Source organism: Clarias gariepinus, chromosome 15, assembly GCF_024256425.1.
Source record: "Clarias gariepinus isolate MV-2021 ecotype Netherlands chromosome 15, CGAR_prim_01v2, whole genome shotgun sequence".
NCBI lineage: Eukaryota > Metazoa > Chordata > Actinopteri > Siluriformes > Clariidae > Clarias > Clarias gariepinus.
The window spans coordinates 28,718,097-28,790,185 of NC_071114.1; the positions used below are offsets into that span (position 1 = coordinate 28,718,097).

At 38.6% G+C, this 72,089-nt stretch overlaps 1 protein-coding gene across 1 annotated transcript; it reads left to right on the forward strand.

The window, feature by feature from the left end:
* Window positions 1-916: 916 nt before the first annotated feature.
* On the forward strand, window positions 917-55,987 carry cpne7 (copine VII). The gene is made up of 15 exons (XM_053513028.1): window positions 917-1,192; window positions 12,590-12,772; window positions 12,865-12,939; window positions 19,931-20,005; window positions 25,420-25,503; window positions 25,604-25,693; window positions 25,800-25,898; window positions 26,865-26,951; window positions 30,580-30,639; window positions 31,871-32,004; window positions 46,753-46,807; window positions 48,506-48,557; window positions 49,000-49,133; window positions 52,827-53,063; window positions 55,371-55,987. The coding sequence occupies exons 1-15, from the start codon at window positions 1,019-1,021 to the stop codon at window positions 55,509-55,511; spliced, it is 1,680 nt and encodes a 559-aa protein (XP_053369003.1). The 5' UTR covers window positions 917-1,018; the 3' UTR covers window positions 55,512-55,987.
* The last annotated feature ends 16,102 nt before the right edge of the window (window positions 55,988-72,089 follow it).

The window sequence follows — 72,089 nt, forward strand, 5'->3', positions numbered from 1 at the left end:
CCACCTGTTATCAGACAATAAACATTAGGTGTTGAATCAAATTAGAAACTTACAGATCAAATCAAGAGTCTACATGTGTGTGTGTGTGTGTGTTTGTGTGTGTGAGAAAAAGAGAGAGAGGCAGACAGAAACAAAAAGATAAAGTTCATATTGTGTGTGAACTTTGGAGAAAGTGACAGAGACTATGTGTGTGTGAGAGAGAAAAACAGACCTTGTAATAGACATGGTATGTGTAAGTATGTGAGAGAGACAGAGTATGTGTGACAGAGTTAGACAAAAGATGAAAGTGTGTGTGTGTGTGTGTGTGTGGCTGAGGCAAATTGGTCTCACTCCGTCAGTGTGTAAAGTACCTTTAGGCTTCATGCTGGTCTTCACTTTGGTCTCTCGCACACAAACTTCACAAACAATCTTTTTCAGTTTTCATGATTTCCTTGTTTCTGTCATTATGTCAGAATAAACTGTGTAGATGAAGTGTGTTACACATTTGCATTCTCACGTCCCAGAATCATCGCTTTGCATCACTGATGAGTTGTGCATGAAGCATTGGCCATGACAGGCTGCTGTTTTTTTTTTTTTTTTTTTAGGTGAGCGTTGCATTTGCATGATTGAGGGTCGAAGGTTCCACAAGAAACCTTTGGGTTCACATTGAAATCACGGTTCTGATGAGCCATTAAAGAACGACTGTAGTACTAAAATCCTGATTCTTATTTATATCCATGCAACATTAAACATTAAAATTGAGATGTTTTGAAGGATGATCAAACATTTTTTCTTTCTGTTTAGGGTTCCACTGTGGACTAGACACCAATCTCATCCTCATGCACCTCCAGAACAGCTCATGTGACAGCTCCGTGTAACCCATCTCAACCACAGAGACAACCTGCGACAGAGATGACCGCTTGTCCTGCTTTCTTAACCAGTGGATGCCGTTAAATAATCTTAATTGCTGTTCGTTTGCAAATTTCGAATTTCCTTTTATTTTTACTTTTACTTTTGCGCACTTCAACACTGAGTCAGAATGAGTGAATCGCAGGAAGCGAGTTCCCCTGTGGCCGGGATCGGCGGCCCAGCAGCCTGCGTCACTAAAGTGGAGCTGCGCGTGTCCTGCAAATCCCTGCTGGACCGCGACACGCTGAAAAAGTCTGACCCCAGCGTCATCCTGTTGGTGCAGAGTCAAGGCCAGTGGACTGAGGTGAGTGTGAGCTGAGAGCGCATTCGAACGTCCCCAGGATGTTATTTAACAACATTCTGAGAGGGCACGAAAATATTTCTCAAAATCTTATACCAGGCTTGTTGAAATGTTCCCAGAAAGTTATCCAAAATCCAAAAAAGCACAATATCTTAAGAATGCTTGATGCTAACCTAAAACTGTTAGCTGGGTCGTATCTTAGTTATGCTGTGCAATATATTTAAACTCAATCAGTACTATTAGAACTCTTAATTAAGTACTATTTTACATAAGTATTATACATACTTATGTATAATGAGTATTTATAATACTTATTAAAAACTTTATTAATATTATTTTTTTTCCAATTTTTTTTTAAGTAGAACATAAAACTACTTAACACATTAATGTCACATATGTTCTGGGAATGTCTTTGTTTAGCTTTATCCTTAACTTCAACTCATAAAGCCCCTATGTCAGGGGTGGCTCAGTGGTTAAGGCATTGGACTACGGTTCGAAAGGTCCCAGGTTTAAATTCCACGATCACCAGGTTGTCCCTGTTGAGCCCTTGAGCAAGACCTTTAACCCGCAACTGCTCAAATCTAAATGTATGTGACATGTGACACTGTGGAGCAGTCATGTGACAATCTGTGAATTTGTGTACCCGTGACATCATTTCCAAAATCATGTTGTACCTGGGTAGCGCATGTGAGACGACTAGCTTGTTTTAAAAAGCTTATTTTATGTATAATCTAAATCATATTTAATCATTTAACGATTTACTAACATCTCATATTTTACATTTAACCTGTTCTGACTGCATTTCTCAAACAAATTGATATAAAACCAATGGAGAAAATATTGCTGTGACATTCGTCACATACAGCTTTTAACCACGAAAGTGTCAGGGAAGATGCCATGTGACGTCTTTCAAAATATGTTCCACGTGGTCTGTTTGGTCTGTGTTACATCCCCTATAATGTCCCTTAAAGACGAACTGGACCTGGGCTCTTATGGGTTAAGTTCCTCAATTGTCAATGTAGAAAAAGACTCAGCAACCGCACCAGTTCGTCATCCGCTGTGACAGACTCCCGCTGTAGTTAGTGCTGCAGCTGTCTCTTTGTGTTAAAATTCAGATAATGTAAAACATGAAATGTCTTGTACATCTCGCTATAAGGAATGCTCTGTCGAAATGTTCAACAAAAATCCCAAAGAACATATTTCTAAAGTTCTGTAGGATATAACGTATTATATAGAAATACAGTTCTCTATAGTAACGATTCGCTGATGGGTTAGGGTCAAAGTTTTAAGCCTTTATAGGTTAACTAAATTTCCTTTTTTTTTTAGGTAAACGTACAATTGAAAGGTAAAAATGTTATTAATTACAACACAGCTTTTACAGAAAATACACACGTTTCCATGTTTCACAAAGAATTCGCAAAATGATCTAATTATTACTTCTTCTTCTTTTGAGTTTGATGCAATACCACCACCTACTGGACTGGAGTGTACTGTAGACTAGAAGAAAAAAAAAAGATTCTCACTATATGACATTTAAATAATCAACCACACAACTTACACAGCATTTTAGTGTTTTTTAGATACTGTTAGAAGTGTTTAACTCTTAAAATCCTGTAAGAAAAACAGCTGCTCGAGACGAATCAGAGAGTAAACTTAATTTGCAGACACAACAAGGTCAAGAAAAGAAATAGAAATTAGAGACATTCTTTATATAATAAAAGATGCATTCATGTCTTCTTAAAAATTCCATAAAGTTCTATAGGACGTCAATGTCATAGCATTAGTTCTATTGCGGGTCTATAGAGTTCTATAGAATCATATCGCAAATGCAAAATTTTTACAAAGTTCTATAGTTTTTATTATATATTTTTTTGTCATGTTAATGCCAGTTTCGCTAATTGTGACCTAATTGTGTCTGTAAAAACCCAGCTAAAGTAATTTTTTTTTTTTGTGATTCACTCGACATAAAATTATATGTAGAATGATTTTAATTTGTTACCTTTTACAGGTAGATATTCAGGTCGGATTAGCAGACATTTGAGTAGCTAAATTATCCGACTGAATCACTGAGTGAATAAGAAAGATATATACATCGACTAACATGTTTTAAATATGTATGCAAGATTTACTATAAAATAACTGATTAAAAAATATGTAGGTCATAGAATGAATGAGTGACAACAAGACCTGAGTGGGTTCCTCAGTGGGTTTTCCACCTTTATTTATTGGTAAATTGGTGGTATAAAAGGAATAAAACATATTTTTTCCCCATTGTGTCAAATGTGTGCTTAGTATAGGGAAAAAACTAAAAATACAAAAATAAAAATATTTGTACAGGGTGATAGAAGTAACACCGCTTCACGTCACCACCTCGTCACTGATTATTTCTCTATAACAGCGCACCATCACACTGTTTTATTTCCTATTCAACGCATTAATCCAGCTCACTGTAATTATTACCGGTTGAATGGCCGCTTGATTTGAATTTAATTTAAATAAATGAGTTCAATCCAAACTCAGTCTATGAATAGCGTCGGCTCGAATGTGTTTTTTTGATGGAAAAATTCATGAGAAAAAAGTTTTCTTGCGCAAAAAAATAGCCAAAGTATCAATTCCCACATTTAAATAATGAGACAAACTTTTGAATAATTTGAATAGTTGGATTATTTTCAAAGTGCCAGTGAAATTTATTCTGCAGTTAAAGAGCTTCTTGGCTGCAAACATTTGTGTAAAGTGTACAGTCCCTTGATGAATCGCTGCACAGGAGCAGAAGCCTGAGTGAGAAATACAAGAAGCAGCTCACAGCCAGTTTTCCATTTGAAAGAAGTCATGTTAAGTAAAACATTATCTGAATCCGCAGCCACGGTTTTGAAGACAGCCGGTGATTTCAGTCTGCGGGAATATTTCGGGCGGAGGGATGAAATCTTAATCCTGGCACTTTATTATTTCGACTGCAGTGTAAAAAGAACAAAGTGAAACCCAGTGAGGGATGGCACTCGTCTTCTTCTCTTCTCTTTTAGCCTGATCAAATGACGACTCGTAGAACAGAAGAGATGGAGCAACTAATTGCCCACATCTCAGTTTATGTGTACCTCAATCTGGAAATTTTTAACCCTGCTGCTTTTTTTGAATCCTCGGTATGTCAGGATGAAATACAGAGCATCTCCGATCTCAGCATGCTGAAGGAAGCGAGATGATGACTGACGAATAGCTGGAATGATATTTCAAAAAATGTAGGCTTCAAATAAGCAGGAAGAAATGACAATACTGTCTGTTTTGCCTCTCTCAACACGCTGTCATTTCCTTACGTCTCAATTCCGTGCTTATAAGGATATATGGAAATTAGACGAAAACAAGTATGAATGTAGAAAGCTGCTCCTTCTCATTAATCATAAGACAAACCTGGAGTGGAATTCATTAGTCTCTCGAACGGCAGGAAGGTCATTAATTCTGACAGTGCCAACACAGAGTTGGTCAAAATCTATGATAATGTATGCAAATGACCTTGCAGAAGTGTTTTCAGTAGAATTCTGTATGCATGCTGTCAGGACTTATTTCACTAGACATCGGTGACCCAGAGCTTTTATTTACTTTCAAACCATTCTTCATTGCATCAGTTGAACTCCATACAAATTATTCTCCAGCTAAAATCAGAACACAACACAAAGCTGATAAATCCAAGCTAGCCAACTATTTCGGTCCTGATCAGGTATGAGATCGTCCTTGTGCAGGTTTTAAGAGCTGAGTTTTTATGGAGCTGTCTTGCACGAAGCCAATTTTAAGGCATTAGGCTTCTCTGTCGCCTCGGGTCTTGTGTGCATGAAGTTTGCGTGTTCTCCCCGTGCTAGGTGGGAACAATGCGTGCCTTCAAAATGTTGCAAAAACTGTGAGCTCTGAATGGAAGTTACTAATGCATGATGTCCATGACAAATTACAGCAGGTGAGGAACATCATGTTTTAGAATACGTTTTACTTCTTTGACTTTATAAGTGTAACAGTTGAGGCTCCACATCAGTGGGGTGTGAGGATCCATTTGCTGAAGGTTTATTTAAAAAATCTTCACAATACATACAGCCTTCAATCCATCCATTATTTATGCCGCATATGCTGTGTAGGGTCACAAGGGGCCTGGAGACTATGCAAGGGCGCTCAAGGTACACCATGAAGGGCATGCCAACCAGAGGTGGGAATAGTACACAAATAGTCTATCTAGTCCTCCATTTACAATTATACTTAAGGAAAAGTACCTTTCCTTACAGTACTTACAGTAGCCTTAAAGTCATACTGTAGTAACACTCTCTTTCTCTCTCTCTTTCTCTGTGTTATCCTCCTGCTTGATAGGTGTCCTCCAGATACTTCGATTTTGCTAATTATGCAGATTATGCCAATTGGAGTTCCCAGATTGCCCATAGTATGTGTAAGTGAGCGTGTCAGTATGTGTATGAGTGTGTGCCCTGCGATGGGTACCCCACCTCATGCCCTAGGTCTCCTGGGCCCCTGCGCCCCTGTATACAGGATAAAGAGGTACAGGCAACAACGATGAGACACCCAGGAGCGCTCCTCAGGTGGTCAACTGTCCTTAGTTTTTCATACTGTAATTATTTGTAGCCCAAAACAATCCTGCACACTTTACATTAAATCATAGCCTAGTAAAATAACCAGAAAAATTACTTATTTATTTATTAGTTTAGGAATTACTTTCTCAACACATTAATAATGGTTAATTGCTGTTTTACACGAGTTTCCCAGTAGGCTTAGGGCACGAGGCGGGGTAAACCCTGGACAGGGTGCCAATCTACCGCAGGGCACACACACACACACATACACACACTCACACTCTCATTCACACACTACAGGCAATTTGGGAACGCCACTCAATCTAACCTACATGTCTTTGGACTGTGGGAGAAAACCGGAGTACCCGAAGGAAACCCAGCAAACACAGGAAGAACATGCAAACTCCGTGCACGCAGACGTCTGGACCCTGGAGGTGCAAGGCGAAAGTGCTAACCACTACACCACCCTGCCGAAGATTACAGAATAAACAGTTATAAAGAGATAAAATGATAAAATGTTAAAATTCTATAGCTGTGGAGTGTACACAGACACCTATTGATATTCATTCATGTTCATACATTTTCATACCAGAGGAAATGTGTAGCGTCTGAGAAACTAGACATAACATCAGATACTGCGGTGGCTGGATTTTAGCAAAAAATCTGCACTGAGCCAAACGGGAATGATATGGAAATATTTTTCATTTCTATTCTATTTTTAATCTTGCCAAGACTACGTTACTGCACATATCACATTGACATAATAACCTTATAACCTCCAACTTCTGATTGGAGTTCACATGGAGATCGCTCAGGGCGGCTGCTGATGGCTCCATATGGTCTGCTTATGGATACATGGGACTGCTGATGACAGTTCGGCTTATGATAGTGAAACAGTTTCACTATGATGGCTTAGAGTTACTCTCATAGTGATTGAAATCATCATGAACAGTTTCGTCTTCATCAGTGAACAGCTGGTTACCTCAAAAGAAGTCAAATTCCTATTAGCGAAAATGGGTTTCCAGTTAAACAACTGCACTTTTGACCTACAGTTATGCCAGTCATGGTAGAGCAGATTAACTGCTGGGGAATAAAAAAAGTAAGAAAGAAAACAAATAAGCAAAAGTTGTGAGTTGGTGAGATTCTACCCCAAGTTGGTAACATACTGCTGCAAATCTGTCAGTCACAAACTCAGCCATCTCCCATCCACTTATTCCTAACTTAGAGATACTTGGAGACACACAGCAAAAATGATTCAGATGAGTGAAGAGCATTTGACTGGATGACTTTAGAACTTGATTAGAAAAAAAACTTTAAAACACCAATTTCAGGGTCACCTCAAGACTCTCTTTTTGATCATAAGGTGCAATGAGACCCTAAAATCCTAAATATAGCACTGTCGCCTTGCCCCTCCAGGATCTGGGTTTAATCCCCACCCCCTTTGCATGTTCTCTCTGTGCTCGGTGGGTTTCCTCCGGGTACTCCGCTTTCTTTCTACAGTCCAAGGACATGCAGATTAGGCTAATTGGCGTTCCTAAATTACTCGTAGTGTGTAAATGAGCATGTGAGTGTGTGTATGTGTGTACCCTGCGATGGATTGGGACCACCGATAGGCTCAAGGTCCCCACGTCCCTGTATACAAGATAAAGCGGTATAGACGATGAGCGAGTGAGCGAGAAAGGTTGGGAAAATGTTCATTTTTAACTAAAGGCCATGATGTAAAAATTTAAAAAGTTATTAAGCAGGTGTGGATGATGTACAGTGGTGTGAAAAACTATTTGCCCCCTTCCTGATTTCTTATTCTTTTGCATGTTTGTCACACTTAAATGTTTCTGCTCATCAAAAAACGTTAACTATTAGTCAAAGATAACATAATTTAACACAAAATGCAGTTTTTAAATGAAGGTTTACGTTATTAAGGGAGAAAAAAACTCCAAATCTACATGGCCCTGTGTGAAAAAGTGATTGCCCCCCTTGTTAAAAAATAACTTAACTGTGGTTTATCACACCTGAGTTCAATTTCTGTAGTCACCCCCAGGCCTGATTACTACCACACCTGTTTCAATCAAGAAATCACTTAAATAGGAGCTACCTGACACAGAGAAGTAGACCAAAAGCACCTCAAAAGCTAGACATCATGCCAAGATCCAAAGAAATTCAGGAACAAATGAGAACAAAAGTAATTGAGATCTATCAGTCTGGTAAAGGTTATAAAGCCATTTCTAAAGATTTGGGACTCCAGCGAACCACAATGAGAGCCATTATCCACAAATGGCAAAAACATGGAACAGTGGTGAACCTTCCCAGGAGTGGCCGGCCGACCAAAATTACCCCAAGAGCGCAGAGACAACTCATCCGAGAGGCCACAATAGACCCCAGGACAACATCTAAAGAACTGCAGGCCTCACTTGCCTCAATTAAGGTCGGTGTTCACGACTCCACCATAAGAAAGAGACTGGGCAAAAACGGCCTGCATGGCAGATTTCCAAGGCGCAAACCACTTTTAAGCAAAAAGAACATTAAGGCTCGTCTCAATTTTGCTACAAAAACATCTCAATGATTGCCAAGACTTTTGGGAAAATACCTTGTGAAGTTTTTGAAAGGTGCGTGTCCCGTTACATCTGGCGTAAAATTAACACAGCATTTCAGAAAAAGAACATCATACCAACAGTAAAATATGGTGGTGGTAGTGTGATGGTCTGGGGTTGTTTTGCTGCTTTAGGACCTGGAAGGCTTGCTGTGATAAATGGAACCATGAATTCTACTGTCTACCAAAAAATCCTGAAGGAGAATGTCCGGCCATCTGTTCGTCAACTCAAGCTGAAGCGATCTTGGGTGCTGCAGCAGGACAATGACCCAAAACACACCAGCAAATCCACCTCTGAATGGCTGAAGAAAAACAAAATGAAGACTTTGGAGTGGCCTAGTCAAAGTCCTGACCTGAATCCTATTGAGATGTTGTGGCATGACCTTAAAAAGGCGGTTCATGCTAGAAAACCCTCAAATAAAGCTGAATTACAACAATTCTGCAAAGATGAGTGGGCCAAAATTCCTCCAGAGCGCTGTAAAAGACTCGTTGCAAGTTATCGCAAACGCTTGATTGCAGTTATTGCTAAGGGTGGCTCAACCAGTTATTAGGTTCAGGGGGCAATACTTTTTCACACAGGGCCATGTAGGTTTGGATTTTTTTTTCTCCCTAAATAATAAAAACCATCATTTAAAAACTGCATTTTGTGTTTACTTGTGTTATCTTTGACTAATAGTTAAATGTGTTTGATGATCAGAAACATTTTGTGTGACAAACATGCAAAAGAATAAGAAATCAGGAAGGGGGCAAATAGTTTTTCACACCACTGTACGTGATATATTGGAACATTTGTCCAAGTCAGTCCTGATTTAACGTAAACACGTTTCTTGCACGCAAACACAGGCTGCTGTATATACATCGAACTTTAAAGAAGCTTAAATTCCAGTGTACATCCATGTAGGCGTCTTAAGTGTCACATCACTACCTCGCTCAATGTGACGGGTCGTTCCTTGTGTAAATCCAAGGCCATAATTATGCCGTCAGTTGTTGCGCCTGCTAAGCTCCTGGTCTATGTGTTAAACTATGAGCCAACGTGTTTTCTTTCGAACGCATGATTCACTGCAGTGTGAGTCAGTCTCAGTACACACTGCTGTGACATTGACAGTGTCAGATAACAATACATTAAATCAGACCTCCTCGCTGTGGTAAAGTCAGACTGAATGAAGCAATTATTAAGAGATTGTATAGAGTTTTTATTACACGGTGGCTGATGAATAGCTCAGGATGTTAAAAATGGATAAAATAGTCGGACTAGAAATAAATTAAAGGACGTGCTTTTGTCTCAGATTTCATTCTAATGCATAAGGAACTCCATTCATTTAGGAGCCAGGCTTTTAATTATTATGTGAACACATGATTCCATCAAGACACATGAACTGGGCAGCATACTTGAATTCCTCCGCATACAGTACATACAGCTCACGGATGCCTCGTTTGTCTTGAGACTCTGTGGTTGACAAGAGATATACTTGCACTCTTATCTTATGTACGAGGGGCGTTCAAGTCAAACCTGGATTTAAGTGTGCAGAATAACAGTAATGACAGTAAAAACTCCTAGTATTTCCCTATATAATCCCCTGCTACACGTATCCCAGTGTTTCACTAGTGCTTGGATACCATCAAGGTAGAAAGTTTCTCCTCAATATGCTGGAACCATGATCAGACTATGCCAACACTGGCCTCCCAGGAACTCCTTTGATGGCTTAAACATGTGGAAATGACTTGGAGCGGGTCGGGATTGTACGGGGAATGTGGCGATAACTCCCAACCCAATGTGCAGGTAGTGTTTGTGAATGATTAAATGTACAGTTCCCGCGGACGGATGCATCTCTCCCGCAAATTGCTGACAAGTTATCCACTGGTTTTCAAGGATTAGCTTGGCTGGGCTCATCATTCACACAGAGTTCTTTTGCAAGGTTTAAATTTTTAGAAAAGAGTATTATCACCACACTGTGCATGAAGTCTTCTGTAAAAGCTAATCAGTTTTACACCTTTTACAAGACCCAGGTTGACTTAGGGTCAGGGTCGCAGTCTTCATCTCTAAGGTGTTTAGGTGTCGGTTGAAGCTTGCAATCTGTGCAGACCACTCAGGTTCTTCCGCTCCAGCTTTAGCAAACCATGTACATTTTTGCATACTCATGCAGGAACAGCTTTGAGCTCCTTAATTCCTTTGAAGAGAAATGATTAAATTACAGCATAGAAAGACATTTTATACATTGTGTACTCATGACTTTTGTGGAAGAACAGATGGTTCAGCTGTCCACAAACTTTTGGTCGAATACTGTATAATAAGCAGGTTTTGGATCCGAGTCGAGCGAGTCAGGTGATCTTTATTCATTTAATCTGGCCTCGAGTGCTGGCAGCGATGCTGAGAGTGCAGCTCAGTGCTCTTGCCTGTGGGTGAGTTCAGGCGCTGGGATTTAGGATGTACACAGAGAGGATATAAGCCATTAGTCTTTCTACTCCGAGCTTTTCCAGTCCCTCTCAACAGGGAAGTGCCATTGTCATGCAAATCGATAGTGGCTGCTTAAACCGAGTGGGAGCGAAACCCACTCACATCTCATTTTCTGTGACCAACTCACAACTCCCTCTCTATATATTCCCTCCTTATGTTCTCTAACGCTCTTTTATCACTGTCTTTTTGTTCTCTCAGCTACGACATGCTTTTGTCCCACCACAGCCATTTAACTGGACACCTGCAGCGTCCTGCATGGTTTACATATACTGTGCCCTATTTCATAGCAATTACTGTTTTAAATTCAGTTATTTTACATAACTCTCTGGAAGACCCTGGATTATTGCATTTGACAGATCAAATAATTCCTGATAGTAAATATTCAGCAAAATCAGCAAGTCATATGCAGGAACGTGGCTTTAAGCGTTTAAGAGCAGTAAGATCAAGTTATTTGATCAGCATAGAGTCATGTGACAAGCAATATTCGGATTGAGATTTTATCAGTTTTCTGCAAATAATTGGTGCAAATGCTCCCCAACTAATACTATGGTGTGTGTGGTTCAACATTACTTTGGTTCCCTTCTCACAGCTTTAGTTCGTACCTACAGTACAATTATTTACTCTGAAAGTAATTAAAAAAATCCCAAAGTGCCAGTTATTAGTTTATGATAAATAGAAAGCTTATCTAAAAAATTACATGAATTTTAATGGAAATTTGTGTTGGCATGGATGACAAATGAAAATGGAATTTGAAATTTGCACAGAATAAAATACTACATGCAATTGACTGACATAATTGATAATTGACATAATTTTTTATGTTTTTTAAAACTTTTTAAATGCTAATTGTTTTAAGTAAAAAAACTATAACTATAGTGGTAGTCGAAAAAGCATTTCACTGCATATCGTACTGTGTATGACTGTGTACGTGACAAATAAAATTTGAATTTGAATTTAAATTTATACACTTGTTTGCTTAATACTTATAATCTGTTATAGTAAAAAATATATATACTGTTACTCTACAGTTGGTTAACACAACAGTGTTTATGAAATGTACTGTACATGATAGACTCATTACATGCAAAGCAAGATAGTTCAAGCCATGATTTGTCCTAATTAAAATTATTTAGGTGTTTAAAGTTAAAATTATTTAGGTCTTTAAAGTTTCCATCTTTTTATAGATCCTTACAATGGGTTACTAGGTTACTAGCTAAGTACCATCAGTCAAACGTAAGCAAGGTGCTGATGGCATGGTGGCTTAGTGTGAGCACTGTGGCCTTGCACCTCAATGGTGTAGGTTCGATTCCCACCTTGGGTCTGTTTACTTGGAGTATGCTTGTTCTCCCTGCAGTAGATGGGTTTCCTCAGGGAAATTCCTCCCATAGTTTAAAGGCATGCAGATTAGGCTATTTGCCATTCCCCAGTTGCCCGTAATGTATGTGTGTCCTGTGATGGATTGGCACCCTATCCAGGGTCTCCTGGGATAGGCTCCAGTGATTCATACTACATTGATCCTTGAGGGTACAGTTTAAGGATGTACTTCTTGGAATAAAATATTAATTATTGTACATATACAGTATTATTTTAAATGGTTTAAAGCAAGGTTTTTTATTTTGAGATCAAATGACAGATTTTTAAGACACCATGTATAGTTTTACCTACAGTGCAACATGCGTCATCTACTTTTATTTTACAATAACCAGGAATACATTTACATATCAGCACAAAAGTTTTATTTTAACTAATTGAATTATTCATTGGTAAATTGTGACCTTATTCCTGTTATGTTGTTTGTTTAGCTGGATCGCACTGAGGTGATCAAGAGCAACCTGAACCCAGTGTTTGCTAAGGTCCTAATGTTAGACTACTACTTTGAGGAGGTACAGAAGCTGCGCTTCGAGGTCTATGACATTCATGGGACCCACAGCATCGGGACCCGCGACGACGACTTCCTGGGTGGGATGGAGTGTACGCTTGGTCAGGTGAGACACCTGTGCTTGTGTGTAATTTTTGCTGTTTGTACTTTTTCTCAGTAGAAATGCAATAAGCAAATATCTTTCAATCGCTTCAACAGATAGTGGCTCAGAAAAAGATGGTGAAGCCTTTGCTACTGAAATACGGAAAGTATGCTGGAAAGTCTAACATTACGGTGAGTTCTGTTTTAGCTCTTAGCATTTGCTTCTTTAATTCTAACATTGTTGAATGGTAAAATCTGTTCTCTTTTATTTTTATGCTAAGTTACAAAAAAAAATAAAAAGTTTGTTTTAGAAAAATAATCAACATCCGCTTCGTTAGGTATGCAAGGCAACCTAACGAAGCAGAGGTACTACAGGCGAAACTTGAAAAATTATAATATCATGCAAAAGTTCATTTATTTCAGTAATGCAACGTAAAAGGTGAAACTATTATATAAGATAGACTCATTACATGCAAAGCAAGATAGTTCCGTGATTTGTTATAATTGAGATGATTATGGCTTACAACTTATGAAAACCCCAAATCAACAATCTCAGAAAATTAGAATATTGTAAAAAGGTTGAATATTCTGGGCTCAGTTTCCCCCTTAATCAGCTAATTAAGTCATAACACCTGCAAAGGGTTTGAGCCTTTAAATGGTCTCTCAGTCTGATTCAGTCGGAAGCACAATCATGGGAAGACTGCTGACCTGACAGTTGTGCAGAAAACCATCATTGACATCCTCCATAAGGAGGGAAAGCCTCAAAAGGTAATTGCAAAAGAAGTTGGATGTTCCCAAAGTGCTGTATCGAAGCACATTAATAGAACGTTATGTGGAAATGAAAGTGTGAAAGAAAAAGGTGCACGAGCAGCAGGGATGATCGCAGCCTGGAGAGGATTGTCAGGAAAAGGCGATTCAAAAGTCTAGGGGACTTTCACAAGGAGCGGACTGAGGCTGGAGTCAGTGTATCAAGAGCCACCACACACACAGATCCTGGACATGGGCTTCAAATGTCGTATTCCTCTTGTCAAGTCGCTCCTGAACAACAAAGAACATCAGAAGCGTCTTACCTGGGCTAAAGAAAAAAAAGCTGGTCTCTTGCCCAGTGGTTCAAAGTCCTCTTTTCTGATGAAAGCAACTTTTGCAACAAAGGACCCAGAGTCTGGAGGAAGAATGGAGAGGCACACACTGCAAGATGCGTGAAGTCCAGTGTGAAGTTTCCACAGTCTGTGTTGATTTGGGGAGCCATGTCATCTGTTGGTGTTGGTCCACTGTGCTTCATTAAGTTCAGGGTCAATGCTGTCGTCTACCAGGAGATTTTGGAGCACTTCATGCTTTCTTCCGCAGACGAGCTTTATGGGGATGCTGACTTTACTGTCCAGCAGGACTTGGCACCTGCCCACATTGCCAAAAGCACCAAAACCTGGTTCAATGACCGTGACTGTTGATTGTCCAGCAAACTCGCCTGACCTGAACCTAAGCTCTTCTATAAATGTTTTTTCTCTGTTCGGCCCTTAACCCTATGACGATACAAAATCAATCTGCCATTGTGGGTCCAAAACTATAAGAGAAAAAGGAGGGTTAGGCACGAGAGGAGCAAACAAGCAACCAAAAATACTCTGTACTTCTTATTAATTTACAGTATAATTAAATTTTATATTGTGAAATAACAATGAAACAAGTTCATTCCAATTCACACTTAACTTATAGCATTAAAACTCATCTTTTCTCAAATTTTTATGGTGATAATACAAAAGACAATGTGAATGAGTTAAAACAAGCACATTAATATAAACCTATAACACTACTGCTGAAACTACTATTAAAGAAAATCAATCAGCCCTTTTGACCAATCAGAATCAAGGATATGATAGTACTGTGGTATAAAGCTGAACTGAAAATAAAATCTCTGAACACATAGTTTTTTCCATATTAAGGCTCTGTTTCCTTTGTTGTTGCACAGTTAGCAAAACAATTGTCATGATATCACAATATATATTTTTTCTGCCATCACCTGCATCCAGAACGTGCTATTTTTAAAACCAAGCATTGACCTATGTTTTGTCACTGTCACTTTTTCTGTTGTACCGGACACTTTTCCGCGCCTTGTGCAGCTATAACGTGCTCATTTTGATGCCCTATTCACACAAATCAAACCAAAATAGAAACCAAGTGATCAGTATGTGTTCAGCGAGTTAGAGCGAGAAAGATGAAGTTGTATCGAAGGTTAGGAGCTTGGAAGAGAGCAAACACCATCTTTCGGACAAAAACACCAGCTAAAATAAAACATTAAAGGCAGAGGTGCTTTTTTCCCCGAGGTGCTCCATTAAGGTGTTAATAGATTTGAATGGATGCTGCTGAGTGTTCACCCAGAGCAGGTAAATTACTCCAATTATCACTCTGTGTTCAGTTTGAAAGCTTTTTGTCAGTGGTAGAACAGAATGTGCACAGTTTCATGAAGGTAGACTTTTTGCTCCAGCATGAGGAACATAATGGTGTTGTTAGGACAAAATGAAGAACAAGAAGAACAAACAGAACAAGAAGCACCATTTTGTGACACTTTTATAGGAACATACACAACATCAGACATGTAATTAGTGATTATCGGTTTTAACTAATTACGGTTGCCACTGTTGGGCCCTTGGGCAAGGCCCTTAATCCCAAGCCCATATATAATACCTACCCATGGAGATGCAGTCTCAAGCCAGAAGGCATTCAGCTTAAAACCTGTGACAATAACTTGTGGATCAAATAATCTGTTAAAGCAACCCAGACAAAGGGAAATAACTCAAGAAAAAGTAATAATAATAATAATAATAATAATAATAATAATCAAGATTATCCGTGACTCTGAATACAGGATAAAGTGGTATAGCCATTGAGTGAGTGTGGATTATTATTATTATTATTATTATTATTATTATTATAAGAAGTAGTAATAGTATTAATATTATAATAATAATTATAATAATAGATAATTGTTTATTACTTGCCTTATACCACCACGTCCTGAATTGTTTTATTCCAGTTATATCAATTTAATAGGTTTTCTTGACTGAAGCAACACTTTGTACATATTATTCATTTTAAATTACATGAAATGTTGTAAAATCACCTGTTATCACATACATTATAGCAAATATAAACGCTTATTTCCTCACCAGCCTATTTATCTCTCCAAGGCAGAAAAATGAGGTTGTCAACTTCTATTGAAAACTTCAAATTTTTTTCAATCACCAGTTGCTATAGATACAATAATGCATTAGAATAAATGCATTCATATAAATTCATAATCCCTGCTATTGAATGAAATAACATTGTCCAGCCAGAATGGTGAGTTTAACATGATTGTGATGTAAAGAAATGTATACAGCGGTTAGCTCCAACCCAGTAATTGAGAAGCCTTCTGTGAGGGTGATGTAGAGAATAACAGCACTGCGACATTTAACTATATGTATCACACTAAATCTCAGGTATTCTTACAGTCGTTAATTACACTAACTGTCGGTTGCCAGCATGGGTGAAAATAGCTCGGTACAGTTCACACTACTCACTAATTTCTTATCACATAGACTCATTGAGAACCTGACAAGAACGTGCCTAGGAAGCAGTATAAACTTGAGAATGCACATTTTAACATTTTGACCCCATTCACGCCTGCGTTCTTTTATATTTTTAAGATTCGGTGTGAACTTCATGGTCTTGGTCAGACTGACGCGGCTCTTACATTGACAGTTGGATTTTGGTCTCCTGTCTTGTGATTGCTACAGTATGCTCCATGAATGTTCTCACCTGGATTTTTACTTTGTCATTTTAAACATTTCTGAGAACGCTTTCTTTTAATGCTTACCTGTGTTATGGGCCCACTACAGAGTTGATTTATTGATTCCTCTAATAAATAAAGTTATTGTTCTAAAAAAAATTAGCTTATAGAAGCAAATCACTAGACGGGGTATTTGATTTCGTCTCTATTATGATGTTTATTATGGCTGAAGCTGCAGTTCACGCTTTGACGTTAAACAGGCTGATTGGAACTGATTTGATGTTAATGCAGATTTTCATTTAGTTTAAAACTGATTATTATTCTGGCCTAAATACTTACCTAATAAGACTTGTCAGATTTGTCAATTTTACAAAATAAATAAATAAATAAATCACCTATTATTATCAGTAACTGTTTCTGGCATATCATTTCTGTTTGTAGGATGGCACATGCTGCCCCACACGCTTACCACTTTATGTATCAGCTATGTTTTACACTAATGACCTTTTCTTTTGAAGAATTTTCAATACCCAATGGCACCTCCAGGGACCAGGTTTAATTCCCATCTCTGTGTGCATGGAGTGTGCATGTTCTCCCCGTGTTTGGGGGTTTCCTCCAGGTACTCCGGTTTCCTCCCCATCAAATGACAGGCACATTATGTTAATTAATATTCCCCCCCAAAATTCCCATAGCGTATGTGTAAGTGTGTGTGTGTGTGTGCCCTGCGAAGGATTGGCACCGTGTCCAGGGAGTACCCCACCTTGTGCCCGGGGTCACCTGGGATAGGCTCCAGGCTCCTGTGACCCTGTAAACAGGATAAAGGTGTATAAATAGTGAGTGAATGAGTGAAATTTGAGACCTTCTTCTAAAATTTCACTAATTTATTCGATTAATTCATTGACATCGGAGGTGTAGTGGGTTTTGTTTAAGTACAGAAGTGGACCTACTATGAGTGGTTAAGGATTGGGCTCGTTTGGAGAACTGCAAAATGTATCTATGTCTTACTATGAGTTTACAATAAACCAAATATGAGACAATAAGCTTATTTAAAGAAACATATTATTACTTTTAAGCTTTTAATATTATTATTCTGGTGGAAGACAATATTGCTTCTTTATGGAAATTAATGCTTTATATATAAACAATAGAATTCTTGGAAGAGTAAAATACAGCCCACCATTACATTAGTTTCTTTTCAGATTGATTCAGATTGTGGTTTAAGATTAATTTCAAATAAGGTGAACCTTATTTCCCCTCTCGTCTGTTCCAACCACTCAGCATTCAGCATCAGCAGTATACTAATCACCGGCGTGATCATCCGTCATCATCTGCACCTGCTTCACACTGGGTCATGTCTTAAATTTGGTTTTATGCTTAAATGATTCATAGGCCACTGCATGGCTTTCAAAAAATGTAAAAGTGTGCAGGTATAGGGACTGGACTGAAAATAAGGGGGGCGAAAAATGTCCTTCACAAAGCATGACGAACTATTCCTCTAGACGACATTAAAAATCCAATAAAGTTTGGCTCCTTGGAAACAAAATATGAAGAAATGAAAGGAAGACTTTTGCACAGTACCGTATGTCATTGTGTTTATATGAACTGCTCAGGCACAGAGATGTGTATGATGGTTGCTCCACAAAAGGAGGGGGTGTTTATGTAACATTTATGAAAGGAGTCTCCAGTGTCAGCACTTTATATCAGAATGGAGGAGTTTAAGCTTTCCGCTTTTTTTGTTATCTGATGCATTTTTGGTCTTACTAACTTTAACATAAAAAAAGAGAGTCTATGGATGGCCTAGTGTTTATAGTTATTACAGTGAAAAGGAACTGAGAATATATATACTCAGCAAAAAAAGAAACGGGCCTTTTTTTCAGGACTGTGTATTTCAACAATAATGTTGTAAAAATCCAAATAACTTTACAGATCTTCATTGTAAAGGGTTTAAACAATGTTTTCCATGCATGTTCAATTACCTTAATCAATTAATTAACATGCACCTGTGGAATGGTCGTTAAGACCTTAACAGCTTACAGAAAGTAGGCATTTAAGGTCACAGTTCTAAAAACGCAGGACACTAGAGAGACTTGTCTACCGACTGTGAAAAACACCCAAAGAAAGATGCCCAGGGTCCCTGCTCATCTGCGTGAACGTGCATTAGGCATGCTGCAGGGAGGCATGAGGACTACTGATGTGGCTAGGGCGATAAATCGCCATGTCCACACCGTGAGACGCCTAAGATGGCGCTACTGGGAGACAGGAAGGACGGCTGATCATCCTCGCGGTGGAAGACCACGTGTAACGACACCTGCACAGGATCGGTACATCCGAATATCACACCTGCGTGACAGGTACAGGATGGCCACAACAACTGCCCGAGTCACACCAGGAACAAACAATCCCTCCATCAGTGCTCAGACTGTCCGCAATAGGCAGTCCATGAGGAGGAGATGCACTGCAGTACTTCAAGCAGCTGGTGGCCACACCAGATACTGACTGGTACTTTTGATTTATATATATATATATACACTACCGTTCAAAAGTTTGGGGTCATTTTCTAACTCTATGATGGTTCCTGATTTTTATGCTGAAGGCGTCCAAAAAAATGCATTCATCTCCTTTGAACAGTTAATGGTGAGATGTTTCTGCTACTTCTGCTCTGTAAAGACTTCATAACGCCTCTAATCTGAGGTGCTGTTAATAGGTCATTTTTCAAGCTGATGACTCTAAATGAACTTCTCGTCTGCAGCAGAGGTAGGTTTTGGTCTCGCCCTCCTGGGACGTCCTTCATAAGAGCCGGTTTCATTATGGTGCTTGAGGGATTTTGCAAATGCACTTGACAATACTGTTCTTGCGAGAACTATTACAGAAAGGCCGACCTCTGTGTCTTATAATAACAACTAACTTGTTTTTGTTGTTGTTATGTGATTACCTAATTCCATATGTGTTATTTTATAGTTTTGAAATCCCCAATATTGTTGTAGAATGTAGAAAATAAATCACTAAACAAAAACAGAGAAATTTGCAAGTGTTCTAAAACTTTTGAACGGTAGTGTGTGTATATATATATATATTTTTTTCTTTTTTTTCTTCTTTTTTTTTTGCTAGACCCTCATGAATAAATCCTATTTACCAGGCAGCCCAAAAATCACACTCTTTGTAGCATATTAACATTTTTATTTACGGACAAAACTGCTTGCCAGAAAGATACTCCATTTATCCTTTCACATTGTGCATCTGTTCATCTGGGAACACAAATAAACAAATTAATATTTGTGTAGTTATTTAAGCTATATTTGTGCTCTCAAAGGGAAGATGAACACAACACAGCAAGTCTATAATTTCTCTAAAAAAAAAAAAATCCATCGACCAACAAAAAAAGTACAAAAATCGAATATATTTCTTTTCTAATTCCTTTAGATTCATGCTGAGGAGATTTCTGGTAACAATGGGTACGTCGAGCTCGCGTTCTGTGCCAAGAAGTTGGATGATAAGGTAAGTGAAATAATCTTCTTTTTTAATTTTTATTTAAGATTTGAGAATTTTCATACCTTAAGTTCTGGAATGGTTTAATTTCTCATCTCTTCTTAAACCTCTGGACTAATAGCAGGAATATTTTGCAAAGGTAAGGTATCTTGGAGCCTAATGATTGTGGATAATCATTAATAACTAAATAAGTAAGCATTGTATTTATGAAACAAAATGTTTATGTACACAATAAAAAAGTAAGAATTTACTTATTAAATTTGACAGCCTAGATTAAAATAAAGTATTTGAGTATTGCCAGGGAGTATTGCTTGGTTTTTTAGATTTTTTCGGTCGAACCCCTGCAGGCACAGTAGTAGAAGCTGGAGCTGGAGTTTTTAGCAGGGGGGTGGGGGGGTGGGAGGGTCTAGTAGGTAAGGCCAGAGTGACAGGCGGGCATGAGATGGGGGGTGAGCGCCGGGGGTCTTCGCCCTTCTCCTCTGTGTGCAAACTGTTTCTCCTACACACGAGCCCACGTAGCCGAGCGGTTCTTCAGGGATCTGCTCATCCTGCAGTGCTGTCGCTGTGTACACAAACCCCTCCGTACCTCGTCCTCCCACTCGCCTCAGCTCTCAGCCATCGCTCCGCTTCCTGCTCTCGCCTATTTCCATTTTTCTGTTTGCTTCCCTTTTCCTTTCTCATGCTCTTTCTGGCTGTTTTTTTGCATTTCACTCTCGATTTCCCCGAGGCTCTGCTTTCATGTAGCGATACGCTGCGAACATTTGCGCTCATGTTCTGTGTGAATCTCAAATGATGCATGTCGACAACATGTTGATATCCATTGATCACTCTGAGTTCCAGTGTGACAGCACAAGCCAAGAGATGGGATTCAGAGATGGTGTTCGGAATCTGTAGATCACGCTGCTCGATTGTTGGTCAGAGCAGTGGCTCGGATTAAATGCACCTTAAGGCGGAGATTTCAGATCCTGACATGGACCGGTGCTCGCTCTTAAACTTTTGGAATTCTAGATACATTTAGTCTCACTTAGTCATGGTTTGTCATGGCTCAATCTGCTATTGGGGCCGAGCAGTATTTCAGGCTGACACTGTTTGACATTACGTTACATGTTCATGCAGCTATGAAGCTGATGTATGATGTTCATTTATTCCCTTTAATCTGAAGGATAACATTTAAAGAGGACATTTTTAATGAGTAATCCTTAATGCACATTCATCCACTCCACCGATATAGCTTTAATAATGCTAAAGTTAGACAGGGTTTATGGTCACAACTCACAGTTTATCATCAGAGTGGAAAAACTCAATCATGTGAAAGTAGAAGGTAAAAATACCATGAAGCAGCAGAGATAAGATGTAACCAAGTCCAATTAAAAAAACACTTAAGTCACTTAAGTGTGTGTTTTTTTTTAATACCTGCACTTCACTTGAGTTTTTCTTTCACCTCATACTGTTGACTGTTTCTCACTAAAATCTAAGACTAACAATAATTTTTTTTTTTTTAATGCATTGTTTTCAAGAAAGAAAAACACATCGTCATTGTTTGGTGACATTTTTTATTTCATGCCATTTATATAACATTTATGGAAGGAGTCAGAGATCTCAGAGCTCTTCACAAAGCACAGGGAGGTTTTCTAGATAGAGCCAGTTGTCCAGCACAAAAGCGTCATTGTTTGGATTTAATATGTATTATATACTTAATACTTAACTTATATATACTTTAAAACATTTTATTGGATAATCGCTTAATTGGATAAACCCCCATTGGCTGAGGTTAGTTGAATGGCTGGGAATAATAATAATAATAATAATAATAATAATAATAGTAATAATAAAGTGTAGAATGCCAGCCTCTAGTCCACCGGGGAAATGTTATGAGCCAGCAATGAATCAGCTAAATATAGCTCTGATGAGTGAGATGAGTGAGTTGAGCCGTAAAGGGTTCACACCTACAGTGTAATTCTGTACTGTAATGTAAGTCAGAAGAAACATGAGACGAGGCAAATAGCTTGGCCATCACGGACAGAAGATAAAGATTGCTGAATGTCTAGACAGAGTAATGACTGAGCCACAATCTTTAAACGGGACGTTTCTATTCAAATGACATTGAGTAATTCATTACTCTCACAGCTACGGCTAAAGCACAAAGGACAGTTCCTTATCGTGATCCATGGCTGCTGGTCTTAAGCCTGTGTATCTGATCTACATTTCATAGCAGTTCTTCGTATTGAAATCGAAGCTGGAAAAATATGCAGGTTTATTTCAGTATATTTAACTCTGGATGTTTGATAGTGAAAACTTCTTCATATTCAATTCAATTCAATTTTATTTGTATAGCGCTTTTAACAATTGTCACTGTCGCAAAGCAGCTTTACACAATCTAAAGAATTATATAAGTTTGTATTGAAGGTGGATGAATCAAAATGGTCAGATGGTCCCTGATGAAGGGATGACAGTGGCAAGGAAAAACTCTTAAACCTGAGATGGTATCAGGAAGAAACCTTGAGAGGAACCAGACTCAACAGGGAACCCATCCTCATCTGGGGGAAACAGAGAGCAGGAATTGATCTGCAGTCATACTGTGTTAGGTGGCAGCCAGTTGATGTTAATTGATGTTAGTATGGAGTCCAGGTAGTTATTGAAGGCTCAGGTAGACTCCAGTCCTGAACTATCGAGCAATTGCAGTCAAGTCAATTTTTTAGAGAAACAGCTGTCAACATCAGTCGAGGCCAGAACCGTCTTCATGGTAGAGTGAAACCATCTCTAGACACCAGACGCATCCCAAAGAGACACACGGGGATATTCATATTTTGGAAACCACTTTAGTGTATTAAGAACATTCTGGGAACATTATGGATTTTAAGTCCATAGACAAAAACAAGTGGAACAGAATTATCCAGTAATGATACCATTAGATACGAGTCTCAAGGCTGAGCTAAGAATGATAAATCACATGACCTAATGTTGAAGGGATGGCTGGAATAAATTTAAATATAATCCTGTGACTGGTTGATGTTATTTGAGTTTCTGTATGTTTTTTTTTGGAATGTTAGTAACATGCACAATTTGTTTTGGAGAGGCTGGATGTAATCATGTGAGGGCAGCATTTATTGTATTAAGGGCAGTCCATATACTGCACCATGGTGATGTTCCAGTTGTGGATCAAAGCCCAGGTAGGTACAGTAGATGGAAAATAGTATGATAGTAGTACAATTGTAGTTGTGGGACAGGTACAAAGCAGGAAACCAGATAATCAGGACAGAACCGAAGTACTAGGAAAACATTTAAACAAGGAAAAAGACTCAGACTTAATGACTTCATACCCAGGCAAAGAAATAGATGGGCTTTAAGTAAACAAACTAATCAGAAGGTGACACTAATGGCACTGTAGGAAAGTACATGTCAGGATGTGACAGATATAACACACATTTTAAAACACACATACTGACAGAAACAAAACAAAAGACATTGAAAGCCCGTTTGGAACACACGCTGAATGGAGATTCTCTAGAGATTGTTACGCGTGACAGTCCTGTGCCCAGCTCATCTGGCACCAACAGCAGTGCATCCATTACAGCTGTCCTGGAGCCTGTCCCAGTGAAGTTAGTGCAAAAGGCAGGGTACAATCCAATTACACACTATGAGCAATTTAGCTTACAGTGCATGAGTTTGGACTGTGGGAGAAAACAGACCCAGTGCTCCATGAATATTGATCAGAGCCAAGGATCAAACTCACAACCATGGTTGAGCAAGGCGACAATGTGCCACTACTAGCAACAGCTTGGTCAAAGACACATGTTTTCCCCCCATACTGCTGTAGTATAAGAGGGATGTTCAAGACAAACTTGTGATGTATTTTTTCATGAATGAAAGAACAAAACTAATTAATATTTACAGATGACTTCAAGCACTGGTACGGTGATGAGACTTTAGCCGCAAAACCATTTCGATGGTGCAAACATGTTAAAGAAGGCTGTACGTCCATGAACGACTATCCTCTTCGAGGTGGCTTGGAGCACACTGCAGATGTTCCTGTTCCTGGAATCTTTGAAAATCAATGCATAACTTGTGCATAACAATGCCCCTATATGTTTGATTAGATAATTACATGAAAAAGCAAATATTTCTCTTAATAAAATCGGTGAGGGTATCTTATAAGCTGAAAAACACAAACTTGGCCTTTTTTTTTCTAATTATTTAAAATATTATCTGAAAGCAGAAAGATTACAAGATCAGCCTTCATTAACACCCGTACTAAGGCTTTAAACATTTTATGAAAGAGATCTCTCCGTTGTATGAAGCTCAGTGATCATAATAATGCTTAAATCAAAAAGAAAAAAAAAACGCTGGTTTTATTTGCAGTGCTGATTGGAAGGGAAATTATTTGTAGTAGGGTTCTGTTCAGGATGGAGGACTTTTCAAATAATTGAAGCTGTGAGATTAAATGTGGACGAATCGCTCATCCAAATCACTTGGCTCTCATGTCGACCTGTTACCGTGACAACCCAATCCAGTCCTGATTCTCTGACAGGCTTAATGCGGGGAAAAAGGGAGCATTAAATGGCTCATTTGGAGTTTCTCCTTTTCGCTCTCCCTCTTCCTCCTGGTGTCCTCTGTGCCGTGCACAATCTATTGCCCGTGGCTGGTGACAAACCACGCCGTGACTCAAAGATACAGTACATGTCAAATTATTGTTTCCCTGTGCGTTGTGTGATTTGATTGGTCACAGCTGTGAGAGAAAACAGTGCCGGTGCACCAGAGAGAGAACCACGGACAATAAGATTCGACTCACCTGAGGGCCGATTACTTATTCTGCAGTTGGATCTGATTACATTTTATTTAATTTTCTCCACCTACTATACTAAAAGCAGTGTGTGTGTGTGTGTGTGGGGATATGTGGGTATGTGTCTAGGAAATTAGACCCATTTGTATTTGGTTTTTGACTTAATTTGACTTAATTGACCTTGATTGATTAATTGACTTATTGATTGATTATTTCCTAAATAAAGTAATAAATTATCTAAAATTTATACAATATGAACCATCTATATTTGGGTTTTGACTTTATTTGGAATTATTCAACTTTATGCAAACTTATGTATGAACTTTCTTTCTTTCTTTCTTTCTTTCTTGTTGTGCAAATTATGATTTAAAAAAATTATTTTTTATTTCTTAAAATTTTCTTTCTTTTTTCTTTTTCTTTTAATTTAATTCCTTTACTATTATTATTATTATTATTATTATTATTATTATTATTTTACTATTTACTGACTATTTTTACTGAATGTTTTTTTTTAATATATATAATACATTTTATTTTTACTTTTTTCTATTATATACATTATGTTGCTTTTTATTTCATTTTATTCTACTTTCACGGCTCACTTCAGTCCTAACTGAAGCGTTATTCATGTGTGTATCCGTAGGACCTCTTCAGCAAATCCGACCCGTTCTTGGAGATTTATCGTGTGAACGATGACAGCACAGAGCAGCTTGTACACAGAACAGAAGTCAGTTGCAGTCTTTCACAAAAAAGTGATTTTTTATTCTCCCTCTTCTCCTCAAGTTTAGCATATTTATTTTTTTTACATTTTTTTAAACTCATCACAGGTAATCAAAAACAACCTGAACCCTGTGTGGCAGCCCTTTAAAGTCTCCCTCATCTCCCTGTGCAGCTGTGACGAGAACAGGAAGTTAAAGGTACGCGAGCGAACGAGAAGAAACAAGACGCTAGTAGAGATTTGTAAAAAATGAATCAAATGTATGATAAGAAAAAAAAAAATTTGTCCTGGGTGTTGACCTGCAGTGCCTGGTGTGGGATTATGACTCGAGAGGGAAGCATGACTTCATCGGCGAGTTTTATGCCACGTTCAAAGAGATGCAGCAAGCTTCTGGAGGAAACAAGGTCAGTGTGATACGTAGTGTTTGATGTGAGTCATGAATGAAACACTTTTCTCAGAGAGAGAAAGATTTCTAGTGAGGCTTGTTGTAGAGAAATTACATATACAAGAGGGTGCAGCCCAAGTGCTGAAGATATATCAGCCGTGCTGATATTCAGTACAACAGCACAACCTCAAGTGTGATATTGCTTTTATAAAAAGGTTCCACAAACACCTTTTATGATTAACAAACAGTGTTGGGTTTAACACGTTACAAAGTAGCGTTAGAGTACTTGGATTACTTTTTTTGATGTAACGAGTAATGTAACGCATTATGTCCGCCATTTAAGTTATTTAAAATATTCAACATTAATAACAAAATGTAGGCAAATAGAGAAGTGACGCCATCAGCAGAGCAAGAACTGATGGAGTAACATCTTCAGAAGACCAAGTAGATGAAGCGACATGAGCAGGGAGAGAGGGAATGATTGCAATGGTGAGGTCGTGATCCACACTGGCATCCAAGGTTAGAAGTGGTGCAGAAAAGATCTCAGAGCCACTTTAGGCCTCATGTTGAGTCATCAGGCATAGTTCTTCTCCAGGATGACTTCCGAGACACACACGAAAAAATGCTGCATTCAATGATCTGAATTAATTCAGGATTTTCAAAGTGCAAGTGCAGGTTTTTTTATTTTAGTGAAAAAACTAACAATAAGTGACATAGGAACAATCCTGGAGTTGTTACGGCTGATGGGAAAGTGCAGAACATTGCCTTTTTCATTCCACTAGCTAACATTTAGATAACTTGTTTAATATTGGATAACAGCACTGTTGTTAGGAAATTAGAACATTTTTCTATTCAAAACTATTATAATTTATATATGTTAATAAAAGTTTTTTTTAGAAGTTTAAAGGAATCATGCTACGCCATCACGTTTGTGCTTACATGAACAACTCATCTTTGTTCCTTGCTCTCTCACCGGCTCCTAAAGGTCACATGGGACTGTGTGAACCCAAAGTACAAAGTAAAGAAGAAGAACTACAAGAACTCGGGCGTGGTCATCCTCACCGATCTGAAGGTAGGAGGCGGAGAGATGGAAGTCTGTCAGATCGTTACAGTGATGGGGTAATGATTATCGGAATCCAGGGTCATTAATACAGGAGTGTGTGTAGTCTGAGTCTCAGCCTGAGACACAGTGCAAGAGTGTGTGTGAGTGTGTGTGTGTGTGTGTGTAGTCTGAGTCTCAGCCTGAGACACAGTGCAAGAGTGTGTGTGAGTGTGTGTGTGTGTGTGTGTAGTCTGAGTCTCAGCCTAGAGTTAGTGTCATTGTTTGAAACACTCTGGAGACTTGGGTGCCTTTTTGTGTGTGTGTGTGTGTGTGTGTGTGTGGTCAGTGTCTCAGCCTAAGACACAGTACAAGAGTGTGTGTGTGTGTGTGTGTGTGTGGTAAATGTCTAAGCATAAGACACAGTGCAGGATTGTGTGTGTGTGTGTGTGAGATAAATGCACATAAGCGCATGAGTGTGTACATGCTGTTCTCATTGCTGTGTGTATTTTCTGAAAGCCGTGCTTTTAAAGGTAATTCTTGTCCATTACCTCATTCTGCTGAAGCTCCTTTCATCATGGGTTTGGATTCATTGAGAAAGGAATCAATACACTGTTGTGTGTGGGTTGTGGTCGGATGAAGAAAAAAAGAGGATATGGAGCGTTTGTACATCGCTTCTCCTCTGCTCCAAACAAACATTCGAGCACTAATTTGTTGTTACATAACACTTCTTCAAAACGTGCCTGTTTTTAATTGCTTAACACTTAAAGTGCTGAAATTATATAACGACCAGATTAACTGGTCGTTATATATCCATCCATCCATTCATCCATCCAGCACATGTTATTTTAAAGTTTAAGGTCATAAGAAATGTCAGGAAGGCAAATGACAGTTTTATATTTTGCCCCTAATTTCTTAATTAATTCATAAGCCCACCATATATAGATGATATATGATATACTATTAACATTTTAATTTCCTGTTAGGAAAACGAATGATTTAAATGGATTGGGTCTAGACTGAGTATTAGAGGGATGGGGCGAGTCCAAGACAAGATCGAGCTCAAATGAAAGTTAAAACGTCTTCAAGTTCCTATTAACACAATTAACATTTTTCTGTTTTTTAAACAGCTATAAAAGGACCGTTATTTAAAATTACACTTCATCCACAAGGCTTCTTCTTCATGTCATCTCAGGGTGTTTGTCCTTGCCTGGCATTCTCATTAGAGACACATTTACTGTACAAATTAAACATTTCTGTACAGCTGCTTTGTGCCAATGTCCGTGGTTGAAAAAACTCGATAAAATTATATTAATTATTAAATTAAATTCAATTAAAGTGAGGGTCAAGATCAAGATATTCATTATAGACAATTACCCACAATTCTGATCCTAGACATATAGATATAGATTATATGATGTAGATTAAAATAAAGAAATGGGAACAAAGATTTTACTGTGTCAGGCTGCAAAGTGCCTAAAGATACAATTTAAAAATCAGTTGTTTATAAACAACCTCAGCAGCGACCTCATTTCCCCTCTCGTCTGTTCCAACCACTCAGTATTTAATAATCAGCAGTATACTAATAACTGTCCTGATCATCTGTTTCGCACTGGGTCATGCCTTGCAGTTATATTAGTTTTTAATGCTTAAATGATTCATGGGTCACTGTGTGGTTTAACAAACAAGAACATTCCTCTTAAAATGGTTAACTACAGGGACTTGATTAAAAATAAGAGACAAAGATCTGCCAAAAAAATGAGAGCCAAAAAAGTCCTTCAGAAAGCCTGGAAAACTATTTTCCAAGACTACATTAAAATATAAGAAAGTCTTGCTTTTTTTAAAAGCAAAATATCAAGAAATGAAAGAGGGCTCAAAGATTTTTTGCACAGGACTGTAACTACCGACTAAGTGTTATTCAAAAGTTCAGAGAAATCAATGCTGTCTGAGGTTCTTCTGAAATCAAAAGTGTTTTTCAGTTCTACATGGTTCTGACCTTGGACTTTAGCATGGCATTCTTGGCAGGTGTGGGGTTTTGAGCGACGAGCTGTATTAAGTGATTTCAGTGCTAAAACCTCACTATGCAGCATGAACTCAAGTCTGAGTTTTGTGCTAATTTAATGAAAGTCAGGGATTAGTGGACATGGGAGTTTTATTTCCCCGAAGCAATTACATGCCAAAACTTTAGAAAGGTCATAATGATTGTCTTGGTTGTTATAGAGAATAATACTCGAGAGGGACCCGGGGCAGACTTAACATCGCTCGCCATCATAACTCCATAAGTTCCTTTTATTTTTACTATAGAATCTAAATACTAAAATGATGGATCAAAGCATTAACTATCCTTATACCATATATTTTTGGTATTTAGTAGTATCAAACTTTAAAGTGTTAATTTGATTGATTAAACAATACATTTGACAGACTGTGTAATAAGGTCAGATATTTGTCCTATACAGTATGGTGGCGTGGTGGCGTGGTGGTTATCACCCTCGCCTTGCACCTCCAGGGTCCGGGTTCGATTACTTGGAGTTTGCATGTGCTCCTGTGGGTTTCTTCTGGGTACTTTGTCTTACATATGTATATATCGTGTATATATAGAGTGTGGGCTTAACAAACAAGTTCAGTTTATTCCACTTCACATAATATATGAGGGCAGTACTGCAAAAGAGGTTGTTCAAATTGCACATGCACTCTTCCTCTATACCACTCAACATGGTCTCCATTGCAAGCGATGCATCTCCCACTGTGCTACAGGATGTTTTACCGAGATGTAATAATTGACAAGAGCAGTATATGAAACTAATGAACAGTTATGGTATGGGTTTCTTGAGCCTGGATCGAATTAGCATTCTGATGGATGAAGTTAGAAGAGGAGGAAACCAGCAGTGAAGACAAACCACACAGTGTGAGACCAGCAGATGCAACAAATGGGATTTTCAAAAGGGATTTGAGATTTGGGTTTAACATTAAGCCCCTGTTCCTTATGCTTAAAAAGTAGTTTTCTCTTTATCTCGTATCAGGAGAGCAGACTACATCGAACACATACAAAACACATTCTCTCTCTCTCTCTCTCTCTCTCTCTCTCGTTCGCATCTCACAATTCAATCCAGGTAGAAGAAACCCCTGCTGTGGTAGTTGCATATGATGAAAGATTCTGTTTAGTGAAAATCGCAGGATTGAAGATCATGTCTGAGCTAAAGAGAGCTGAGTGAATTTAGACATATCCTCTGAAGACACCAAAAAAACCACCACCATGGCAAATCCTCCCCTCTACACCAAACTGGGACCATTTTGAAACTTATTTGCAATAATATAAGAAATGTGGAAAGAAAAATAATAATGTCTCTTGTTTCCATACCCTGATCTTTTTGGACTATGCACTTGGACTATCGTTCACTTATATTTGTGCTTAAGTATTTTTTATGTTAAGTGTTTGATTTTTTTCATAATTTAAGACAAAATGGAAAACTATACTACACAAAATATCTTGTATTGAATTTGAGTTATTTATTATCACAATGCTAGTTTATACCTGTATAATTTAGAATTTCAATTAGATAGAACACAATTCATTGAGCACAAGCATCTGCTCTGCTTTGCTGTTCGCTCCACCAGGTCACAGTGTTCTGAGGTTAATGCTGAGCTCTCTGTTCCACAGCTCCACAGAGTGTACTCCTTCCTGGACTATATAATGGGAGGATGCCAGATACACTTTACAGTAAGTACTGTGCCAAATGCAAAATGCAAGCTGGTTCCTAAACAATGAAGAATCCATTCTCTGCTCGCTAATGCGCGCACAATTCTGCACTCTTGCCCTGTTCTGCGTTGGCTTTTCCCATCATATTCAACTCATGATATCACATCGTCAGATTGTCTTGGCGGGCTCGCTTGGGCTTTTAGTTTTCCCTGGAGTGTGATCGTGGATCATTGTTGTTCTAAAATGTTCTGCTTGAAGCAAAGGCATGAATGAATGAAAATCTTTATCAGTGCTACTGTATGTCGGAAGGATGACAATCGAGAACATTAATCAGCGGATGCTGTACGAGTGAATGAAGGTTATTACAAACATTTTTGCAGGATGGACGTGGGTAATAATGCATGTTCAATTCGAAGGTTAGGTTAGTGCAGTTTTCGCGTGAAAACTCTAAATCGCCCCAGGGATCCACCAAGCCCATGATCTTACTCCCACTCACAGCTATTACAAATAATTGATGTGGTTGAATCTTTAACTCTGATTGGGCAGAAAATTCAATTATAACAGCAGCTCTGACATGAACACATAAGCGTTTCTATAGCAACAGCGTATTCATACAGACTTGTACAGAGGACACGTGACTTTTATTTTTAATATGGTGATGTTTTCTGTAAGATTAGTCTCCTGTGACAGTCAGAGGTAAAGATGTACCTAAAGTTTTCCGACATCTTCCAAGACAGAAAAGTGTGTTTCTCGGGTAACATGACTAGTCAAACTGATGGAGCCATGTTGTCCATGTTTCACATCATTGAATGTAGTTAGGAAGTCGATGAAAAGTATGACTTGTTGTTCTTCCTTCTTTCTATTTGGAGACATTGATCAAGTTCGATAGTGCTAATGAACAGTTGAAGTTGAAACTTCAAGGGATACAGCGTTACAGTTTGGGTCTCAGGAAGTGATGTTAAAGCCAATTTTAATTTGCATTTTCACAACTAACACTAAAGATGTATTTTAAGTATCCGTTCTGCTTTTCATACCACTTCACTCAAGGCACGTCGTCTGACAGCTGACTAATTGGACTTTTCCGAGACAGACACTATTACATACACGCAAGACAGTTTTCCTGCAGCCCCACTCGCTCGTTACAACTTATTTACTGAGCTCGAGCTGTAAAATAGGACCCGGTAGTAGCTTCCTGTGTCACTTTATATTCAGATTGTCAACAGGGTGTCTGATGATGTGTCTCTTCCTCCAGGTTGCCATTGATTTCACGGCGTCAAACGGAGACCCCCGCAATAGCTGCTCCCTCCACTACATCAACCCGTACCAGCCCAATGAGTACCTGAAGGCTTTGATAGCGGTGGGTGAGATCTGCCAGGATTATGACAGGTAATCCTGATTGGTGTGCAGGAAAGAGCTGATCCGTATAAAAAAAAACCAACAGTTTACAAAACAGATTGGATTTTTCTTTGTACCTAATCTTGCTACAAAATTCAACTTCGTCTGTCTAAGCCTAAAAGATTTAAACATGATGGGAATCAACGATTTTGCACAAGAGGCATGTGTGATTTGGGTGAAGACTAATCGGCTAATAGATTTAGTCAGGATTATTAAAATAGTCACAAGTAGATTAAATGTATGTACAGTAATTACTTGCTTTCACGCATATGCCTTATTATACCAAGGCTTGACTTATTAATACAAAAAAAGATATATTCCTCTTTCTCTTAATAAAAAAGTAGAATTAGAAGCTTGTGACAAAAGCAAGTTCACGATTAATTTTTTTATGTTTTTAAAAAATGCATTTTGTATTGTTATTATTTTTTCCAATTATTATTGGAAAGTGTCATTGGAGAAGTCAAGACATGATGGAAAATATTTGAAGGAATTTACTTATCACCAGAGGTGGAAAGGAACGAATTACATTTACTCGGGTTACTGTAATTGAGGAGGTTTTTTGTGTACTTCAACTTTTTAAAGTAGTTTTTAAAATCTGTAATTTTCCTTTTACTTAAGTATGTTTTGTTTGAAGTATTGTACTTTTTAAAATAATTAAAAATCATAATCGCTACTAAGTAAAAAATACATGAATGAAAATTTAAAATAATACAAATAATGCAACTTAGAAGGAAAAAAATTACACCCCAGAAACCACTGCACTGATTGATTGATGGAGAACAAACGCGATAAATTCACGAGAATGATGGAGACGGACAAAACAGATGCCAGTGATGCAAACACAGCTAAAAGCGAAATGCCATGAAATTCTTATGAAGAAAAACCCTGGTCACTATTTAAGCGACCACTTTGATTTCAAAAACAAGAAAGGCAACAGCTTTAATATGCAATGGTGTTCTTTCAATTAAAAACAACTAGTTTAAGATTTATATCCTCTTTACTCTTTACTTATAAATGCAATTTGAATTCTTGCAGTTCCTGTTTTCATGTTATGATTATTTTGATCCGGATCATGACATCAAGATTAGCATTAAAATGTCAAATACAGGGTATGAAATTGTTAATATTGTTATACTTTCCATAAAGATACAGTGTGTTTATTTACCATTTATGGAATGAGTCACCAGTGAAACTGTTTGCGCGGTAGTTGTGGACATAATTTTCCATACTCTCTTCATGAATATGAATTTATTTTCAAGATTAAGCAACAAGCTTCTGGCAGAATTCAGGTTGACTGTTTGACACATCATGGCAGCACGATGGTTTAGTGGTTGGCACTGTCACCTCGCACCTCCAGGGTCCGGGTTCAATTCCTGCCTCGGGTCTTTGTATGTGAGGTTTGCATGTCGCCAGTAGTGTGTGAATGAGCATGTGAGCTTGGATAGACCTTGGATAGACTCCAAGCCCGAGGATAAAGTGGTATAGCGGATGATGAATGAGTAAATGAGTGTTTGAAATCTTCTTGTGCTCAGAAATGGTGGTGTTTAATGAAATTTCTTACTTTCCTAGGACGTTGAAGCATGACGTACGAATTTTCTATATGATTAAGGCTACAAATCCTAACCCTAACCCTAACCCTAACCCTAAACCCAGCCTGATTTATTCATTCCATATCCACAACCAGCACTGATATGTCTTTGTGGTCATTGTCCATGTTTTAACAATCTTGCTAAAAAAGAATTCTCAGGTAGTACTCCTCCTTTTTTATTCCCTCTACTTCTTGCTCCACTGGCAGCAAAGCAGCTCCAAAGAGTAACGAAGCCATCGCTACTGTGCCGAAACAGTTGGTTCTTTACTCTTTCAAAGATAACTCTGGTCGTCCAGAAAGTTATAATATGTACTTATCAGGCATAACATTACAACAAAAAAAATGATACCCAGTATTGTTTAGGTTCCCCTTGTGCAGGCTGGGCAGCTTTGGCCCTTCGGGACATGACCCCACAAGACCTCTGGTGTATCCTGCCTGGCACCGGGATGTTGGCAGCAGATCCTTTGGGTGCTGTGGGTTGCGGAGTGGAGCCTCCCTGGATCAGACTTAATTGTTTGGTGCATCCCATGGGTGTTGGTCGGTGTTGGTTGGGATCTGGGGAGTTTGGAGGCTGGATTATGAGTTTTGGGCTCTTTACCTGCTGGGCTCATCGTATGGTGCGCTGGGTGTTCTGGTTCCTTTTGATTTGTATTGTGTTAACTTTTCTGTGGGATCGAACCATAAAGGCTGGCTTTTGGTCCCTGCGGGCATGGGTGAGCCTTGGGTACCCATGATCCTCTCACCACTTTATTGGTCTATAACTGATAATCGATAATAATGCGTTAATGGTATGTATTGGTAACGTTATGGCTGATAAGTATACGCACACTGCATAATATTTAACAATAATATTTTTTCTTTCTTACACTTTAGTTTATTGTGCCAATTTTCCCGCAGTTGCATTAAAATCATGTAGCTTCGAGCATCTGAGAATAGAAGTCCAAAAGATATTGTTAACTTCTTTAAATATGGAATATAAACTCTTCTAAAAGCCCCCATCCTTTGCGCACTTCTAGTTAGAATATCAGTGCAGTCTCGTAACTTCTTGGCAGAGAATATGCGGCCTGTTCGTCCCTGACAAAACAAGATTAAGTGAAACAACTGATATGCCCATCAAGCTGGGGGAGAGGACTCGAGGGAAATCTCCAGTTAAGCTCTGTTGGTATTTTTTGCGTGGTAGTTTGTTTCTCTGCCACGCTGCATGCTGTGCTGCTGCTCCTGCTGTCGGAGCTGTTGGCTGATGAGCCCATAGCGTCCTGACAGGTTGTAAAGGTGTCAGCGGGCGGTCTGATCAGATGACAGGCCATGCACAAGTCTGTTTTTTCTCCTTTGGGCTCTGTCCTAACAACAACCCATGTGACACGTAGCCTTGCCAGCCGCTTGAGCTCGGGATGGTCCCTGTGCCAACACAGCTTATTAGAAACTTTCAGCCTTGACAACCTTCATTCCCACAGGAGTCTGAACCATATTAATGCCGAATTTTGACCAAATGCATTGCCGTGTTAAGTGTCACAGTTAGGAAGGTTGCTTATTAGAGCTGAAACAGTGAGCTGTGTAGCTGATTATCTTTTTTGTCTGTGCCTGTGTTATGTCAACATTTACACAAGATTTTTTGTGTTCAAAAAATGAGTCAGGCCATGTGTGTACATAAGATTGTTTTGGTATATAATGTTCAAATTAGTGAAATCCAATGCATGTTGTTCCTAGTGGATGCAAGAGTTTTAGATGTGTCCTAGACAGGTACATGAAGTTTGCATATTCTTCCATGATTTGCGGGTTTCCTCCGGGTGCTCCGGTTTGCTCCCACAGGACAGACATGCAGTGGCATTTACAAATTGCCTCTTAGGGGTGAGTTAGTGTGTAAGTGTGTGTGCCTGCTTGTGCCCTGCCTTTGCTTTAAGCATTAAAGCAAATAGTGATTCTTTTCATTATGTGCAATTGTAATAGAGCAGGACATTCTTTCATGTCTTTCATGAATAGCCCTAGGTGTCATTTTTATTCATTACCGCATGTTTGATTTAATGTAACAGTATGGCATGCTTGACACTTTTTAAAATTAGCACTTGAACCAGCACATCTGTCCATTTTCCATTTTCTTCAGTCATTCTCCATTAGTTACTCCTACTTACAACTTATAGAGCATGAGATACTTATGAATACCCATGAGCGTAGTCCACATCCCGCACTACATGCACGTAACTCAACCGCAAGGAAATATCGGCTTATTTTGCGGTTATTTGATTTAATTACACCAAACAAGAATTTTTAAAACTCAACGCAAAGTTTCATCCTAATGTTTAAAATAGAATCAGAGTTCAGAAGGTTCAAATGTTGGGCTCAGGATGTTCGAAACCCTCCGGGGTTGGCCTCCTACGCTGTGTGTGTGGGCTTCTTGCTCGAAGCAGTTCCTCCACACACACACACACACACACACACACACACACACACACACACACACACACACACACACACACACACACAGAGCCACCAGGTGAGAACCTGCAGATAAATATGGTGCTGCTTGTGGGAAGGAGGGACCGTTTGCCCCCGAGCTGCCCACATGCACAACACAAAACAAGTGAGAATGAGATGAGACAAGAGTGTCTGGGAAAATCTCCATATTTATCAGCTTCTCATTAGCAGCCCTGTGGCTTCTTCTCTCACACAGCTGGTTCTGTGAATTACAGACATCACATGACTTCCAGAGGAGGAAGTGCGACCCGTCGGTACCTTGTCGTCAGATGTCTCCACTGTGTTATTAGTTATGTGTTTTTTTTTTATTATTATATTATAGACTAATAACACAGATACATTTGGGCTAATTAATATATATATATATATATATATACAGTATATATAGTATATATAGGAGGTTTTTGCCCAATATGTCACAATACATGGCCCCGTTCATCCTCTTCCTAATACAGTACAGTCGTCCTGTCCCCTGTGCAGAAAAACACCCCCAGAGCATGATGCTTCCAGCCCCATGCTTCACTGTAGGTATGGTATTATTGGGATGATACTCATCATTCTTTTTCCTCCAAACACGACGAATGAAGTTAAGACCAAAAACTTTGGTCTCATCTGACCACAGGACTTTCTCCCATGACTCCTCTGGATCATTTAGACGGGCCTGGACAAAATTCAGAATAAAAAAATAAATAAATTGAATAGTGGGGTGTCAGTACTTTTAAAACTGTTCTTTTATTCGGTACAGTAGCAGCTTTGCCAAATTGTGTAATATTATTGGATGCCAATAACTTTTAAACCATGCTGTACAGAAAAAAACAACAATTGCACTGCTCGAGGAAAACAAAATGTTAGAAAAATTGAAGGAACTGCATTTCCTTTTATGAAAAGAATTTTATTAACACATATTCTAATAATAATTCTAATAATATTTCATAAAACATGTAAAAATCTATTGTTACCCTACTATCATTCTTGAAAAGTTATTCCACACAGGGCAGGATTTAACAAATTTATATAAAATTCTTTCGATAAATAAAACTTTTTTTTCTTCTCTATATAACCCCCTGCTACACTAATGCACTTATCCCAGTGGTTCACTAGTGCTTGGACACCATCAAGGTAGAAGGTTTTCTTGCCTGCCTGCTTCAGGTCTGAAACACTAGCCTGCCTAACTAGAACTCCTTTAATATCTCAAACATTTGGAAATGTCTTGGAGTGAGGTGAGGACTGTACAGGGGATGTGGTAATAGCTCCCGGACGACTTCCTATGACGTGCAGGTGGTGTTGGTGCCACGGACAGATGTGTCTCTTTCGCAAGTTGGTGACCAGCTATCCGTCGATTTTCAAGGATCAGGTGTTTCACTCGATGAATGTTCATGGGAACGTCTGAAATGTGCTCCGAGCCACTTCAGCCGGGCTCATCACCGTACTGTGCTTGAAGTCTTCTGTAAATGTCAATCAGTTTTATGGCTTTATTCACCTAAAATTTCATCACAAGTCCCGGTTTGACACAGCTCATATTTTATTTAGTAAAATATTCCAGGAAGTTTCTTATTGCTGTTATTTCCAAAAACTTTAAAACCAGCATTATGCAGACAAAAATGCACATATGAGGAAAAACGTGATACTGATAATATGATGTTGAATGTATGAAATATTGTTAAAATAAATAAATTATACAGAATTCTCTTGCGTTTGAGAACAAAATATCCCTCATTGCGTTTTATTTACATAATACAATAATATTTATTCATTCTTTGTTTTATAAGAGGCCAATATTTTTAGACATGACTGTGTAAAATATAAAAATCAGTAACATCGATTGCTTTTGCTCCATCTCCTCAACAAATAAAAAAATGATTGTACCATTGGAGGAAGATAAATTGAATTTTAAAAAACTGCCAGGAATATTTGGTTATACAGTATAATTCCATAAAGATGTATACACTATAAATAAATAAATAAATAATGTACAGTATTCAGCAAAAACATGGAGCTCTTTTATAGATTCTTGAAAATTATTTTCATCAGCACTTAATCTAAAATTTATTGTATTTAGTATTTAGTGCTAATCTGCAGGGTAAGCTGTGCTTATAGTATGAAAAAAAAATATATATATATACACTACCGTTCAAAAGTTTGGGGTCTCATTATGGTGCTTGACGGATTTTGCAAATGCAACTTCAGTTCTTCAATAAATATCTCACTGTAACGAGCACTGTCGATTGTTGAACCTTTTTCATACATTCTGACATATATGTCTTGGAAATGCTACACACCTGGTAGCACTTGTAATTTGGGTAGAGCAAATTGGTGGGCAGGATTTTGCACATGATCAAATTTTATTTCCGTACATATTTGTCAATGCAATACTTGTCAGAAACAAATGGCACCCCAATCACTGAAACCAATATTTCTGCCCTTGAGCTCCTGCCCTGTTGTTTCAGTACATCATTTTTCTGCATTTCATTTTGTCTCTGGTGGTATAACATACACATTACCATGAAGTAATTTAATTTATAATCATGAAAATGGCTAGACACTAATTTAATCTCATACCATATAAGCAATAACACTTAAGAGAATTTTGTTATTAAAGAATAACGAGGAAGAAAGAAAATATCATTAAAATATGATTACAAGATGATTAAGATTTCGTGAAATCCATTCCTGCGTGATCTCTTTTAATGAATGTTTTAATAGGTATACGGGGGTATGTGTGTGTGTATGCACACATACACGTGTACATTTGTCTCTTTGCGTATATTTAATCCACCAGAAGGTAATAACGGTGCCAAAATTTCACCTGGCCTGCGGCGATGTGACTCACCTACTGAAATGACGGGAAAATAATTAACTAATCTGGATGTGCCTCTTCGCTTTGGATGCACTTTATTTCCGCATTTGTTCTGATCTCATGTCAGAGCAAATGTGGTTTTGGCTGGAAGAGTCATGACTTATTTCAGGCCATCCCTCTTCTTCGGCTTGCCGCAGGTTGTTCCTCTGGGCTTTCATTGAAAGCTAGATTAGCGTTTTACAGCTGTGAGACACATCTGCTCCGGTGGAGTGTCTGGGCACCGTGACTTCCTGCTCACTTCTTGTGGCTTAGGTCGTTCCTTATGAGGTCCTATGGGGAGAAAAAGCATTGTGTTGTTGAGGAGAAACATGAAAATGGCATTTTTCTATTAGTAACCTCTTTCAACTCAGAGAGGAAAGTGTGGAAAGCTTTTATATTTGTCTTAATTGATCGAGGCTTTTAAATCCTAGGGTTCTCAGTGTATTTGTCTAATATGACGTTTTATTCATGTGTATTTATTTACGTTTGAAAAACATGCAACCGAAAGGCATGTATAGAAGCTTTTTTTGTGTCAGATACACTAATGAAAAATTACATTTATTAATACCAGCAAAGTCTCCGCCCATTCCCATTCCCAGCCGGGCACCCGCTACCAGCTTGAACGAAAACTTCTAGTTTGCACAATCAGGCTAATGTGACTTATTCTGACTTATTATTCCGACTAGTCCACCATGAATCAGTCAATTTATTGGACCAAGTCCAGACCGGAACAATAACTGAACTTGTGTTTCGTATTTAATGGATTATGGGCAGGATTTAATGAACTGTGGTTAAGCCAGCTGCTCTTTCTGAAAACATGGTTAAGCTAGCCGCATAGAAAATTAAAGGGCATGGCTTTTGTTACTAGCGGTAAAAGCAACAAAAGCATTAAACAGACTTTCTGCGTGTTACCTAATGCAAAGCATCTTATCCTTTTACAAAAGTATAAAAATAAGTGAATGACAAATAAAACTAACACAAAATAATTTACAGTATGTTTAAGTAATAAGTGTTTACAGAACTTGCTCTTCAAAGGCTCTGAATCTGTCAATATAATTGAGCAAAAGGGGGTTATTTTGTTTCATTATAAAAACAGTAATTTCGAATTATGAGTCTATCAAACCCACATATCCGTTCACAGGCTTTATTTCAAATCTTCTCTACTTTAGCTGCCTTATGTGGCTGGGACGACCGGGTTCTTTTTGACACCTTTCTCCATGGACTCTCAGACACACTAAAAGTTAAGCTATCAGCATGTGAATTACCGTCCAAGCTGAACGCATGTTTGTGGACGATACAAGCATTTCTCCAGATGAATGTCAACAATGGCGGGACGAAGTTTCATGTTTTTACTGCAGCCTGTCCAGCCATTTCTTATGGGTCTGCTTGCTAAAGCCAATGCCCCATGGTGATTCTGGGATTGCAGGGGGGCCAAGCCATAAGAGATTCCCAGATCATTGTTCCTGTTTTCCGCTGTCCTTGATTTATGGTAACAAGTCCCTTGCTTCTCATGCCTTTGTGGCCTCTGCAACCGACCAGAACCTGATCTGCTCGTCCATGGTGAACCTCCTCAAGATTCTTTCAATACCCTTGGGTTGCCCATTCTCCATCCAAGCCCTTGATGGCAGCAACCTATCCCCCATAACTCATCTAGCTGCCCCAGTCATGCTACAGTTCTCTGGGAACCACACAGAAACTCTTTCTTTGTTATCAAATACTCCAGTTCTCCAGTTGTCTTGGGTCTCCCCTGGCTAGTTCTATATAACCCACACATTGACTGGGTCAAGAAAAGGGTTTTAAATAGGAGCATGTCCTGCCTGTCCTCATGTCTCAGCTCTGCTTCTACTATAACACCTCACCTACTCAAAAAACTGCTGTCCGTTAAGCTTCCCCTTGATGAATGGTGGCATTGCCTGGCAGGAGCGAAACACCCCTTCTTGGCCTGGATCATTCACGGGAACCTTGAGTACTTAAGGTCAGCCAAGAGACTCAACTCTTGTCAGGCTCATTGGACATTTCCTAAGATTCTAGTTTTCTCCCCTGAACACTCCTAAGAAATGATTCTCCCACCCCATTGTCTCATGTCCACTGCTCACCTAAAAGTAGAGAACCAGGTACTATGGGACATTAAGCAGGAGCCTGGACCCAGCAACCCTCCACCTGACTGACTGTTTGTCCCCACCTCCACCCCACTCTTTACTTGAATAGAGCCACAGTTCCAGACTGGCATGCCATGTGCTGTCCAACCATTAAAGAAGACGTGAGAAGGTCCGTTGCATCATATGACACCTTCACCAGAAAAAAAAATCACCAATTGCCCTTCTGAGGCACCTTATAACCTCACATTTACCGGCTCTGACTTCGCCATTGTGTATACTGACCTCCAGACTGCCTGTCATTCGGATTATTGCACATTGGAACTACTGCCGTTCACGTCGTCCAGCTCGATCGGAACTGTAAGTGCTTTTTCAAACCATTCATTAAGCTCTGCACTTGGATCCTGCTTTCTTTCCTCGCAGCACTTCTGCTGGCCATGACAAAATAGAATTAAGAGTGATGAAAGCTACACATACTATATATGTTAAAATACAAAAACGTGATGCTAAATGTAATGATTTTAGTAAATTATGTTCTTTTGTCTTTTCTTATTCAATGCCAGACATTTTAAACAGGTGTTTTGCCTTTTATTATTAGATATGAATATTTATTATATGATGATTTATTAAGTGCAATTCTTTTTTATTTTGTGATGTGTACATGCATTATTTTTTGTAGTAATTTGTTATTTAAAGTGTTGGTGCTGTATTTATTAGATGTTATGATTAATTTGTGTAGTCTGACAGAAACATTTTTCCCTAGGTGTGGATTAAAGAAAATCAATTGAATAAGTCAGATGTTGATGTTGAAATCATGCACTAATTTATCTAAAGTTTCTTACATAAAATGGATCCAAGCTGTCTAACAGCTAATTGGGGCGTGTCTCCCTTAACCCATTTTAACCCAATTCTAAAAAAGCAGCATGTGTTTAAGATAGGCTGAAAAACGCACATTTTGTTACTCATTTGGAAAGCAGTTGACTGCGTGGGAGGAAGTCGCAGTTGTCAGAGCAGCTCGTGTTTCTCAATCACACTTTTGCTCATCAAACACAGTTGTGCTGTAAATCTCATCACATACACTGCATGCCAACATTGCTAACAAAAAAATCCTAGCATGCAAGAATGAAATGCTAAAACACTAGCATATATCAGTAAATAGATGGCTGTTTAATTTTAAGATGTGCACCAATAAACAGCATGAAAACAGTGTGGCAAAGGTGATATTCGTTAATAATAAGCATCTCCTACATTTTCTTTTGTTGTCTTGTGTTCTGCTGGTTCTTCAGTTGAAATAAAATAACCATTAGCAGCAACAAATGAGACATTCACGTCCTGTACCCTTTTTCTTTTCATATTTTTTTTCTTTTTATTTGTATTCCTACTTCTTAGATAGATGAATCAGGATGGTTAGCATTGTCTCCTTGAACCTTCGGTTCGTAGCCAGGCTCGATTCCCGTCTCTCTGTGCCTGGTGGGTTTCCTCCGGGTACACCGGTTTCCTCCCACAGTTCAAGGACATGCATATTAGGCTAATTGGCGTTCCCAAATTGCCCATAGTGTGTGAATTAGGGTGTGTGTGTGTGCCCTGTGATGAACTGGCACCCTCTCAAGGGTGTATCCCACTTCGTGCCTTGAGCCTCTTGGGATAGGCTTCTGCCCCCCGCGACCCTGAACACAGGATAATGCGGTATAGAAGATGAGTAACTGAGTGTTTCCTTCGTCACATGGAAGAAATGGAAAGTTGTTTGCTGAGTCACATGAATGGAATGTGAAAGAATTTTAATGTTGCTTGTTCTGTTAGGTGATTTGTCAGAGCTAATTACTCTTGCTAACATCCTTAACAGCTAGGATGCTATTATAAACACTTCAATTGAGATTGCACAATGCTGCTAGGGGGGAGGAAGGTTTCAATCTCTAACTAAAGCTTAAAGAGTTGCGTGCTGTGCGTCATGTAATGTGAAGAGAATCACTAATCAGTTCTATTCATGCGATTCATGATGCAAGCGTGGAAAATTACAGGATGCCTATGAGAACCCAGGAAAATTCACTGTACTCTCCATTGTGCTATTCTTATTATGAGGTGTCACCTAACTCATGGCATGAACCTGTAAGAAACGGGTGCAGATGATGACAGATGATCAGGCCGGTGATTAGTATACTGGAAGTGGTTGGAACAGGCGAGAGGGGAAATGAGGTCGCTGCTGAGTTTGGTACATAAATAACCGACTAAAATCTTTACATGTATATTTAGTCACTTTTTAGCCTGTTGACATAAAACATTTGTTTAATTAAGTCTACATCATTTCATTTAATATTTGAAACCATCTAAACTTTTGCACAGTACTGTATGTCATGGGAAATGTATTCGGATAAACCTGAAATATTCTTAAATATGCTTTTCCCACAGGCTTGAAATTCATTATAACTTAATATAACTTAAGGCATGCAGTACTATCAGTGTGCTCTGCTACGTAACACTGAGAACATCCAAGTTCTTTATTAGTTTGTGCAGAAAAGATGTCGGCTTCTGCACAAGTTCTTCCGTCAATCATCAGCAAGCTGTGGATGTGATGTGAAATGAATTACAGAGGTGCCAGATGGAACTTAGCTTATAGCTGTAAGAAACACAAGCATACAGTATTTCAAAACTATTAAACAACACATTAGGTACAGGAGGATAATAGGTAATTAAGCAACATCAACAACAATAGTCAGTTGTTCTGGAATAGTTCTTGCAAGAACAGTATTGTCAAGTGCATTTGTAAAACCCATTAAGCACCATGCTGAAACTGGCTCTGATGAAGACCTTTCCAGGAAAGCAAGAGCAAATCTTTCCTTTGTTGCAGAGGAGAAGTTCATTTAGAGTTACCAGCCTCCGAAATCACCAATTAACAACCAGCACCTCAGACTAGAGCCGTTATGAAGGATTTACAGAGCAGAAGTAGCAGATACAGTGGAACCTTGAATTATGAGCATAATTAGTTCTCGGATTTTAAAACACTCGTAAACCAAAGCAAATTCTCCTATAAGAAATAATGAAAACTCAAACTATTTGTTCCACAGCCCCAAAAAATAAATACATAAAAATTATTAACACACAATATTAGGTAAAAATAAAACAAATGTTAACCTGCACTTAAAAAAAGTAAAAATAAATCCCAACAGATAAGTGTTTCCGTTTGTGTGCGCAGGTGCTGTGTGTGTGAATCTAAAGTAAGCTCCCTTCTCCTCTCCCCTTTCTCATCTTACACAGTTACCCTTCCTTTATTTTTTTACACACGCGCGCACACAACGAAAACACTGTTTTATCGAAAAAATAAACAAGAAATCTCTCTAATGACACTCGATTGAGCGACACACTAACGGAATCACTGCTGTAAAGTAAAATTATAACAAATTAACCTGCACTTTACCTTTAAAAAAAGGATCGCGACAGAGTAGTGTTTTTGTGTAGAGCAGAGAGAAAGAGTGTGTGTGTATGTGTGTGTGTCTGTGAGGACGAAAGTAGGAGGGGTCTGTGTGTGTGTGTGTGTGTGTGGCACGGTGTCTAATGACACGTGTTTTTGTGTACGCTCACTTTCTTCACTGTTTTACAGATTCATGCAGTCTGTGAGCTTGTTTCTTTCTGTTTTGTAATTTATACAGCAGATTTATCACATTTTATTTATTTTAAAAAAATGTCTAAACCAGGCAGTAGATGTGGATCTCGCTGCATTGTAATGTTGGATAGTTTGCTCTGTGAATGCTCAGTAATCTGTAGGCTTAAAGTTGGTTGCTTTTGTTTAAATTCCAAAAATTTGACTTGAATTCAGTTTTAAAACCTGACAAATAAATTTACTTTTTTTTCAGTTCGTCACTATCTTCACAATTCAAGTTTTCAGTAAAACTTCGAAATAATCAGAAATAAGACAAATAAGCACAAATAACATTCAATATTTTAAGGATATGTAAAGCAAATGAAACATTATATCTGACATTATATTTTTTTTATATTATATTTCAACTAGAAAATCTCAATGTGTTTTCCAGAGATAAAGTTTAAAAGCTGTACAACCGTTTGGGATTTCAAATGAACTTCGAGTGCAAATAAAAATGCAAGACTTGCATGTTATTATGAAATGGATTATAACCGGGGACAGCTTGACGAGACAAACACGCTCCCTGAAAATCAGGAGAGTAATTTGCACAGTGCTCAGGTGTGTTCTGTACCCCTGGTGTGCTGAACATCACAGCGCTCAGTCCCTTGCTCCCGTCCATGCCGTGTTCTGAGCTGAGAGCAGAATCCTGCTGAGTGATTAGCCTTGTGCCCCCGTGGAGTCTTTCGCTCTTTTTCTTCCCTCCCTCCGGCGCTGCTTTCATCCCTCCACCATGCCCATTACACATGACACATGCAGGCTGAGCGCAGCAGTGGGCCACGGCGCCAACGTCGCTGAAGCCACAGTGGAGTCGTGTGGCAACGCAGGAACGGAGTGATTGGAATAGAAGGTTGTGTGATTTGCTCTGGCCGTTTTCATCTGGATGTGACATCAGTGTGGTGAAGAAGTTTATGACAAGCAGCAGGCATCTGTTCCTCGACGTTTCACTGGCCTTCTGGGTGTCTCTTAGGGTGTTTTCGCACTTGCTGTTTATTCTCATTGAAACAAACCTTGCGTGAATTTAAGAAAGAAATTCACTCCTGGGATTAGCAAAATAATGTGATTAATTTCTGATCCATGTTTTGCAAAGACATGCAATTCTTGTGAAATGGGAGAAAAAAAATCTAATATCTAATCTCTTGATACATTTTGAATACTGCTTTAAATACTCTAAATTCCTTAATTTATCTGTATAATCCCCTCCTACACCAATGCAGGGCTTGGGTAACATCAAGGTAGAAAGATTTCTCAGTACGCGAGAGCCATGATCAGACTGTCTGTTTCCTGCCTAAAACGCTGGCCCCCCAGGAACTCCTTTTGGAAATGGCTTTCAAAGAGCCACCTCGGCCAGGATCGTCATTCACAGATACACGCACAATTTGGATGTTTTACTGCATCTAATAATCTCATGATATTCCTTCTATACTTTATCCATTTACTGTATAGTGACATTTAATGTTGTGGAATGTCTGTAAATCAAGTTAGTTCCTGTTATCACTTGGATTTTAGCAGCTTTAAACAGCCGTTCCATCACCAGCTTCTCTTATATCCCCTCTGTTAAAGTCAGAAAGTCCAATAAATGGTACATTAGAACGACTGCTACAAACAACACTGACGACTCCGTCCATAAATATTAAATACGCATCCCCTCACAAGCTTAAAATGTCTTCATTAGTCTTTTTCTTACGTGGTGCTCATCAGCGATGCAAGTCTCTGTGTGTAAGTTGTTACTATAGAAATGTTACTGTTTTAGAATGAGCACATCAATGTCAAGTTATAATTAGCTGTTTTAGAAAATTAATTAACTCCTTCAGACCAATCCGAATTGAGAATCTATGCTATTAAGACATATAATTGACCCACTGTTCAGTGTGGAATGATGTTACTTTTCCTGAACAAGATCCAAATCTATCCTGGAGTATTCAAGGAAAGCGTGAAAGCGCCATTAATATCTGTGATTAAGTGAAATACGCTTTTATGCACTTGAGAGAAAATCTATAACGTCTGTGAAGCCGGACTTCCATAGCCTGCGGTGGGGAAAAGGGTAATAAATGTGTTTTAGTCTGAAAAGATTACAAAAATTGAACACTTTTCGATTCTTCTTTTATCACAGTGACAAAAGGTTCTCGGCTCTGGGCTTCGGCGCACGAATTCCACCCAATTACGAGGTAAGAGTCTGTTTCCGCTCATTGAGATTCATCTTTCGTCTTTTGATTTACCTCTGTTCTCTCATGGTTCAGTCCCTTCTTCTGACCTTGCTAAGCTGCTCGGCTGTTGGGATCCGATTTGAGGGTCTGTGGCCACATGTGTCACCTTTCTATTTAACACCTGGCTTCTTTTACATCAGCTGATTATCATATATCATCCTGGTCTATTTACCGTATATTGTCACACATATAAAATGAATAAAAGGAATTGGATTTCAAGGTATTTATAAAATTTATTTATATATATATATATATATATATATATATATATATATATCCCAGAGCCACTCTTTCACACTCTGAGTCCTTGAATATGGTCGTGCCATCAGGGAAGAACAACTCATCAGCTGACTTTATTTTTTGCTTAGTCTAGACCTGAGCAACTGAAGCAACCCCAGATCATAACACTGCCTCCAGAGGCTTGAACAGTGACGGCTATGCATGATGAGTGCATCGCTTCATGCTCTTCCCTTCTTACCCTGACACGCCCATCACTCTGGAATAGGCTCAGCCTGGACTTGTCAGATCCCATGACCTTTTCCCATCGCTCTAAAGTCTAATCTTGATGATCCCTAGCAAACTGGAGCACTTTTTTCTGATGAGTCTCACTAATAACTGGTTTTCTTATGAACATACAGTTGTTTAGTCCCAATCCTATGAGCTCTCATCACATTCTGTGGGTGCACTTTCTTCTACTATTAAACATAGCTCTGGTTTTTACTGTTGATTGTTTACCATGCAACTTCGCCAAGTGTTTAAGTGATCTTAATTCCTGATTTTTTTTTTTTCGTCAGCATTTCTTCCACAAAGTTGATGGTTCAGGACTATCCCTCCAGGTTTAATTCAGTTTCAGTAATTTCAAATATCCTTAGTTGTTTTCTTTGCTTGGTGCAGCCCAATAATTCCACCCTTCTGAAATGGCGATTTTTTTGTTTGTTTGGCCAGACAGCGTACATAACAGAATTTATTATTTATTAGAGTGTACTATTTAGTAGTTTAGTGTGCAACCTTGGATTTAGCATCAATTAGGATACTAAACTATTTAGTAGTTGAGTGCAGGGTCATAGCCATTTTAGCAGATTTTCTTTAGCACTTAACCAGGAACTCTGCACATTTTGGACTCGATTCATTATTAGAGGCACAACCCACCTACTGTATGAATCCCTCATTGAGTACCAAAGGCAAAATTATTTGTAGTGCAGATATTTATAGATAATGTATGACAAGATTAGCCCTTGTGTGAAATTAAAATATATCTTATTACCATAATCTCAGATGTAAAGGTTACCATGTCCTATATATGACATGAACTCATATTTCTGTACATAAATAATGGAAAATCTATCGACCTTATGCTTAGGAGGCGTAGTATAATATTTCTCATTGAACTTCTCCCTCTCTATAGTTGTCATTTGTAACAGAAAAGCTGTAAGGAAGGGGGTGTAATATTATAGTAGCATGTGGCATTAGTTCTTGCAGTGGTTGCAGATTTTTCTAAAGCATACAAGCAAGCTAAAAAAGCTTTAAAAAATGGAGCATGTGATTTCGCTTGCAGTTGTTTTTCTGTTCACTACTGCAGTGACCTTAAAATGCATTGCGTAAAGCAAACCTGGTTCAACCGTCAAGATTTAACCATATTTTGTTCTGTCTGTATTTCAGGTGTCACATGACTTTGCCATCAATTTCAATCCAGATGATGATGAGTGTGAAGGTAAGACAAAAACAGGGCCCTCATCAGTAAGACATTGGGGAGGGAGGTTTTATTTTAGAAATGGTTAATGCTCAGGATGAAAAGATTAAGGCCTACAGTTATTCTAGAGCACCGTTCTCAAGAGGCGCATTTTTGGGACATTATTTTTTGTATGTTTTTCAATCAGTTCACATGAATTCTTTGAATGAGTTGCATTGGCTAAAGAAGAGAACATCTTCAAAGAGCCGAACTGACCTCTTTTCATTGGGTTTTCTTTTTTCCGAAGCCTCTTTTCACGGTTAGAAAAGCATAAAGGACACTTTTTTTTTTTTTTTTTGCTTGTGGCTTAAAAGAACACCTCTTTTTCCTATTGGGGTAATGCTAAAATCTGCTGTCTCGAAGTCTGTGACACTGAGACAGGCTCCAGCTGTTAACTGTGCACCTCTTTCTTGTGTCTAATCAGAGATTCAGGGGGTGGTAGAAGCTTACCAGAACTGCCTACCCAAGATCCAGCTCTACGGACCAACTAATGTGGCTCCTATAATCAGCAGAATAGGAAAGCAAGCAGCGGGAAAGGAGCCTATTAAAGATGCATCTGTGAGTTTCTGCGGGTTCATTTTCTCCCACTTTCCCAACACTACTTTAGAAATGTTTCGCATCCAACTTACCCTCTTACTCATCACTCACTCATCGTCTATACCGCATAATCCTGTAGGCCTGGAGCCTATCCCAGGAGACTTAGGACATGAGGCGGGGTACGCCCTGGATGGGGTGCCAATCCATCGCAGGGCACCTACACATACACGCACATGAATTAGCCTAATCTGCCTTTATGTCCTTGGGAGGAAACCAGAGTTCCTAGAGGAAAGCCACCAAGCCTACGAGAACATGTAAACTCCATGCAACCAGACCCAAGGCAGGAACAAACCCTTGACCCTGGTGGTGCAAGGTGACAGTGCTAACCACTAAGCCACTGTGCCATGCGTTCAACTTTAAATATCCTAAATACGCTGAAAGACACCTATTGTGGTTCAGATGGTTAAAAAAAACTGTTCTAGAAATAAGTTCCAGTTGCAGACCCAAAATCTTTATCTTGGTCAGGGGCATGGTGCATCTGTAGCCTATACTGGGAAGAATAGGTGAATTACAGTAACAATAGACTGTATAGAAAGAACTGGACAAACCTTCGTGACGTTACCCATACTGTAGGTTGTCTGAAGAGCTGTTTTGAAGCTCAATGGTAGGAGTTCTGGTCATCACCATCTTGGTAGGATCTGACTCCACCTAAACCTTGGTTAATCCATAAATGGGTTCCACTGTTACCACAAGCTAGCTAGGTCACGCTTGAGCTTAGGTACTGCAAAATGCTACGGTAGCTAGCATTAATTTGTATGCTAAGGTTACTTTGCATTTGATTGAACTCCGGCATCCATACCCTCACATCGTCTCGTGTAAACTCCTACATTTCTTGTGGAAAATTGAGGTACAGCAATTCCAATAACAATAGCTGGAAACTATGTTCCTAAGACCATGTGCTGCTTTGATGTGATTGGGATTCTTGGTCCCCCAGCCAATTATACATGTAGGTCTCCTTCATAACAGACTCACTGTTCACAATCATATTATCTGCTCATCACCCCGATGAGGATGGGTTCCCTGTTGAGTCTGGTTCCTCTCAAGGTTTCTTCCTATGGTCTACTGTATATCTCAGGTTTTTTTTCCTTGCCACCATCATGATGACCTTGCCTGCTTGCTCATCAGGCACAATTAGATAATTTTCACTTATACACATTTGCGCACACTTTTCAAACTCGTTTCTATTCCGTAAAGCTGCTTCACAACAATGACCATTGTTAAAAGCGATACATATATAAAACTGAATTTAATTGGACTGAACTGAATTGTCATGGTGTAGGGACTTTTATATTGACGTGGGTGTTTGTAGCTTTTCTGTTCACAGTCACAGGTGTTTCTAGTTAATTCGATCAGTTACCATTTAAGTTCCTTGTTTTGCTCTGCTTGCTGTTTTATCACTGTTGTAGCCTTGTTTAAGTTGTTGTTCTGTTCTCTACCTGTCACCAGTGGTGTCAAAAGTATTCACATTCATTACTTGAGTTGAAGTATAGATACTAGGGTTTAAAAAGACTTCTTTAAGAAGATGAAGTATCAACTTAAGCTTTTTACTTAAGTAAAAGTGTAAAAGTACTGATTTCAAAACTACTTTAAGTATAAAAGTAAAAATAACCTAAGGGGGGGAAAAGCATTAAGGATAAAAGCGTAGGCTGTGCCACGGGCCTATATACTGCACTAACACCTCTTAAAAAAAAAGAAAAATTTGTTGTTTTTTTGTTGTATTTTTTAACAGCCATAGTGATTTGGGATCCTGTATATGGCAATTGAAAAAGAATGCATTTTAGTACAATGCAAATACATTAAAGAACCATATATGTGTACGACTGAGCATTAACATGTTTCATGGAGAAGAAGATATGATAACTAGTTGCCTATAAGTATTTTAATGGTGCAAAAAGTCAAACTTCAGAGGCGTGTCATCAGTAACCTTTATTGGAATGTAAATGTACATCCAAGCTTAGCTGCAGGAATCAAACATACAAGAAAATTAGTGCACCCAGGGCAGGCTTAGTAACAATTACCCTTGTATGGTTGTCTACAATAAACATAAGTGCTGTCAGAATGAATGATTAATCCAAGTGATTGGATTTATTGTTATTGGAAAATAAATGTATATGTATGTATATATATATATATATATATATATATATATATATATATATATATATAGTGTGACATGACATCATGTGCAGGTGCGATGGATCGCGTACCAACCAATAGAGTGTCGGAATGGTGTGTTTATACGTCTCATCCAACCACAATCAAATTCGCTCCATCCGGATGGCGCGATTTATCCGGATGTTTTTTTTTTGTTTGTTTTTTGAATGACAAGCTGAAATAAAATAGGAGTAACGAGGCTATTTTTAAAATGTAAGGAGTAGAAAGTACAGATAATTCGTGAAAATGTAAGGAGTAGAAGTAAAAAGTCGGCTGAAAAATAATTACTCCAGTAAAGTATAGATACCCAAAATTTCTACTTAAGTAGAAAACGAAGTATTTGTACCACTGAGTGAAGAGATGCTACTAGAAGGACATTGATTTAGGGCTTTTTGGAGTGATTTTGAAATACACAAGTATAAATGTTTAAAGCTCATTGTTCTGCTGGTGAACATAAAGATGAACCAACAGATGAAGGTCTGATTTAGTGAGTAAGTATGTAAAGTAGGATATTAGGGACAGTGGATGATCTTTTTCCTGCCTAGCACCCCCCTCGTGCCCTAGGTGTCATGAGATAGCCCCCCCCCCCAACCCTATATACAGAATGAAGCGGTATAGACGATGAGTGAGTGAGTGAGTGCTACTTGTATGAGAATTTCATTCTTCTGGTGTATCATACGAAGTCAAACTCAAGAACCAATTTTCTAAGCTGTGTGTGGGTGTTGGATGGACAGTTTCAGTCGCAATAGAGATTAAATCAGATTTGCTTTGTTGAGTTCTTCAAGACGTATCTTTATCCAGAAGGAAAGAAGGCTAATGTGTTCTAAGAGACTTGGTGATGGTGTATAAAGAAACAGAAAAAAAAAGCAAGCCTAAGCAGATTACACACAACTAGAATGATGACAGACAGCAAAAGAACAGGAACGTACAAAACCAATTGAGCGCTAAAGAACGCTGGGCGTTATAGTGTGAAATAAAATGTAACCTCTGTGGTACGATCAAACCTTTAGATAGGAAGAAAAACCAAATCCCAGTGCCTAAGTCATCACAAGTGGAGATGAGGATCTTGTGATTCAAAGTACGCATTGTTTACAGGTCAAGAAATATTAGAGCAGAGGACATCTTTTTTATCCTAGTATGGTATAGAGCTTCAGGGTTTGCATATCATCTGATTTTATAAATTATCTATTACAAAAAAACAATTGGAGTTTAATTAGACACTAAACGTTTCATGCTGCAAGGTTAAATGTTTACCCTCTGGCTTTTCCCGAGATTTGGCTGTACTCGCTCATTTCAGCTGTTTTCCAACCATCATGTCCTTGTGACGGTCTTCATTTATTATTGAATTGCAGGGATCACCTACACTGATAGTGTTTCAGTATGTGAGCTCTAATTGTACGAAGAAAAAAAAATCAAACGACTGTCTAGACCTCATAGGAACTCTATCCATCACCTCCCCTTTTAGCACGTTGACCGTCAGCTTGATGTCCTCTTTACTAGAAATACCACATCTTGCTGATCCTGACGGATGGCGTGGTGACCGACATGGCGGACACGCGAGAGGCTATCGTGCGCGCCTCCTACCAGCCTCTGTCGATCATCATCGTGGGTGTGGGGAACGCCGACTTCACTGACATGCAGATCCTGGATGGGGATGACGGTGTCCTGCGCTCTCCTAAAGGAGAACCCGTCCTGAGAGACATTGTCCAATTTGTGCCCTTCAGAGACTTTAAAACGGTGAGTCTCTAATCTTAGATCTTTGATGCACAGCAACGTGATTAATATGGAGACAAATTGAAGGCCTTTTATACTTTTTTTGACATATAAAATCTTCACGTGTCCTCTTTTTTAAGGAAAAAGCACTACACTTACTTCAGATCAGGCAGTCAGACTAAGCAGGTCGCGCGGACTGAGCAGAAGAAGCTAATGGAGCTGCACAGCTTTCCCCTGTAGAAAAGGTTTTCTTCCGGTTTTGTGTCTTCAGCCAGACGAAATCAATTAAACGTTGAGCAGTGAGGCTTAAACGCTTAAATGCTTTCTAACCTCAGTTTTTTTTGGCTGAGGTCTAAACTAAATGTAAATTCGAGCTCCCGCTTTTCCCCCATGGTTTTTTTTTAATGGGTTTGCTCTGTGTATGAGTTTAAAACATTTACAGTAATAATATTAGGCTGCTTTGTTTTGATCTCATGAGACCTGAGCATCGGTAGGTGAGGACATGTCACTTTCTTCCAACCCCATTGTTTATACAGTATATCCTTGTAGGACTGTCGGATAATATTACTTTTTCCAAATTTACTTTGAAAAAAATCGATAGTTCATAGTAATCAGGTGCTAATAAAAAGAAACCGCGAGAAGAAATCACAACGTGCTTAAGTGTAGAGTCGGGTCTCAGGAGGATAAATAAGTGCACTAATAATAAAAATTAATCCAAATTATATGAAATGACGTGCTCTGGTCCTCCTAACCCAGGGAATGTTGGAGGTCCATTATAATTTGTTTTGTAACTTCCACCATTCACATTATTTATGGAAGATGCTAAGATAATGTTGACTGAATGAATAACACAAACACAACGTGAAAATCGTAACCTTTATTTGGAGCATTTTTGGATTAACATCCACTCGCTCAACATCCTGCCTTATGCATGGTCGCGTAAGTTTCTATTATCAAGGTTTAGAATTTAAATCGGAGATTGGGACGGACACAACAGCTTCCCACACACAGCGTGTGTATCTCATGTCACCCATCTCTTAGTGTTGTAATGTTAAATCTCTATTTTTTTTCCTGAAATATTACGAGGTGCGTCTTAGCTTGCCAATTACTCTAATGTAATATGGTGTTTGTGGTGCTTGTTATTATGTAGACACATTTACAGTACAGGCAAACGCGCAGCACTTTCAGTACAGAGACCAGAGTTTGAGTTCTGTTCATTATTTTGATATTAATACTGTCTTGCAGTTGTTTTTGCAGCAGTATGATAGGGGCATTTACATTTACATTTAGGCATTTTTAGGCATCTTATCCAGAGCGACTTAGAAAAACTGCTTTAAAGTTTCCATTATGGGATAGATTCTTACACTGGGTTACTACAGTACAGTAGGTCACTAACTAAGTACCATCAGTCAAACACAGGTGGGAAGAGGATTTAAAAGAAAAATTGGGTGAGGGTGGAGGAAAGGGTGGGGGATTAGCCTAAGCTTTTGTTATCCTGTCGTCGTGCAGTCAACGTTGCTTTCGACGTCATTTCATCAAAGTCATTCTGATTTTCAAAAACCAATTCAAAGTCTAGTCAAGTTGGCTTTTATTGTCATTTAAATCATATACGGTTCAGTACACAGTGCATGGATCATTGGTGACTCAGTAGAAGGTTTCCCGCCTGCCATGCGGAGGGCCTGGGTTCGATTTGTGGCGACCCCCTGACAGGAGCAGCCAAAAGACTAACAATAACAGTTCAGTACGGAGTAAAACAAAACGATTTTCCTCCCGGACCAAGGTGCTACATATAACATAAATTAACAAAACTAGCTAGGACAAAAACCTGGATGTGGGGGCCTGAATCTGGAATACCTTTTTCCAGATGGCAGGAGAGTGATGGGTGGCTGGTGGCTTTGCAGATGCAGAAAGTGGTGTCGATATTCCTTACTAAGAGAGGGAGGAGCGACCTGCTGATCTTCTCGGCTGTCCTCACTATTCGCTGTAGGGTCTTGTGGACTGAGACGGCACAATTGCCGAACCAGACAGTGATGCGAAAATACCAGTGTTATCTCAACCGCAATAACATTGCCAAATTAATGTCACCACAATGTTTTGACAAGCAAAAATTCCTGCTGGGACGTTACTGAAATACAAAGTGCACAACAAGCTACTGAAGCTACTGAATATAATACTTCCATTGCTCTACACAGTGCATTGTTTAATACAAGACAGAGGATTTTACGCTTTGTTTGGTTCTCAACACCATGACAGGCAGCATTTTAAAATTTATGGACGTGTTGGTTGGCCCTAATAATACATGCAGTCCAAATCTCTGTGCTTATTTTTCAGGCGTCTCCTGCAGCCCTGGCGAAGTGCGTCTTGGCCGAAGTGCCCAAGCAGGTCGTCGAGTACTTCAGCCATAAGGCCATTCCTCCCATGAATCCAGTTTTAGACTCGGCACCCAGCTCTATCGCCAACACCCCAGATTAACACGTACCCAAGTCCTGACCCGTGACCAGTCCCTTCACGACTCCGAACGCGAGATCCGAGGACATCCATACTCCACAAACACTACATTTCCATTCCACATTTCACTGTGTATACATACCATGTTTGCACAGAAGGAGGATTAGTTCTTCTTGGATCGTGTCCCGTGTTTGGCATCATGCCCACATCTTCAATATCTTTGCTGGAATCTTCGTAGAAACCTTCCCACCACAGTTGCAGATCTCTGACCCCCTGCCAGCTCTCTGCAACTTCTCTGCCAAGTCCATCTCTTAATTCTTCAAACAGTTTTTTTTTTTTTTTGTAAATCCTGTGCCTTGCAGGACCTTTTCAGTGTGTTCTTAGCCTGCCTGCCCACTGTGCTTATCTTCTTTGCTCCTGATTTTTTCCTCAAGCCTTCTCGCTGGCCTTTCACCACCCTGCTTCAGCAACAGTGGACAGGATTATGTGTGTGGGGGGTGAACTGGACGATCACGATCGTTACTTGAAATTTATAAAGGTATAACCAGTGATGACTGGTCATAAGAACTGTAACTCAGCATTACTTTTATGAAAGCATTATGGATAAGGCCACTAGCAATATATCTCAAAAGTATCTTACCATAGGCATAAACTATAACATCTACACAGGAAAACATTAAAAACAGAAAATTTTTACTTTCTATTAGCCAGCTTTGTATTTCAAACCACATGAAATATGTCATTTATACTTTAATTGGACAATCCACCCTGTTTTTGTTTATTACACTCACCCACTACTAACGATGCGCCAGCAAATCAGGCTTAACGTTATATAAAGCGTGATCCGCATGAAATCTAAGGGATGCTTCAAACACATGACCGACTAAAGACTGTCTCTGACAGGCTGCATGTATCTACATACAGTCCTAACTAGAAAGAAATCAACTTCACTTCTCATATATCCTTAATACTCTGCATATCTTCTGGAGCCCACTATTTAGACTTGTGTACTTGGTTAAAAAAGTTCTAGTTACATTTCTAGTTAAATTAGCCACTTATTTGCATTTAATTGTAGCCATGCTGTAGTCAAAAGCAAAGCAGAATGCCTGAGACAAAAATCATTTCCCAACGACAGTATTTTGCCAAACCTGCAATGACATTGTATCCCAATACGTATATTTCAATATGGAGTCGGTCCCCTTTTTGCAGCTATAACAGCTTCCACTCTTCTTTGAAGGATGTCCACATGATTTTGAAGTGTTTCTGTGGGAATTCGTGCCCCTTCATTCTGTAGAGTGTTTATGAGGTCAGGCAATGATGTTGGACGAAGAGGCCAGGCTCGCAATCTCTGTCCCAGTTCATCCCAAAGGTGCTTGATAGGGATGAGGTCAGGGCTCTATGTTAGGGCCAGTCAGGTTCTTCCACATCTAACTCATCAAACCATGCCTTTAAAGTCCTTGCTTTAAGCACTGGGGCTCAGTCATGTTGGAATAGATGAAATCTTTACTAATGTTTTTTTTTTTTCCTTCTTCTTGTTCTTCTTAACCTGGCATGTAGTTTGCAACTTAACACGATTTAGTTGAAGCATTTGAATTGCCCTTATAGTCACCTGAATATATATATACACACACACACACAAGGGTGAGTCAAAAATTATCTGCACTCTGGCTCTGAGCTGCGAGCCACTAATGCACCGCTGTCTTCACTTCTGATGAAGATCTTTGCCCTGATAGGGCTGCTTTCAGGGGACTAAAATGATCTTTAATAGGGTGCATATATATATATATAAAATTTTAAGCCTTAAATAAAGAAACCATTCCAGAGTGCCACACCAGTTTGACAAACCAAGAAAACAAACAAAAAAAACTGATTATCTTGTTAATAATGTTGTTTTATTTCTTCTTTTTCTTCTTCTTCTTTCTTAACCTGGCATGTTGTTTGCAACTTAACACAATTTAGAAAATCTTTGCCTAGTGCTTGACAGTCAGTCCTCCTGATTGTTTTTTATTTTGGACGTCAAACCAGAGCAAATCGAGCTTTCCATAAACGCTTGCTATGCATAAATCCTCAGAAAAAAAAATAACAGTCCAGTGAGAGGAATGGAGGCACCTTACGAGGCAGTCCAGTACTGAAGGAATCTCTTTTGGGATATTATTATTATTATTATTATTATTATTATTATTGCGATAAAGGAATCGTGTTACGAGTTTCATTCATCAATTTAATCGCATCTTCGCTGCCGTGATATATGATTTTGCGAGTACAGTCCATGCTGTCAACTGAAGGACATTAAAAGGGAGAGCTCTGAGAGCTTGCGCTACTCTTGGGTAGGAGTTTTTGAATAGTAGGCAGGAGGGTGTTAGGTAATGTTAGAGAAATTCTGTTAGTATTAGAGAAATAAAGTTTATAACAAGATGATGTAGCTTCATGCAGGGTTTTTCTTCCAGAATGTAGCTGTTCCATATGATATGAAGTTCTGACAAAGGAAAATGTTCACTGATTTACTGAGGATTATCATCCGGTATTATTATTATTATTATTATTATTATTATTATTATTATTTGCTAGATTCTTAAACCAGACAATTTGTGTTATTTCATCAAAGTTGTTTTCTAATCTCCTCCAGACAACATTATAAGGATTTATTACAGGAACCCACTTGGAGGAAAGCACTATCAGATCCCTTCCCCTTGCGTAAGCTCATGATTGGCTAGTGTCACTATGATTGATGTGGGAGTGCGAGTGTGCCATCTCCCCCTCTCCCCTGAGAGAGCACAGCCAATTCCCTCTCTCTCTGTCTCTCTCTCGCTCGCGCGCGACGGATGGTTAAAGCACCACCCTGGAATCTTACTCACGATCTCTGGATGCCAGAATTTTAGAACAAACTTTCGGGAACGCTTTAGGAAATTCAAGCACTTAACTGTTTCACTTCATTTCACTTAGAAATAAAGGGCTCCTTAAGGGCTCTTTGGACGATTAAAGCTTCAACTCTTAACTGAAGTCTATTTTAGAACACTGAAGGACTTGTTTAGGGTGCTAGATTGGACCTTTCAGATTCCTGTTTATGTGGGAACATGAACATACTGTATCAGTAATTGGAACAATATTATTAGGTTCACAATTAGTTTATGGAAACTTATTTTTTTTTATTTAGTCATCCTACCTAGACACATGTAGAATTAAAAAACTGCATCAGATGAACCATTCTCCAGTTTTTTGGGTACTGATGTGTATGTGGAGAACTAACTTCTTTTCTCAGTATGATCACAGGGTGTACGCAGTATTTTTTATGAGAAGGACTATGAAAAATTTACAATTGGATTATATTTACAAATAGCAAATTCAACATTCCTTCTTTTCTCTATTTATATCGTTGTATATGTTGCGGAGGAAATATGTCTCTTCAGCTGAAATTGTGTGAATGGAGACAGTTCTTTGTGAATAAGCAGCAACCGTCTATTAATAGAATCGGTGTACATTATTCAGTCTGGATTCAAAAGGTCAGTCTGAGCTGATTGTTTCACTTAATTGGTGGATAAACTCTATGCATGGTAATAAGTGACTTCAGAGAGGTGGTAAGGTTAGGAAAAGGGACTAATTATTCATCTTTAACTACTAATACTGAAGGTATGCAACAACAAAGACCATGCAGGGAACGTAGAGCGAGTTATTATTAAAGAATAAGCATTATGAGCTGTTATAGAAAATTAATCAATGATGAAATTTATTATTCTACTATTGTAGGAGAATTATAGGGGCACTGGTGGCTCAAACGGTTAAAGCTGTAGGTTACTGGGTTTCTGATTGGAAGGTCAGGGCTTTGAGCCCCAGAACCACAGAGTTGCCACGGTCGAGCCCTTGACCAACGTCCTTAAGACTATCTGCTCCAGGGGGCGCTGTATCCAGCTTCCTCACTGGGATATGCCAAAATTACAACTTCACTTTGGGATTAATAAAGTTCTTATTATTGTTATTACAGCACAAAGTTAGTTCTTTTTTATTTATCTTGTACCACAGAGGCTGTTATGCCTTTTTATTAAAGAATCATACATTATGCATTTTAGCAACTTATATACCATCTAATGTTATGCAACGTCTATGAAACAAGTTTCAGCATTCCCTTAATTTCCCCTTGTTAGCTTATACGGCAAAAAGAAATAAATAAATACAGCTTGTTTCCTGAGAAATCCTATAATGAAACATTTTCCCGTGGCTGAACATTTATTGACTGTTACCAAGAACTGACTGGAGACTCTTTACATAACGGTTTAAAAGTCTCCTTATAGAAAACTGTCTGTTTTTCTTTGTTAAATAATGAGACATTTTTATATGTTCATTATAAGACCTACAGTACATCATGTGGAGCATCTACCATGCAAGTCCCCGTGAATGAGCTGTTACCATAGAAACAATGCTATACTAGACAAATTAGTGTTTAGCACGCATAGACAAGGTTTGTGCACGTTGTTATGCAGACTTCGGGCAGAACTACAGGTTTAAGCTCTATTCCAAGTGATAACATCATCCATGTTGGTCTTTTCTTATACAGTAGACTGTTTTTGTCTTATGCTTAAATGTTACATTGTATTATGTTTGACAGCAAAAGAAAAAAAAGTTACTTCCCGTTTTAGTATGCATTTTATTAAGTATGTCTGTTTTATAAGGGTTACCCTGTGTTTAAAGATGATGTCTAGACATCATAAATAAAAACCCTAACTTTTAATGGCGCAGAATAACAGAACACAGATGTGAGAGTAAAAACCACTTCTCTATATAATCCTCTGCCACACTAAGGCACTTATCCCAGTGTTTCACTAGTGCTTGGATACCATCATGTTTTCTCAGTGCACTTGAGCCATGATCGGACTGCTGCAAAGTCCCAGTTTGACTTGAACACCACTCATACGTACATGCAGGTAGTTTTAATAGACTGAATAAAGATAAGAATCGTAAATTAATTATCAGACAACTGGTGTGGAAAAAGTAGGTTACATGTAAATAGGCTAGTGAAGTGATTTGCCTTTAAATAGTTTCCTCTACATTATCCCCATTCTCTATTTACCGATTTTTGAAACTCACCTATTTATTACTTACTCACTCTATACCCCTTAACCTGTACAGGGTCACGGGAGACCTATCACAAGGGACTCGGGGAACTAGTCCACCCTGGATGGGGTGCAGGGCACAAGCACTCATACTGTACAGTCGCACACACAATTTGGAAAGGATGTTTCTTCTAAACTTCATGTCTTTAGACTGTGGGGGGAAACCCACCAAGCACTCGGAGGACATGCAATCTCCAGAGGCGGGATTCGAACCCTCAACCCTGGAGGTGCGAGGCCACAGTGCCAACCACTACGCCGCCGTGCCACCAGGCTATTGATCAAAAGCTTTGAAGTCAATTTGTATAGTAAAATATATTGTAAAAGATTCATTGGTATAATCAAATATCAACTTATTGCCTATGAGTCAAAATAGTATTATAATGTATTATAGAAGATTTTGTATAAAATATTTAATTGTAAAATATCAAATTGTATCAGTTTAAACTCCTAATAATAACTGAACATATTTTCAGTCGATATTATATTTTATCATCCAACACTGTCTAAAATGGACTCATGGACACTGGTCTGTTATGAAAGAATTATTCACTTCAGGTTTTGTGAAGAATTTCATCCAGGCTTGTAGAGAACTCCCATTGAACCACTTTACAAGCGAACTTAAACGTAAACGTCTCAGTAAAACCATCGAGGGTGTTATTCAGATGGAAATGTGAGACTGGAATGGAAATGAATCTTTTTGAAAGCGGGATATGCTCTCACTTTAAATGCTCCAATGCAATTTAGAGGAAAAAAACGAAATGCTCAGGTTTTCTTGAAGAGGATTTATCTATCCAGGCATATGTGGGATTTCACGATTTCAGTAACAATCTAGTATTTGATTATCCTGTTTGTGCAAATGATTTGAAATACGAATAAATGGAGTAAAATCAGCCAAATCAATTGTAACATTTTTAAGCCTATTGAAGTGCTGGCGTGAGCAGTCGTCACATCTCATAACTCCGCGTTGGTCTAATAGATTTTCAAGTATTTCCTCATGAAATGACTCAAGTACACGATTCCTATTGATCTCTTTACTTGGATGTATATATAGTCATACAGAGTCATAAGGCAGAATCTAAATGTATTTATTCTACATGATTATTGTCTCATGCTGGGGGTCCGGAGGGCAAATTACTGATACCAAAAAAATAGAAGAAAAAAAAAAGATTTATATTATAAAACAAACATTTTTGCTTTCGTACATAGAAAAACCTCGGCCGGCTTCCACCAAGCCTGAAGCTCTTTTTTTTTTTTTTTTTTTTTTTTTGAAAGTTTGCACATTTCAGATGATGAAATATAAAATCATGTGTATAATTGTGCATGAACAGTGGAGCACCACTGACTGCAGCATGCCACTTCACTTTAATTTCACAGGCTCATGGGGTTTAATGCAGCTTCGTACATAATGCAGTCTGTACGCAACTGGATCAATGTACTGTAAATAATGGCAGGTGGACTTTTGTTCTGTATGTATATGATTAATTATTCATTACTGAGGCAACACGTTTAATGATATTGCTATGATGGTAAATGATATGTATTAAAAAAAAAAATAATGCAGAGATTTAAATGAAAGCTCTTGTAGCGTAAAGTGCATTTTATATTACAAAAATTATTTGCTTATTTATTTATTTATTCACATTATGAATTTATATGTATTTATTTATTTTATATTTTATGTTTTTATTTTTTTTCCTTCTTCTTTTTCTTTTTTTTTTAGTTTTTTACTTAGATTAAAAAAAATATTTTTATTTCTTCATTATTTATGCGTTGTGTTGCTCAGGCACTGGATCATTTCTGTCGCAGTGGTCCTGATCCTCCATGAATAATTTTGTACACATGAACACAAACATATACACACACACACACACACACACACCAACCCCCAAGCCGACGGCAGATCCGTCCAGAACCATGGTGTACGAAATCAAAAGTCCATTAAAACGAACTCTTCTCGGCCCACACATTAAACATCGATAAGGTTAAAGGTCAGAATGCATTCCTAAAATGAAATAAGACTTTCATTGTTTTTTTCACCGTGTCCCAAAGGGCCGTGCCCAGTCTCCTTACTGGATTGTGGAAATCATTTTACTTCTTAACTGGATCTTTTCTAAGAAATCTCCTGTCTTTGTGCAGGCTTTGAGTTTTGAGACGGGCGTCGCGATCTCCGTTTTGAGAGCACTGTAAATTACTGCATGCGTTACTCAGTGTGGAATGTGCTGTTTGTTTCTTCAGAGTAATACTTGGTGTGAGGCGACTTTGTCTTTGCCTCCTGCAATGCTAATCTTGTACTGTGTGCTTTTAATCCTGCATCAAGGCCAATAAACATGATGAAGAACTCCATGATGTTGTTCTGTGTGTGTGTGTGTGTGAGCGAGATAAAATGAGAGAGAGAGAAGGAGAGAAAAAGATAAGTTTGGTGTAAATGTTATCTTTATAAGCTGTATACTGGTTAGTGGGATTTTGGCAGGTGGGGGAACCCTAACAAGATGGGGTAAATGACTCGCCTCCAAATAACTCCTGTTGATTTAAGGACTAGACATAAAGCTCTACATTGGTTACCCAAATTAAAATCACACATTTCTTTTTTCTTGAATGTCTGTTGCATGTATAAAATGTGCTAATTTAGCTATATCACACAAGCAGGAGTGCTGTTGTGCTGGTTATCAGATGATGCGGTTATAGGCATCAGGGTGTTTCCCATCACTAAACCATCACTATAGCATCATTTTTAGAGAACATTTTGTTTCCTAAATAAATGAGGTATTAAAGTTGTGTAAGTTGTACATTCATTATCTTCATAGAATTTATTATTTTTTTTTAGGAATTTATCGATCTAATAGAATATTTGAACAGCTTGATAAGAAAATCTCCATCTCCATATGCAATTTCACAGAATGTACATGTTACATGATGCAAACTTGTCATTTATGACTGCTGAAGGGCCTAGAATGATAGCAACAGAACGTAAGCATCTTTTTCTTGGCTTCAACATTCTCCAAAAACCTTCTGAGCACATTTAAACCACTTCATGGTTTAGTGGCTCTGCATCTCTTCCGTTAGTTGGTGGCTCTTCCGATACTTGTTCTTGTTTTCTACTTTTTGCATCGCGCACTTGACATTTGCAAAGTGCTTTTATGTGATGTTCAGAGGAACCAAATTGAGCTAAACAGCAGATCGGCATGACCGTGGGAGATACGAGAGATCTGCTTCTGCATGATAGCACTTCACACTCCGTGCACTTCATTTCCCCATAGTTCCACAGGGTCAAGTTTCCCGGTAGCCACACTAAACACTGCAGCGTTTGAGCTGCTCTCAGCTTTCGCGCAGTGGCCTTGTTTAGTTTATGTAACACAAAGACAGAGCACGGCGAATAACATGAGGTTGCCATGGAGAAAGCAGAAAGCAGTCGGATGGGAGATGTAGAGAGATGGACTGAGAGACATCTCAGTTAGAAATGCTGAATGAACGTTAAAAAACGAAACAAGGAAGTGAAGGCCAACGCTGCGTCTCTGAATAACTCAGAGAAGATCTTTTTTCTTTTTTTTTTTTTTTCCGGCCTGTCAGTATCACAGATAACACATAGCAGAGTGTATGTGTAGCTGTGCTATCATCATTCACATCCATTTTTTTATTATTTATTTTTTATTTTTATTTTATTTATTTATTTATTTATTTATTTTGTTTGTTTGTTTGTTTCCCATATTATGACAGACAAGACCGGGGAACCAAAAAAAGAGAAGAGAGAGTAAAAAAAAAAAAAAAAAAATCAACCAAAAAAATAATAATAAATAAATAATAATAATAATAATAATAAATAAATAAATAAACAAACAAACATTTAAGGGAGAAAACAAAAAAAAAGAAAGGAGAAAAAAAAAGGGAGGCGGGGGGAGAATATAGTCAGAATTTGCTTCCGTACCTGCTGAAGAAAAAGAGAGAAAACAACAGAAGACACAACAGCAGAGAAATTGCAGCCACAACCAACATCTGTATGATTCGCGGTAAATCATAAATCCTAAAACCTGTTGAGCCGCGCACATAATAAAATATTTTGAAATAAACATTTTGTTTTGAAGCAACAGCAAAGACAGTGTGTGTGTGAGCACCTGTTTGTACACCAGTGTGAACGTTTGTGTGCACACCTGTGTGTGTATGAGCGCGCTTGTGTTCATAGGGCTCCTCCATGTAAATGTTTAATAGTGTGTGTGGGGAACCACAGTCCCGTCCCGCGAGGCATGGAGCAGACACGGCGGAGACACGGGTCCCAGACATCCAGAGGCCCCCCAGAGCACAGGAGTCTCGGGAGAACCACCGCAGGGACGGCCCCCTCACCCCGAAAGGGGCAGCGGAGAGCCCAGAGGGGGGTCATCTAGCAGCCCCAGTGCAGACGCCCCAGGGGGCCGTGGTGACAGGCCAGTGACTCGTCCACTCCGAGGCAGTCCGGTAGAGAAGATCAGTCAGAGAAGATCTGCTGTAAATGTTCTTCTCTCACTGGGACTGACTCATCAGGGCCGCTGGCTGCGGTCGTGATACTGGTGGTGATGATGTCATTGACTGGTGGAAAAAAACAAGTTTTCTGGAAAAGAATCTTTAATTATAACTGACAGGAGCGTGAAGGCCTTCTTCTTTATGCTCAAATAACAATTACATCAATCTGTGCAATGAAACACACCTTAGCAAAGTCAAAAGACCAGAAAACTAGCAAATCAACCAACAAATTATTCTGCAATCCACACTGAATGACATTTATAAGGAAAAACTTTTATTTAAACTCTTTATGAACATTGATCAAGTTTTCACATTGTTTTACGCTTTAGTTAAAATTACCCACGATAGTGTTTGACTACCTGCTAATTAGGACAATACTGTTGCCATTGTGGTTGTTAAGGTTGAATTTTTTATTTTTTGCATTAAACTGTATGACATTCTATTAATATTTATATAATAATATATACATTTGTATATGTCCCCAAAGCTTTTAATATATACACATTTTTTTCCTATATACATTGTATAATAATAAAGCAATGCTCTTGTTTTGTATTATTTTGTGTCTTTTGTATATGCAATGTGTGTATATATATATATATATATATATATATATATATATATATATATATATATATATATATATATATAAATTTATATACATATATATAATATTATATACACATGCATAGGTCCTGCCCACTGTTTTGGACATTACCTCCTATATTGTTTTGCTTATATCCCCTTTTCCACATCAAAGCATTTCCTATTCTGTAGTTACTGGACGAACCCACTGCACAGCCATGTTGCACAATATTTTACTGTATTTACTGATATACAGTAAAATAAGTAAAGTTACTGTATATAAATACTATTTGCACTTCTGGTAGATGCTAAGCTGCATTTCAGCTACGTTACATTAAAGTTGTATGAACCTACCTACCTAATGGTGTTACAATAATTTATGGCATCAAATGTGATGTCGACAAAGAATGTCTGCCAAGTAGTCCATTTGCAGTTGTAAATGTCAGGGTTTTTTTGTTTGTATTTCACTTTGAGCGCTCTATTTTAAACTGCGTTATGTTTCATAAACTCACGCTAATCTGTACAAGTGTCCAATAAACTGCCTTTATTACTTCCTCTCTTATTACATCGACTGCCACAAAAATGCACCCGCTCTGAGCTGACTATAAAAAAAAAAAAATAATTAAATCGATTTAGTGGCGGGAGTCTGTCTGCTTAAGCTCCTCTAGCCAAACTACCCGCGTCGCTCATCGGGCCGCTCAGGAAGTCTGCCATGTGCAAATACACTCAAGGGACACTCCATGCCAAGCAACTGATTTACAGCCCCAATTAAAGACAGCTCAGACTGTCCAAACACTCGCTGGCAATGACAATAAGCAGTGGATTTGAGCTCAGAGACCAGGTAGGGTTTAGAAAGACGCTCAGTTCGGCCGTTTGTCTCGTGTATCAGAGAGAACTTAATGCGTTCGGTTGTAATTTTCCCTGCGGGGGGTCGCGGCTGATAATTGTGCCAAGATTCGGTCCCCTAATGAAGAAATGAATGATTTGTGTCAGTGAAGTAGGGGGTGTGGTAATTAGATGTCTTGTCCTCCTGGAGTGTGAGTGAAGTCCAATCCTGATTCAATTTCAGCTTCTTATCAGGTTTCTCGTCCCCTCTGTTGTTTTCTCTCCTCTACAGAGCCTCGGAGGTGACACGGAGGCTTAACAAGACCAAGAATTACAGTCACTGAGGCCATGAGCTATTATTACATAGGCTAATTATTTTCCAAGAGTGCTATTATTTAGTATAACAGCACTGGTACCTTTCACTGTTTGCATCACACTACTTGTCCTTACTACATACTGTACAGTTCCTCATCTAGCAAAACCTGCTTACAGGGAAACCATTACTGCAATTAATATGTGCTGTCAGTCATTCTGAATGTTGCCTAGCAACCATCTATCTCTTTTTGCTTTTGCTACTCTTTTTTCTGTTGATAAACTAAAAAACATTCTAAACCAATGTGAAAATCACTTGTTTGCTTTACATGTATATAAATAAAATAGGATTTTAATCTGTACATTGGTCCGAACTCACTCTTTCGCATTTCATACATTGGAGGACCAGAAATCAGTCTCAGAAAATTCTCAGTTCAAACAAACACATGCAACAATAGATATTAATTAGAAAAGGTAAACTGGAAATTTTTACTGGGATTCCTTTTACTTGACCATGATTCTATCATTAATGTTCTTCCATAAATTATGTGGAAATTCATCATTGAGTAAAATGCCTTAATATGACAATACTGCATGGTCTGTTAAGGTTGGAGTGGAGGAACTCAAGTGACCTGCACCTCAACCCTCTGAATACCTTTGAGATGAACTGAAATGATGACTACACGCCAGACCTCCTTGCCCAACTTCAGTGCCTGACCTCAATCCCCCCTGGCTCAAGTCTTCACAGCCATACTTCAAAATCTAGTGAAAAGTCTTCCTAGAAGATTGCAACTTGTTATAACAGCAACATGCGAAAAACTCTAAACTTAAGCTCATGGTTTTGGAATGGAACGCTCAGGGGTCAGGTGCGCCCATACTGTAGTGCCCAGCAAAAACAACAACTAAATACTGCATAATCATGTCCTACAGTACTTGGGCTGTTATGGTTTTGCTGCAGGCAAACACAAATTGTCATGTGTGGAACTGTGTTGATTTACGGTGGTATTCTATATAATTAATACGGTGGCCCTAAAGTGCAAAACAAATTGCCAAAACTGAATACAAATTAACAAAACCCAAAATAAAATAACAAATTCAAAACCAAATTAACAAAACGGAAAACAAAATAACTTATATCTGACTGGCCGAGAAGTGCAATACAAATCAACAAAACGGAAAACAAATTAAAAACCAAATAACAAAACCCAAAACTATTTTTTTTGGAGGGGGGGTGGGGTGGGGGGGGTTGTTGTTTTGTTTTTGTTTTTGTTATTTTGTTTTCAGATTTGTTAATTTGGTTTTGAATTTGTTATTTTGTTATTAGATATTTTGTTTTCCGTTTTGTTAATTTGGTTTTGACTTTGTTATTTTGTTTTTGTTTTTGTTATTTTGTTTTCAGATTTGTTAATTTGGTTTTGAATTTGTTATTTTGTTATTAGTTATTTTGTTTTCCGTTTTGTTAATTTGGTTTTGACTTTGTTATTTTGTTTTGGGTTTTGTTATTTTGTTTTCAGTTTTGTTCATTTGTTTTGCACTTTAGGGCCACCGTATTAATTATATAGAATGTTACGTAACAAAATATTAATAAAGTCTGCTGCTTCAATGTTTTTAGATCTTTTTGTCAGATGTTGCTATGATATACTAAAGTATAATTACATGCATTCCATAAGTGTCAAAGGATTTTATTAACAATACTGTAGTGTACATAATAAACTCAATGTATGATCATTAATGATAGCGGATTGTTTCAAGGACTTTGTGTGTTCATGGGCTTTGTGTTTACTGTAAATAAACTACATCTGCTTGGAACAATTATGAGGATCAGTGAGGCAAGGTAACATGTAGAACACATCAATATGAGACAGTGACAAATGACAACAACAACAAAATACTGGATAATGTGTGCTACACAAGTGCTGTAATGAGTTCATTAAACCAAAATGTCAAGCAGGGTAATGTAGGTGTCAGGATCGGATGAGGTGCAGTGGCTAATGGGAATTGTAGTCCTGCACATTGGTGTTCTAGTGTCCCTGGGACCCTGGGCAGCCCCCCCCCCCTCCCCCAACACCCTGCTTATAACTGATCAATCTTTTAGAATAGGAACCAAATGAACAATAAACCTTGGCACTACAGTATTGCAAATTCCCCTGACTGAGCTCTAGGCCTCAATACAATCACAGAAAAACACTCATGATGGCACCTTAATGACAGTTAACCAAATCAATTATGTCCTACTTAGCCTGTTATGGTTTTGCTGCAGGCTACACAAATTGTCATGTGCGTAACTGTGTTAATTATATAGAATGTTATGTAAGCTACTAACATACTGTGTAGCTGCGGACAAGATTTTTGATAATTACGCAAATACTAAAATATAAATAACAAATATTAGTGAAGTCTGCTACTTCAGTGTTTTTAGATCTTTTTGTCAGATGTTACTATAATATACTCAAGTATAATTACATGCATTCCATAAGTGTCTAAGGCTTTTATTGACAATTACATTGCAGGGTTAATATTAGCAGTGTTGGCCCTTCTTTTTTAAGACCTAGGTCATTCGCCCTGGCGAGCTGTCAATCAACTTCTGGGCCACACCCTGACTGATCCCCTGTCCAATTGTTTGGGGCATCCGCAAAAAAAATTCTTGTCCTAAAATGACACGGTAGATGTAATCAGGGCACTTAATTGCTTTAACTTGTTTGTATTAATTTTTTTAATTTGGCAACCATCCGGACATTACCCACCCCCCAAATAAGAACACAGAGTTATCCATTTCATCTTGGTGGTGTGCGAATTGTTTGTATATAATTTTTTTATCATGATTTTGCATGAACCAAATTAAAATATATATGATTTACTGTGACTTATTTTATTATTCGCATTGCTGTACAAAGTTAAAGGTGTGCTTTCCCCAGACCAACCCCAATCCCTCCCCCACAGTCAGGCGTATCAAGGTGTAACCAAGCTACCATGTCAGCCATACTTTAATTTACTACCATATACAATGCAACAATGACAGACACCCCCTTCAAGTAGGGTTCCTGGGTAACCATGTTTGAAGTTTCCTTATTTCCTAAGGCTTTCGGGTAGATGGGGCACAGTCCCCATAGCATAGAAGGCTGGAGAATCAATTACTGACCAAAGAGGCGATTCATTCTCCTTTCCAAGGCAGACCATGACCACTGCAAAAGTCAGTGGCATTTGGCAGATGCTCTTATCCAGGGAGACATACTGTACATTACACTACACTACATATCAAGAGGAGAGAAAAAAGTCCTTAGTAAACTAAGAAACCCGACTGATGTCCCCAGCAGAGCAAGGAGCAGAGTAAAATTCTTGGCCAAGAAGAAGTGATGTTCAAAGAAGAGCAAGAAGGTAGAGTGATGTTCTCAAAAGGAAAGTAGAGTGTAGTATGGTGTAGAACTGGGAGCACTAGTGATGTCCAAAGCATCGTGGAGAGGCGTTGAGAACCACATTCAGGCATTAAGCCATAAAATCATTCAGAGGGTCCGATGGATGTCCTCAGCTTAGCGACGATGTATTTAAGAGCCTTGGGACCACAGCCACAAATGCTTGGTCACCCTTAGTTGTACATTTAATGAATGCAGTCTGGTGTACAGATACCTAGTTTATATGTCTTGTTTGTATGTCTCTTGTTACTGTCGGTCTTTTATGCATCATTTTAAAGTGATTAAAATAAAGTGATTTTTATCAGCAGTTGGCCACAAAGTGATTAAAATTCTTTTTAATTAATATTTAACAAATATAATGACTCAAGACCTTTTAAGCTTTATTTTTCGTCTTAAATTCGTTACATCCTCCCAGAAATGCCTCCATTAATCTTCAAATGGAAGTGGTTTCCTCTAATTATGAATTTGCGTGACTGAGATAGGAAAATGTCATTCAGTAATTAAAAGTTGATGGATGTGATTTCTCTGTATGCAGTGGTGCAATTTTCGACTGCAGGGTAAAATAAGTGTCTACTTCATTCCCTCCACAATTATCTTCTTCATAATGTCAGACGGAGCACCGAGGATGTTTTTTGTCCTGACAGATTGGAGAAATGACAGTAATTAAGGGTTTGTTTGTTTTGCAGCACTGGTGAAGCGAGAAGCCAGAAATCCTGAATGAAGGTTAAATTCCTTGATATACACTCAAATATTGGTAAATTTATTGCCCAAGACTGAAAGCTTACTCACGGGAAATATAAATTTCTAAATATTGAATATTAATTACATATTGTATTAAGCAGTAGTAATACAGTAGTATGTAGTGCTTATGAGCAATACGGTTATAGAGTATGGTATGTGATGACTAAAACAAGTTAAAAACATTTTTTTTTAAACAATGAGGAATTGTAAGCGAATTTCTCTGTCCTTTACACTAGATGGTGAATTTTCACTTTTCAGCACTGAAAGGAGAGCTGTGGCAAACTGAGGCAGAAAACAAAACACTGACACAAATGTGGAGCTTGGGGTAGCACTGGATCTCAAATAATGGGAAAATGGCAGTGATGTATCACTGATGATATATCTCTCCTCTTCTGTTCTCTCTCCTTCTCTGTCTCTTTCCTCTTTCTCCGTCGAGCTACACATGTCGTTCCTGAGCTGCCAGTGATCCAGACTCCCTCTGCCCCCGGAACCTGTCTGACCCATCCTGGTGCCCCGCTTCTGGTTGGAGATCTCGTCGCATTGATGCCCCGTGTGTCTCTTTGGGATGCGTCTGGTGTCCGGGGACGGTTTCACTTTACCATAAAGACAGTTCTGGCCTTGACTGGTGTTGACAGCTGTTCTCTGAGGACTTGACTTGGCCGCGGTTGCTCGATAGTTCAAGACTGCAATTGTCTCCAATAACTACCTGGACTCCATATTAACATCAATTAACATCAACTGTTATAGCTGAACTGGCTGCCACCTAACACACTGTATAAATGCAGATCATTTACTGCTCTCTGTTATCACCCAGATAAGGATGGGTTCCCTGTTGAGGATGGGTTCCCTGTCTTATTCCTCTTAAGGTTTCTTCCTATTACCATCTCAGGGAGTTTTTCCTTGCCACTGTCGGCCGCGGCTTGCTCACCAGGGACAAACTGACCATTTTGATTCATGCCCACTTACATTTCATACAGACTTAAATAATTCTTTAGATTGTGTAAAGCTGTCTTGCTACAATGACAATTGTTAAAAATGTAAATGACAGATTCCATAGCGGGAATGATTTGTACAGGATCGAATCTCCAATGCTAAAAGGGAAAGATGGTAATATTAAATACTCAACCAGCTGC

Excerpts from the sequence above, each read along its gene's own strand:
- cpne7 (XM_053513028.1), top strand. The coding sequence starts at position 1,019 with ATGAGTGAATCGCAGGAAGCGAGTTCCCCTGTGGCCGGGATCGGCGGC. Across the intron at positions 12,773-12,864 it reads TGGAGTGTACGCTTGGTCAG|ATAGTGGCTCAGAAAAAGAT; the intron begins GTGAGACACCTG and ends TCGCTTCAACAG. Across the intron at positions 25,504-25,603 it reads AGCTTGTACACAGAACAGAA|GTAATCAAAAACAACCTGAA; the intron begins GTCAGTTGCAGT and ends AACTCATCACAG.